Below are 72,089 nucleotides of genomic sequence, written 5' to 3'. Positions count from 1 at the left end.
CTTTTATGCCTCACCCCTATGCTAAATCCAGTCATCTCTTCACCTCACTATCTCATTCCTCGTTCATTCTCATATTCCTTGAGTGTATACTATCAAGGTCTTCACCCAGGAATCTGTGAGCTCCACTCCAAGGCCTGATGCTTAAACAACAGAGGGATTCTCCACAGTTTACACAGGCTCAGGCTCCCTTGTCGAAACTATCTTCCTTCAGTTCCTTTCCTCCTTCTGTCCTTCACCTGTCCCCTAATTCATTTATCCTTCTTTTTGGATAATGAAGTTTTCCCAGAGTTCAAAGTTAGCACTACTTCAATTTTTAAGATTTATTTTTAAATACACATATATGGGGGGGGGGTATATATGCACATGAGTACAGGTGCTTGTGGAGGCCAGAAGAGGACGTTGGATCCCCTGAAGCTGAAGTTAGAACTGGTTGCAAGACACCTAACATGGGTGCTGGGAACCAAACTTGGGTCCCCTGGAAGAGAAATTTAAGGTCTTAACCACTGAGCATTTCTCTAGCCCCTTAGTATTCATTTGGCATCACTGTTGTTCTTCAGTTCATTTTTTTAACATCATAGTAAAATCAGACTGGAAGTGGGAATGGTGGGTCATGCTGGGGACACAGATACAGTTAAAGAAGCCTTTTCCAAATCTTTTTAGGTACCTGCTTCCCCTCAAGAGACAGCCCATTCAGCCCCAAGCCATAAGCCCTGGGTGTCATTCAGGAGACTGGTAAAGGCTGAAGAGTATTTGGACACACACCCAGCAGGAATGTAAATAAGTAAGAGCCACAGACCAAGTCAGCCTGCAAGGGATTTCAGGAGCTGCATCAAAGGAAGCCACTGTGTGACTTTTCCTGAGGAGCCTGCCTGTATTTATCCCAGAGAGAGCACCAATGACAGACCAAAGCATATTCCACCCAAGTACATGGTGAACCAGTAAGTTTATTGGGTTGTTAACAGAAGCATGGGTGAGGGATCACTTAACAGAGAGTGGGAGGCCCCAAAATAGATACACTATCAAAAAGTCCCACCCAGGACAGATAACAACTTCACTGTAGATGCATACAGTCCCCACTCCCACCCTTTAGGTAACCTTTCACCCTTCATGTTCTCTAGAACCTCCCAAAACTCTATGCAGTTACTCCAGATATGTACTCACAGCTGAAATTTTGAAGCAAAGAACCTCAGATGAGAAAGAATATGTGATGTCTTCCCCAGTTGGTTATCCATTATCAAATGATCCATCAACTCTAAAAATATATACATACAAGTAACATACTGACTGATCAGGTTATATTTATATATTTAGTAATACATCTGTATATGTGCATATATGTGTATATATATGTTTAATTTGTGTATATAATATATTTAATTGTATACACACACACACACACACACACACACACACACACAGCAGGAATCTTAAAGAGTCTTAATAAAATCAAACCTGCGGCCAGTTATTGGGGTGAACGCTGGAAGGTCAAAGAAGCAGAACAAGCCACAGCTAACCTCACCTGGCCAACTTCTTAGCTGGTCTTGTTTCCTCAGACTGGAAGCTTTTGTGTCCTCATCCCAATGGCTCTCAGCTGAACTGTGCTGCTGGAAAGCCTGAAGCTTAACCAGCTAAAAGCTTCTAGTTTTTGGTCCTCACGCCTTATATACCTTTCTGCTTTCTACCATCACTCCTTGGGATTAAAGGCTTGCTTTCTGGGATTAAAGGCATGAGTCACCATGGTTGGCTATATCCTTGAACACATGGATTTCTACCTCTGGAATGCTACGATTAAAGGTGTGTGCTACCACTGCCTATCCTAAGTATCTAGTGACTTTTCTGTTCTCTGACCCCAGATAAGTTTATTAGGGTACACAATATTTTGGGGAACACAATACCAACATACACACACACACACACAGTTAAAGAGAAAAAGAGGCCATGAATTTGAAAGAGAGCCAGGGGCCTATATGAGAGGGTTTGGAGGTCAAAAAGGGAATGGGGAGTTGATGTAATTATATTATAATCTAAAAAATAATAATTTTTTTAAGAACTACTTGCACATAGGGCAGAATTACAGTGAGAGTGAGGCATAGGTTGGAGTGGCTAGGATTTCACACAAGATCAAACAAACACAGATTCCTGGAATCAGCCAGAAGGACAGGAGTGCACCAGAAGTCTGAGAGAAGGAGCAGGCTAGAGCTTTGGTTCAATAGCAGAACCTTACCATGCACATGCATTATCACCCACTGCCCAGGGAACCACTTCTGCCTTCCATGGGACCTTCCCCATTTTCCCAGTCCTCACACAACACATGTACACATACACTACCTTTAGCAGTTTCTGATTATAGACCACAAAAATTAAGAAAAATCTCATGATAAATAACTGAGTAGAGACTTGTCTAGAAGAATGACTGCTTTCATCCAGAATCAAATGTGTTTCATTTGTTTTATCTTTATTTGTGTTTCTTTATAAAGGCCTGTTGAGAGGTGAGGCAGAAGGAACCAAGAAAACTGAACCATGTGCAGAGCCTGGATAAAAAGGATCTCTTGTCTGTAACAGACAATGGAAATGGGCTGTGTGAAAGTTAACAGTTGAAGTTAAATCATTTGGAGTGCTGTGATGTTACCACAAAGAACTTGTTCTACCTCACCTCCATGTAGGTCATAGTTAGGAGCTTGAGAAAAAGGGCACTGAGTCTTGTAGCTAGGAGGATTTGAAACTGACAGGATAGCTGGAGAGAATAAGGGGCCAAAGATAATGGCAGATATGCAGAAAGAAAAAGTCACGGGGGGAGGCGGGAGAGAGTTATAAGAATAGAGGCTCCTAGGATAAACTGGGCTTGTTCCTGTGTGATTTTTTTCATGGACTGAAGGAAAATGGTAAAGAAGATAGAACAAAGAGACTCCTTACAAACATACAGTCACAGAAAGGTCCATTCAGCAGTCACATGCTTCCTGATAAAGAAATGCCAAAGGAAAGATTTCACCCTAGCCCACTCCACACACACAGGCCGGCTTACTTCTTTCTTCCTAGCAGTCTTTACAAACAAGGAGAATGGCATCCACCTTGGCCCCTTTCCTTCCCAATCTCTAAATCACTAGTAAAGCCACATTCCTATACAAACCCAGCTAGCCCCTCCCTAATCACCACCACAGAACAAGAAATGGGGAGAAGGAATGGAAGTTCACCCAGAAAGAACCAGATGTAACCAGGCCAGTGGGGGTTGTACCCACTGGAACATTTCAGAACACAAGGGGCTCCTGAGGTTCCTGGAATTTCAGCAGGCAACAGGAGCCCTGTGTCCTTTACACCCCACTGGGCAGCTCTCTTTCCCCAACCCTTACTTACACATGAACTAACAGGAACATAAAAATCCTATTTATCTACCTCATTCCCAGGAGGGAATTGGCAATTCTTGTATCTGGCTTGGCTCCCAGATGCCTCAGGGATTAAAGGATGGGTCAGGAGGACCAGAAACTGGCAAACTGGCAAGATTCATCAGAACCTTAGAACTATCTCGTTGTTAAAAGTAGATAGACCCAAGCATGTTCACACACACACACACACACACACACACACACACACACACACACACACACTCACACAGCTGCTTCTCTTGTCTAGAAATACATCTTAAAACTGCCTCCTACAAGGAAATCTCCATTTCATAATAGCTAACTCCACCTCACATCTGTGTTATTGTTCATTTATACAAGTTTCAAAATCAACTGTACTGAACTGATTTATCTTGGCTTTCTCTTTTCTCTTCTGCCCATGATTCACAGTAAATAATCTATAGTTTAAGGCCCTCATTTCTGACTTCTCTCCTTTTAAATTCTAAATAATACATTTCTCCTTCAAGAAGTTCCCTGAAATGCATTTGTCCTCAGTTTCCCAGAATCCATTATGCCTAGTTCTCCAGTCCCTCTAGTAAAAAGGAACATAGCTCAAAATAAACACAATAGTCCATGATGTATGGTATCAAAGTGTAAAAAGCAGGTTTGTCACACACAAATAAGGACTTCCTCACCCAAGTATCCATCGTCATGCTAGACACTCTTGAAAACAAAACATTTACCCAAAAAGAGCATCTACTGCTACAAAAATATCTATGGAAATTTCTCTTTGATAATGACTGTGACAACATTTTTAGCCTTGTAGGCCCAAAAGCCTAGAATTAGTGCAGTCAAGTCCTGTTTTTAGTTTGGATCTCTCACTCTATATTCCCCATAATTGGCTCTTTTACTGTTTTCAAATATCAACTCACAACATGCTATAATCCAGTATTGGAAGCCTGAGAAATCTATTATGAAGTTTTTGTAAAATGGTGATCAGGAAGCCTTGGCACGTGGAGCCAAGGTGCCCCAGTGGGTGAGGGAGACACATTATATGGCAGAGGGAAGTTACTCACACCATGCAGACACAGCATCCATGTGGTAAGTTTTATTGGGGAGAAGGGAGAAGGGAGGAGAGGGAAGAAGAAAAGAAAGAGAAACGGGAAGAAAGAAAGAAAGTGCACACTACCTCATAGCAAGAAAGAAAGGGAGGAAGAAAGAGAGAGAAGGGGAAGGAACTTTTTCTTCAAGGGAACTTTACATAAAATGACATGGTCAGTATGCTCAATGGGTCCCCAAGGGATGGGCCAGAATGCTAACAGAAGTGTTTTCTGACAGATGAGTATAAAATTCAGCATCTTTGCCTTCTAGTCACACATTACACATTAGACCAAGGTGATTAGTCAGCTGGCATTGGCTCAGAAAAACAGCCCACCACCCTACTCCCAACAGTACTTGGCAGACTAGTTAGGGCAAGTGATCTATATGAGATGGCACCTGTAACAACTGCCACTATCTATGTCTTGTATATGCAGGGCATGTCCCCCATCAAAGCAATCATGGGAGAGGAAGGAAAGGGATCTTAGTGTGAACTGTTACTTTCTAGGATTTTGTTGTTGTTGTTGTTGTTGTTGTTTAAGTTCTAGGTTCAGTGTTATCCCTCGATGAAGTAAGAGAAAAAGTAATTGAATAGAGGAAGTATGGGCTATTTCATTAAGGTTTATATTCTTCTTATTTTGAGATGGTTGAAAAATATAACTCTTTGTTTTGGAGTACCTTGGGAGACAATTCTCCATGGAGACCTATAGAAGATCATAGGTTCTCTCTGACTATCCTCATGTACTTTTCATAGTTCTTGCATCCTCATCAGAGACTATTCCATACAGTCTCCACTACCTCTACTGAGAATGTAAGATCCTAAGAGAGAGGAGAACTCAGACCAACCTAGGAGACTCTGCTTTTATGAGCTCAACTAGATGTTTCAATTTTACTGACTAGCATTCATGGTGCTGAAAAATATTGTGCATGCTACCAGAAACAAAAAAAGTAAGTACCAACATCACCCACTTACAAACCCTGTGACCTAAAACAGTGACCTTCCTATAAAATATATTGGTATAATAGTGACACAGATGTTATAGGAGTAACCACTTTTCTTAATTGGATTTAAAACTCACTCCCTGAGATGGAACCCATACCTGAAACTACTAAAGAGGCCAAGAACCTGAGACTAGCAAGGTCACGAGTCTTTGAAGAAACCTACTATCATTAATTAATCTGCTAAAGTGACATAGCAATAAAATGATTGCTAATGATACATCTATACCCATAGATCAGAGCAGTACTCAGTCCTCACCATAGAAGCTTTTTCTTACAGTAGATGGTAATAAAAGGGATTTACAACTGAACAATGTGCAGAGAGTGAGAGACTTTGGAACACTCAGTCCTAGATGGGATGTCTTTATCAAATCCCTCCCACAAGGCCCAGGAATCTACACTCCATGTTGAAATTTTGTCTAGTTTAAAATTGTGCAGGTCTTGTGCATGCTGTCATAATCTCTATGAATTCATAAGTGAACCAACCCTGTTGAACCTGGAAGATACTGTTTCTTTGGAGTCACTCACCACCCCTGGCTCTTACAATTTTTCTGTGTATATTGTATATTGATATAAATTTAAGATTATTTTTGTTACAACATATTATGTGTATGTTTCTATCCTTGTTTAAGGTATTATGTTTTGCAGCTCATTTAAAAATATAATATATAACTTAAAAATATAAGTTAATAGTCATCTATAATAGTCAAACTTATGTTAGTTGGGTTTTATAGATATACAGAGGTATATTTCAGATGGGTAGGTAATCTTCAAACACTTCAAAGACCTACAGAATATGGCATTTAAAATGTTTTAAGAACTTAGACTTTTCTGGACAATGAGATATGTCTGCCCCTGGCAACACCAATTACTTCAAAGAGACTGATGAGCATTGAAGAAACTCATTACGGAGTTTGCTTTCAATATGGCAAAGGCTAGCCATTTGGGCAAGAAACTGCTGTTGCCTGGACTGCTTGTTATGTTATATAAACTGGACATGTAGGATCTATAGGAAAATGACCACTGAATTTTGCAAAAATAAGGCGGATGGTCCTTCAGATTCCTGCTTCACAGAAGAAACTGCCAGACATTCTGCAGGACACAGAGGAAAGTGACTGATGAACTTTGTCAAAATAGGCAGGACAGTTCTTCAAATTTCCTGCTTCACTGAAAAGTCTGCCAGATACTCTAGGCCTGTAGACTGAAGATGAATGCCTCAACATTATAAAAGAACTTTGGGTGACTGTCCAGGAAACCAGATGTTTCGTCATTTCTAGAGTTTTGGAAGTTGTTTACAATGCACTTCCTGTTTACTTGGATAATATTATATTCTTCTAGGGTCTTTGATGGAGTTAAAGACTAAATAATTATAATTATAGTTTTCCTTAGTTATGATAAAAGATCAATTAAATATGAAACTTTAGACTCACAAAGATAGGATAGAAGATAGAATATTTTAATTTTACCAAGTATAAATAGACTAGATATTGTAACTGTAATTCTTGCTTGATAACTGTTTTGTTATATGTAATTTTACTATGTTAAAATGAAAATCTTCCTTTTTGATTAGACAGAAAAGGGGAAGTGCTGGGGGATGGTCTTTCTGTATGCTATGAACATGTGTTGCTACTATTGGTTAATAAAGAAGCTGCTCTGACCTATGGCAAGACAGGTTATATGGGGGGGGGGGGGAATCCAAGCAAAGATACAAGAAGAAAGGCTGAGTCAGGAGAGATACTGTGAGTCCCCAGAGGAGCAAGATGTAATAGAACACAGGTAAAGCCACAAGACATGTGCCAATACATAGATTAATACAAATGGGTTAATTTAAGATATAAAAGCTAGCTAACAATAAGCCTGAGCCATAGACCAAATAGTTTATAATTAATATTAAGTCTCTTAATAATTATTTTATAAGCTACTACAGGGCCAGGCAGGACACAGAAAAGCTTCCAATTACATACCCTGTTCCCCTAGACCAAGTCCCTCGGTCTCATCCCTGGCACTGCAACTAATCAACGGCTGCAGCCTCCCTCCCCCGCTACCCCCACATCTCCTGTGTCTCCCTTCTTCCACTTGTCCCTGTATCCCAGCCTCCAACACCAGCAGGCAATACACAGGTATACCATACCAGCTGAACAAGCCAATAAAACAGGCAGCACACAGCCATCACACTCTCTGAAAATTCATAGAGGAAACAGAAACCAAGGAACAAAACACCTGTCTAACAAAGACAAACCCAGAAATCAGCACCTAGATCTATAATCACCCCCAAGCCCAGATTCCAGGTGCTAGCATAAGAACACAATAACAGCCAGGACAGTATGTCTCCACTGGAGCCCAGCTATCCTACCACAGCAGGCTCTGAATATTCTAACGTAACTGAGCAACAAGAAAAAGACCTTAAAAGTTGATAGAAGTTCTTAAAGAAAAAAATAAATAAATCCCTTAAAGAAATAAAAAAACACAAACAAACAATTGGAAGAAATGAATAAATCCCTTATACAATTCCAGGAAAACACAAACAAATAGTTGAAGGAAATGAATAAAACTGTTCAAGACCTGAGAATTGAAATAGAAGCAATAAAGAAAACATAGACTAAGCTGGGCGGTGGTGGCGCACGCCTTTAATCCCAGCACTTGGGAGACAGAGGCAGGCGGATCTCTGTGAGTTCGAGGCCAGCCTGGGCTACCAAGTGAGTTCCAGGAAAGGTGCAAAGCTACATAGAGAAACCCTGTCTCGAAAAACCAAAAAAAAAAAAAAAAAAGAAAAGAAAAGAAAAGAAAACATAGACTGAAGGGATTCTGGAAATGTAGGACTGTGAACAGGAATGACAGAGGCAACCTTCAACAAAATACAATAGTTGGAAGAAAGAATCTCAGGCATTGAAGATACTACAGAAGTAATGGATACATCACTCAAAGAAAATGTTAAGTCTAAAAAACTCTTGACACAAAACATCCAGGAAATCTGGGACACTATGAAAAGACCAAACCTAAGAATAATAGCAATAAAGGAAGGAGAAAAATCCCAACTCAAAGGCCCAGAAAATACTTCCAACAAAATCATAGAAAAAAATTCCTATCCTAAAGAAGAAAATGCCTATAAAGGTACAAGAAGCATGAAGGACAAAAAAGTAGATTGGATCAGAAAAGAAAGTCCCCTTTCCACATAATAGTCAAAACACTAGCTATACAGAACAAAGAAAGAATATTAAAAGCTGCAAGGGGAAAAAAAGCAAGTGACATATAAAGGCAGACCTATTAGAATTACACCTGACTTCTCACTGAAGACTCTAAAAGCCAGAAGAGCCTGAACAAATATTCTGCAGATTCATTCCCTTCAGCTTTTGAAACTGTAGTCTGCCCCTTACCTGAAGGGACAATGGCTCTCTTTCCTACGTGTAGTCATATATTTATTCTCTCAACTTAGGAAAGCTTTACATGAATTCACAACATTGTTTACAAAGTTAGAAGCTTGATTGTCTTAAAAATACATAAAAAATAAGCTGTTTTTCTAGACTAAAAATGAATTTTATAACCAGGTATGTAGTTTTTCTCTGCTGTTGGATACTCATCCACATGCCAGTGGAGGAACATGAGGCTGGAAAGGAAAAATGGACATGACAGGAAGGGATGAAGGGCAGGCAGGATCACCAGTGCCATATATCTTATATGGAGCAACTGTCATGTTCTCTTGAAGAGAAAAAGAAAAAGAAGTCATAAGACACTGATTGACCAATAGTGCAGATCTTCACAATGGAAAGCCTTAGTCCTGAGAGACAGAGGGGCAAGGAGATGCATGGGTAAAATATGGAATGTGAAAACCTAGTATACATTCATTTTTTGTTTATTTTCTGGAATTAATCTTTGATTACTTTCTCAGAGATAGTTAACTGAGATTAGCAATGTACTTGCAAATAAAGTGTAGAACAGAAAAAGAATACCATATGGAATTAAAAAACTCAAGCACAGCTTAAATTCAAGCTATGATGGTCAGTAAATACATGGATGTCCCAAGAGTGGATGGAAAGACAAGAAAGGTCAGAATTCTAATAATCCATAAGCCAAACCCGATCTTTATATGCAATATTCAAAAATTAGGCTCAGGCAAAAATCTTTACTCATTTGCAAGGGCAACACAAGGAGTGCCAAGAATTTCATGACTGAAGTTGAAGAGCAGGGAGAATATACCATGAAGCTCCAGTGTCACCACAAAGCAAGGCATTTTTTCATATACCATACACAGAGTGACCAATCAAAAGTTCCCAGGTCAGGTCTCGCCAAGAGAGTATCTTTAAAGTTTAGACGTAAAGCAAAAAGGAGGATCAACACACAGCCAGAACACATTTGGAAATGTCATGGCCAAGTCCTTATGAAATGTTCAATTCCAGTGGCACAGTTTGCAAGGCCTGCATTTTTCACAATAAATGTTTTCCCAGCAATAACTTGTTTCCATGCTTCATTTCCCTTGTGTGATAGAGAGCTTCCATACATAAAAGTACTGAAAACTGACAAATGTCTGGGACCAGTCTTTCTGACATCTGCAGTTATCTTTCCAAATGCATCCAAGGTTAGATACTTGCAGCCTAGTCAGCTTCCGTCTCCTCTAAGGAGAGATCAGAGGACAGAAGACAGAACCAAGAACCAGCCAGCCAGTCCATATGTATATGCTTAAAACCATGGCCTCTCTAACTGAGTGTGACCTGAGAGCCACCGGCTTTAGACACAGAGTCTAAGACTTATCCAATGTGACCACATAGATTTTATATATTTTGTTTTGGTCTGTTCTGGTTTTGTTTTGTGTTTTGTTTTGTTTTGCTTTGCTATTTTGTTTTGTTTTGTTTTGTTTTGTTTTGTTTTGTTTTGTTTTGTTTTGTTTTGTTTTGTTTTGTTTTGTTTTGTTTTGTTTTGTTTTGACTGGTTCTCACTGTAGTAGTCCTGGCTGGCCCAGAATTTACTATGACAGAGTAGGGTAGCCAGGATTCAAAGGACTAGAACCATTACACGCTACCTCTTCCTCTGGATTTTACAATCTTTTGACCCCATCTTGTGCTATGCTCTCTCACCCTTTAAAAGATGAAGATTGTAGTGTTCTTTTCCTACTGAGAGCATGGCAGTGGGGTAATTTTCCACAGCAGTGAATGCTGACTCCTAGAATAACACAAAGGATGCTCAGGAGCACATGATTCCAATAACCAAGCAAGAAGCACCACCAATGTTCAAAGGTGCTGTAACAGTCTAGTTAACCTACACCATGAATATCCTCTTTGTTTAGTACAAATTATTTATAATGTTAGCACAGCACATATCAATGAGAGCACAGGAAGAAACTCTCCATGATATATTATAGCCAGGAGGTCAAATATACAATGTATAATCCTAAAAGCAACACAAGAAAAGCATCAATTCACATATGAAGGCAGAAAAATCAGAATTACCTCAGACTATTCATGAGCAAAAATAAAAGCCTGAAGAGCAGAGAGAGAAATGTTTCATTCTCTGAAGGCAACAAACTGTGAGCCCAAAATGTTATACCTTGTTACTTAGTTAGGGTTTCTATTGCTGTGAAAAGACACCATTAAGGCAATTCTTTTCTTTTTAATTAAGAGATTTTTCTATTCATTTTACATACCAACAACAGATTCTCCTGTCTTCACTCCTCCAACCTCCAACCCCACCCCCATTCTCACCTCCTCCAAGGCAAGATCTCCTATGGGGAGTCAGCAGAGCCTGGTACATTCAGTTGAGGCAGGTCCAAGCCCTCCTCCCTGCACCAAGGCTGCACAAAGTGTCTTACCACAGGCACTAGGCTCCAAAAAGCCGGCTCATGCAGTAGGAACAGGTTCCGATCCCACTGCCTGGGGACCACCTATATACAGTTCAAGCTAAACAACTGTCTCACTTATCCAGAGGGTCTAGTCCAGTACCATGGGGGCTCCTCAGCTATTGGCCCATAGTTCATGCATTTCCACTAGTTTGCCTAGTTGTCTCTGTACTTTTTCTAGTCATGGTCTTGATATCCCTTGCTCATAGAATCCCTCCTCTCTCTCATTGATTGGACTCCTGGAGCTCCACCTGGGACCCAGCCATGGATCTCTGCATCTGCTTCCATCAGTCACTGGATGAGGGTTCTATGATGACAGGGTATTCAGCCATCTGATCACCAGAGTAGGCCAGCTCAGGCACCCTCTCTACATTTGCCAGTAGTCTATGGTGTAGTCATCCTTGTGGATTCCTGGGAACCTCCCTAGCACTCTGCTTCTCCCTATTCCCATGGTGTCTTCATTTATCATGTTATCTTTTTCCTTGCTCTCCCACTCTGTTCCCATTCCAGCTTGAACTTCCTGCTCCCCTAAGCTCTCATCCCCCGTCCCTTGCCCTCCATTACCCTCCTCAACCCGCAGTTTGCTCGTGGAGATCTCATCCATTTATCCATCACTGGGCAATACATGCATTCTTCCTAGGGTCCTCCCTTACTAGCAAGCCTCCCTGAAGCTGTGGGTTGCAGTCTGGTTATCCTTTGCTTTATATCTAGTATCTACTTGTGAGTGAGTACATACCATGTTTGTCCTTCTGACTCTGGGTTACCACACTCAGGATGATATTTTCTAGCTCCATCCATTTGCCTACAAACCTCATGATGTCATTGTTTTTCTCTGCTGAGTAGTATTCCATTGTGTATATGTATCACATTTTCTTTATCCATTCTTCAGTTGAGGGGCATCTAGGTTGTTTCCAGGTTCTGGCTATTACAAATAATGCTGCTATGAACATAGTTGAGCATGTGTCCTTGTGGTATGATTAAACATTCCTTGGGTATATACCCAAGAGTGGTATAGCTGGGTCTTGAGGAAGATTGATTCCCAATTTTCTGAGAAACTGTCATACTGATTTCCAAAGTGGCTGTACAAGTTTACATTCCCACCAACAGTGTAGGAGTGTTCCCCTTGCTCCACATCCTCTCCAACATAAGCTGTCTTCAGTGTTTTTGATCTTAGCCATTCTGACAGGTGTAAGATGGTATCTCAGAGTCCTTTTGATTTGCATTTCCCTGATGACTAAGTATGTTGAGCAATTCCTTAAATGTCTTTCAGTCATTTGAGATTCTTCTGTTGAGAATTCTCTGTTTAGCTCTCTATAACCCATTTTTTTATTTGGACTGTTAGGTATTTTGATGTCTAGTTTCTTGAGTTCTTTATATATTCTGGAGATCAGCCCTCTGTCAGATGTGGGGTTGGTGAAGATCTTTTCCCATTCTGTAGGCCGTTGTTTTATCTTATTGACCATGTCCTTTGCCCTACAAAAGCTTCTCAGTTTCAAAAGGTCCCATTTATTAATTGTTGCTCTCAGTGTCTGTGCTACTGGTGTTATATTTAGGAAGTGATCTCTGGTGCCAATGCATCCAAGACTACTTCCTACTTTCTCTTCTAACAGGTTTAGAGTAACTGAATTTATGTTGAGGTCTTTGATCCACTTGGACTTAAGTTTTGTGCATGGTGACAGATGTGGATCTATTTGCAATCTTATACATGTTGACATCTAGTTATGCCAGCACCATTTGTTGAAGATGGTTTTTTTTTTTTTTTCATCGAACAGTTTTGGCTTCTTTGTCAAAAATTAGGTGTTCATACATGTGTGGATTAATGTCAGGGTCTTCAATTCAATTCCATTGGTCCACATGTTGGTTTTTATGCCAGTACCAAACTATTTTTATTACTGTAGCTCTATAGTAGAGCTTGAAGTCAGGGATCGTGATGCCTCCAGGGGTTGCTTTATTGGACAAGATTCTTTTAGCTATCCTGGGCTTTTTGTTTTTCCATATGAAGTTCAGGATTGTTCTTTCCAGGTCTGTGAAGAATTGTGTTGGGATTTTGATAGGAATTGCATTGAATCTGTAGATTACTTTTGGTAAGATAGCCATTTTTACTATGTTAATCCTACCTATCCATGAGCATGGGAGATCTTTCCATTTTCTGATATCTTCTTCAATTTCTTTCTTCAGAAACTTAAAGTTCTTGTCATACAGGTCTTTCACTTGCTTAGTTAGAGTTACCCTAAGGTATTTTATATTATTTGTGTCTATTGTAAAGGGAGATGTTTCTCTGATTTCTTTCTCAGCCCTTTTATTATTTGTTTGTATATAGGAGGGCTACTGATTTTTTTTTTTAGTTAATCTTGTATCCTGCCACATTACTGAAGGTGATAATCAGCTGTAGGAGTTCCCTGGTAGTCACTTACGTACACTATCATATCATCTGCAAATAGTGAAAGTTTGATTTCTTCCTTTCCAATTTCTATCCCTTTGGTCTCCTTTTGTTGTCTTATTGCTCTAGCTAGAACTTCAAGTACTATATTAAATAAATATGGAGAGAGTAGACAGCCTTGTCTTGTTCCTGATTTTAGTGGAATCACTCTGAGTTTCTCTCTGTTTAATTTGATGTTGGCTGTCAGCTTGCTGTAAATTGCCTTTATTATGTTTAGGTATGTTCCTTGTATCCTAATCTCTCTAGGACCTTTATCATGAAGGGGTGTTGGATTTTGTCAAAGGCTTTTTCAGCATCTCATGAGATGATCATGTGGTTTTTTTTTTCTTTCAGTTTGCTTATATGGTGTATTACATTGACAGATTTTCGTATGTGGAACCATCCTTGCATCCCTGGGATGAAGCCTACTTGATCATGGTGGGTATTTTTTTGATGTGTTCTTGGATTCAGTTTGCCAATATTTTATTGAGTATTTTTGCATCAATGTTCATGAGGGAGATTGGTCTATAATTTTTTTCTTTGTTGTATCTTTGTGTGGTTTGAGTGTAAAGGTAAATGTAGCCTCATAAAAAGAGTTTGGTAATGTTCCTTCTGTTTCTATTGTGTGGAACAATTTGAAGAGTATTGGAGCTTTTCTTTGAAATTCTGGTAGAATTCTGCACTGAAACCATCTGGTCCTGGACTTTTCTTGGTTGGGAGACTTTTAATGACTGTTTCTATTTCCTTAAGGGTTATTGGACTATTTAAATAGTTTATCTGGTCTTGATTTAACTTTGGTATGTGGTACCTATCCAGAAAATTGTTCATTTCATTTAAATTTTCCAATTTTGTGGAGTACAAGTTTTTGAAGTATGACCTGAAGATTCTCTGGATTTCCTTGTTGTCTGTTGTTATGTCTCCCTTTTCATTTCTGATTTCGTTGATTTGGATGCCTTCTCTCTGCTTTTTGGTTAATTTGAATAAGGGTTTGTCTATCTTGTTAATTTTTTTAAAGAACCAACTCTTTGTTTTATTGATTCTTTGTATTGTTCTCTTTGTTTCTATTTCATTGATTTCAGTCCTCAATTTGATTATTTCCTGGCATCGATTCCTCCTGGGTGAGTTTGCTTTTTTTTGTTCTAGAGCTTTTAGGTCACTAGTGCTGTTAAGTCACTAGTGTGAGATTTCTCCAACTTCTTTAAGTGAGTATTTAGTGCTATGAATTTTCCTCTTAGTACTGCTTTCATAGTGTCCCATAAGTTTGGGTATGTTGTACTTTCATTTTCATTGAATTCTAGGAAGGCTTTAATTTCTTTATTTCTTTCTTGACCCACTGGTGATTCATTTGGGCATTGTTCAGTGTCTATGAGATTGTAGGCTTTCTGTAAATTTTGTTGTTGTTGAAATCTAACTTTAAGCCATGGTGGTCCAATAAAATACATGGTGTCTCTTCACAGCAATAAAATCCTAAGACAGTTTCTTTATCAGTGATAGTAGGATATGGAACTCCCCCACTATCACTATGTTGTGGTAAATCTGTGGTTTTAGATCTACTAGTATTTCTTTTATGAAATTGGGTGCTCCAGTGTTTGGTTCATGTATGTTTAGGATTGTAATGTCCCCTTAGTGTGCTTTTTCCTTAATTAGTATGAACTGTCCTTCTTCATCTCTTTTGACTAGTTTAAGTCTATTTTGTCAGGTGTTAGAATCAATATACATGGTTTTTTCCCCCTAGTTCCATTCATTTGAATGCCTTTTTCATCCTTTTATGTTTAAGTGGTGTCTTTTGTAGCTAGAGTTTTCCTGCCTTGCCCACAGTCAAGACAAATCTTTGTCACCCGCCAGTCCCACAGCTGCTCAGACCCAACCAAGTAAACACAGAGACTTATATTGCATACACACTGTATGGCCGTGGCAGGCTTCTTGCTAACTCTTCTTATAGCTTAAATTAATCCATTTCCATAAATCTATACCTTGCCACGTGGCTGGTGGCTTACCGGCGTCTTCACATGCTGCTGGTCATGGCAGCAACTTGCAGTGTCTCTCTGCCTCAGCCTTCCGCTTCCCAGAATTCTCCTCTCTCCTTGTCCCACCTACTTCCTGCCTGGCCACTGGCCAATCAGTGTTTTATTTATTGACCAATCAGAACAATTTGACAAACAGACCATCCCACAGCAGTCTTTCATTGATGGTGAGGTATGTTTCCTGAAGGGAGAAAAAGATGGATCATGTTTTTTGGTCCAATCTGTTAGTCCATGTCTTTTTATTGTGGAATTGAGACCATTAAAATTCAAGACCTATTATTAAAAGCTGTGTATTAATTACTTCCTGTCATCATGCTGATTGAATGTGTGGTATTTTCTCAGATCTCTTTTAATTTCTTGTCCTAGCATTGTTCACTTGTTCCCTGTGACCTCTTGGGTGTTTTAACCTTCTCTTCAGATTGAGGTTTGCCTTCTAGTATCCTTTGCAGAGCTGACTTGGTGGCCAGGAATTTTATTAATCTGTATTTTCATGGAAAGGTTTTATTTCTTCTTGAATTGTAATATACAGTTTTCCTGGGTGTAATAGTTCTATCTTCAGTGATTTTCAATAGCTTTTATTAAATTTGTTCTTTGATAATTTTATGCATGTATATTGCATTATTTCAACTTCCTCTTCTTCAATGTTCCCTAAAGTATAAACAGAGTGGTAAGAACATCTTATTTAGGGGTGAGCATGCAGGCTATCTCCTTTCTAACTTTATTTTAATCTGTATTTTTAATTGACTTGGGTAGTAGTAGGTTTCCATATGGCTTTTTCATGCACCCTTCATTTTGGTTCACCTGCCCTTTCTCTCTTCTATGCCCTAATATTATCCTTGTTAAACCCTTTCCACTTCCAGTGTTCTTCTTCTCTACTTCCATATTTCCCCATTCCACTACCCCTCATTCCTAAAGGCATCATCCTGTCTCTGTCAATAGCCTATTACTAGTTTCCTGCTTCTATAGTAACTCTAAATAGAGTACACAGAATTAGATATTTAAAGCTAGGAAATATACATAAGGGACAAAATGCTACATTTGTCTTTATGTTCCTTAGTTACCTCAGTATAATTTTTCTGGCTCCATCCATTTACCTAAAAATTTTAGAATTTAAATTTTTTACAGCTAAATAAAATACTGCTGTGCATATGTATTATGTTTTTATTGTCAATAAAAAATCTGGGTTGATTGCATTGCCTAACTATTGTGAATACAGCATTAATAAGCATGATTGTTGCTAGCATCTCTGTCATTGGATACATAGTCCTTTAGGTTTGTGTCCAAGAATGGACTACCTGGGTCATATGGTAGATTTCTACCTTTTTGAGGAATCTCCATGATGACTGCCATGGTGACTGGTTGTATGAGTTTGCACTCCCACCAACAGTGGTAAGTATTCCATTACCCACATCTTCCCCAATATTTGCTGCCTTTGTTTTGTTACTTATAGGATTCTTAATGGGGTGAGTTAGAATCTCAGAGTAGTTTTAAATTGTGTTTGGTCTGATGGCTAATGATTTTAAACAATTTTTAAATGTTTACTAGTCATATGCATTTCTTTATTTGAGAATTCTCTGTTCAAGGGTATACCCTATTCTTGATTGGATTGACCTCTGGATGTTTTGTCTTTTGAGTTCTTTATGCATTCTAGTTATTAATCCACTCTCTGATGCATAGTTAACAAAGGACTTCCCCTATTCTGTAGCCTGCCCCTTCATTTGGTTGATGTTTTTTCTTTACTATGTAGAAGTATTTTAGTTTCTTGAGGTTGTTACATAGCCTATATCTTTTAGTATGGTCCTCACTTTATTTTTAGCAGTTTCAGAGAATCAAGTTTATTTTGAAGTCTTGAATCTTATGGTAGTTGATCTTTGTGTAAGGGTAACAGATATGGATATATTTCCATTCTTCCCTAAGTTTTCCCAAGATGATTTGTTGAAAAATCTGTCTTTTCTACAGTGTGTATTTTTAGAGTCTTTGTAAGTTTCCAGATGGCTGCAATTGCATGGATGTAAATCTGGACCACCTCTTTTATTCTATTGATCAATATGTCTATTTTACTGTCAGAACTTTTCTGGCTTTATTACTCTAGCTCTGTAGTATAGCTTGAGTGTGGTATTGCCTGCTGCACTATCATATTTGCTTGGGACAGCAATGGCTATCTGGGATTTTTCCTTCTTCCCATGTGGATTTAAAAAGATTGCTTTTTCTATTTATGTAAAGAATGGAATGGAGATTTCAATTGAGATTGTGTTGAATATCTAAATTTGTTTTGGTAAGAGTCATTTTCATAATATTAAGTCTAACAATCCATGAAAATGGGAGGACTTTTCATATTCTGTATTCCTCAATTTCTTTTCTCAGAAGTTTAAAGTTTTCATTGCAGAAGGTTTTCACATCCTTAGTCAGGTTTACACTCGGTTAAGATTTATTTTGTTTTACAATGACATCTTTCCAACACTTATAATGACTTTCTTAAACTATTTTATTTTTATACTTAACTATTCTATTGATTTCTCTGACTACCACTCTTTTGTCCATATCATATTCTCTTTCTTTAAAGAGGTGTTGTTTCTAGGGTGATTTTAATAAGCAGGGTGTGGTAAAGATGTGTTTTTATACCTCTTTATTCTAATATCCTATATCTCAGGCTCATATTCTAGCTCAAATTTGCATGCTTTGACCCATGGCCCCTAATTTCAAGGAAGAAAGTCAGACTTTTTTTTTTTTTTTTTTTTTTTTTTTTGTAGCAGCTGCACCCAGTCTGTATCAAGCCAGATAGCCACCGGAAATGGCAAGGTGAGGAGAAGGGTGGAGACGACTCACAGGCAGAAGTGAGCTGAGACGCAGATAGCAGATAGTTAGGTTCAGAGGGAAGAAGTCAGATGTTTAGGATTCTAACCCCGAAACGTCTTCGGGGGTCTGATGAATCCATACAGGTCATAGTAGGGCATCCCCTAACCAGGACCTGTTTTTTTGAAATGGGTTAACTGAAGTTCTTGTACTTGGCCAAGATTTTTGTAAATTACCAAGAACTTAAAAGTCAACCCAGAAAGAGGAAAGAGAGAGAAAGAGACACTTTTTTAGGAGAGCTGGGAGTTGCCATTAGTTTTTAAACCGGCTCTGGCTGTGAGGCTTGCGTTATTATTAAAATGAAGGTCTCTGTAATGAGCTCCTAGTTGGCTGCTGGAGTGAGAAGTTTAGGGCTCAAGTTAGCCTTTAGATTCCAATAGTTTTAGCAAAAAAAAAAAGACTGTAGCAGGCCACTGCTGTTACGATGGAGAACTTAGTGAACTTCATTAGCTCTAGTTTATGCTCTCAGGAGGTCTGGTAGTGTAAGAATATTGTGTTACCTGCTTGTAAGACCCTGAATGAAGTAACAGCAGGTTTCTCCCTAAAAGGGAGGGGTTAGAATCTCTGCCGCTTATCATAATCTGATGGTAAATCAATTTTTTATAAGGTTGGTGGCTTTTAGGGGTCTCCTAAATCTTTCCTTATGTTTTTTAGGGGCTTTATGGAATTAAGATAGTTTGTTGCTTCCTTATCTAAGCCTGTAAACAGACTAGAGCTGACTGAAATGCCTTTCATCTTAAGCCTGTGTCCTGTAATTTCTATCAAAAACTGATTCTCTTTTGACTCGTTCTGACTCATGGTGCAAGAAGGATTCTTAATAGGGAAGGGAGATATTCAACTACTCACCACAAAGAGGACTGGGGTTCCTCCCGGTCTGCAGCACCTTTGGTGAGGTCCCTTGGTAGCTGGCACTTCAGGGGTCACCTTTACGACTCCCAGAGAGACTGTCTCGTCTCTTGGACAGCCTCCGCCAAGCACACCACTGCTTTTTGAGTGTTCTTGGTAGATAACTCTTCCTGAGACTGGGTACCCAAGGGCACCAGGTCTTGTATAATATTAGAGGGACCAGCCTTAATATTATACATCCCAGGGGCTCAGGAGAGAGAACTACTAATGGCGAGGACTATTTTCAGGAAATAGAATCTCAGCACACCGAGTTCTATAGTCCACTTGCGTTAATTCCTCTGGCATAACATCCTTTATACACAGCTTCAGTTCTGTTCTCATGTCTAGATCCTTTTATTGCCTAATTTCTCTGTATTTATCTACTGTTCCCCTCTAGGTTCTATCTTAATTCCTTCATCTAGTTCTGTCCCTTCTAGGTTCTCATCCATCTAGTTCTTTCCCCTATCAGCTCCTCTCCTGTCTCCTTCTTGCTCATCTGGTTCTTCCTCATCTTGTTCTTCCCCATCTGGCTCTTCCTCATCTTCCATCTCATTCCTCTAGTCCTCTCTTTTAGCCCTTCAATCTAGTTCTTCCCCATCTCAGTTTGTTCCTCTCAAATTCTTACTGTGATACCTCAGTAAACCCCCCCCCCACTCTATCCCCTACAGACAAAGAGAAGCTTAAACCAGGATTCCTAAGTATAGATAAGAACTTAGACCCCTTTTCCCCAGGTGGCTGTATCTGCTACAGGGACTTTGGAAAACACAGTCAGGATATTCGACCAAAAGACTAAAAAGGGAGGTGGGTTAAAATAAATTATATGCTCTGTGCCTTTAAGAACTAGCCTCACAAAGAAAGGGGAGCACTCCTTCCAACCTCCCTGCTGTGAGTAAGAGATTTGGAAGAGCCTCCCTGGAGGCTTGTAAACTTAGAAAACACCTTACTTTTACATACTGTACCTAAAGTCTCCAGTGGCAGCTTTGGGGATGTGATCTAGGCACAACAAGACCCTCACTCTATTGTCTCAAAAAGGGGGGCTTAGACAAAGATATCTCAAAATAGATAGACCCAGGCCAGTTTCAAGTCCCCAGAAATGATGGCGCCAGCCCCAGGAATAAAAGAACAGAGTCAGGATGTCTGATGGTAACCAATTAACCACGAGATGCCCCTCTCCGGAGATAAGCTAGAATAAGATAAAGTCCAGGCCTGGGAAAAACTGGACCAATCAAGGATGGACCCATACTAACCTCCTCCCCCCTAAGAAATTTTATGGGTTTTGCCTATAAAAACTAACTTCCCAAGAAAGAGTTACTCTTCCCTGCCTCACTTGAGATGGCTTGAGATGAGTTCCCTGTCATAACATGACTGAAATGTGATTTTGATTGTATGTTAATAAATAAAGTTGCCCGGGGGTCAGAGCTATTAGAGCCATAGACAGAGTGTGGCATGGTGGCACACACCTTTAATCCCATAGATCTCTGTGTGTTCAGGGATACAGCCAGCATTGGAGACATATGCCTTTAAGACCTAGGGGGCTGTACATTCAGACAGTGATGAGGCAGTCACGTGTTTGGGTTTACAACCAATGAGAAGGCAGAACAAAAGACTATGAAATGACTTACACACAGCAAATAGCTCTCTTTTGGGAAGCTAGGAGTTCGCAGGAGGAAGGGTAAGATTTTAGCTCTGAGCTCTGACCTCTCGGGTTTCTCTTTTACATTGGTTCTGTGTTTCTTATTTAATAAGATGGTTGGTTATATCTACATCTGGCACCCAACGTGACAAGAATCCATTAAAAACCACTTGGCTTGGCGGCAGGTCTGCTTTCCCGCAAGGGCGGCAGGCCGGGCAGTCGGCTTCCTAGCCCAGGCCTAGGTCTGCTTGGCCTCAGGCCTACTGTGAGCTGCCTGCTTAAAGCCTGCTTGCTTAAAGCCGGTGCTACAAACAACTCAGGCCTGCCCTGCCAAACAGGGCCCCTGCCTGTAAAGCCAATGCACATGCACGTAGTCGAAGCTTAAGGAAGCCAGAGCCAAGCCGTGACTCGGCTCAAGAGGGAACACATGGCTGGATTTAAGCTTTAGCCAGCTACGCTTTCTTGCATGCTTTCTCTCCCTCTCTCTCTCTCTCTCTCTCTCTCTCTCTCTCTCTCTCTCTCTCTGGATTTATACCTAGGACACTAGGTGGCTGTTTTGAAATTTCCTCAGATTTCTACTGTTCTATGCAGATTTGGTAAGTCATAACATATCAGATATTTTAAAGGAAACTATTTAAAAGAGAAAATTTTTCCACATTTAAAAAAAATGGGTTTTATGTGTACATTGGAAGAAAATTGGGTTTTGTTCGAAATTTTAGGCAGTCTGACAATGGAACAACTATATGAGAAGATTAGTATTGTTGGAATTATGCAGTTTATCACTATGCTTATCCTCATTTTAATATTTAAAAAGATAGTCAATTTAAGTGCCAGGATAACAGCTTTAGAAAAACTTGTTAAACCTGTAAAAATTCAGACAGAAGAAATTAACAGTGAAGTTGTTTCAAGTTTGGATCATAAGGTTACAGAAAGAAAGCCTGTTTTCACACAATCACCCTTAATTTATCCTGTAACTGTACAGCAGATGCCTGATCAAATGACTACACAAAATATTTGGGCTCCAGTTGAAATGTTGGATTTAAAAAGATTTAAGGAGGCAATAGTATCTTATGGCATGCATTCCCCATATGTAAAGCAAATGTTAAACTCTTGGTCAACGTATAATAGGATTGTACCACAGGACTGGTGGGACCTTGCACAAGCTGTTCTGGAACCCAGCCAGAGACTTTAATTTCTAATATGGTTCAAGGATGAGGCTAAAAACATAGAAAAACAATGGAGAGATAAAGGAATACAAGTTTGCCAGGATCAGCTTATTGGAGAAGGCCAATATGCTTCAGTACAAAAAAAATGTTTATATGATGTTCAAACCCTAATTCCATGTCAAACAGCAGCGTTGAATGCATGGGACAGAGTAGAGGAACCAGGGGAAAAAACTGAGTCATTTACAAAGGTTATACAAGGCCCAAAAGAATCTTTCACAGATTTTTTACAAAGGCTGGCTTCAGCAGTAAAGAGAATGGCCCCAGATTTAGAAGCTAGTAAGATAATAATTGAATCTTTGGCCTTTGAGAATGTGAATGGAGCATGCAAAAGAATAATCAGGCTGTTAAAGGCAAGGTCTGCACCTTTGGAAGATTGGATTAGAGACACGGTTAATGTTGAGGCTCATGAGCATGATGATATGTGGGTAGGAGAAGCAATTTCAAAAGGTTTGAGGGATGTTAGATGTTGGATGTGGAAAGCAAGGACATTTGAAAAGGGACTGTAAACAGGTCATTCCTAGAAGCAATGTTTCTTCAAGGAACAATGGCAGCAGAATGCCCCTTCCTTCTGGAGTATGCAGAAGGTGTGGTAAGGGAAAACACTGGACCAACGAATGTAGAACAACAAGAGACAGGCAAGGTAATCCTTTGCCTCAGTCTTCGAGAAACTCCCAGAGGGGGCTCATGCAGGTCCCCATAGCAAATCCAGTTCAAACCTTTCCTACAGTCATAGAGGAAATCCCTGCTCAGAGCAATTAAATAACCAAATACCTATTGGAATAAATCATGCTGGTCAGGATGATGAAACAGAGAGAATAGAAAATTCAGGAAAAACATAAAGAAAATTTTTTGGCAAACTTCTATTAATGAACAAAGACCAAAATTAACAATAAAAATAAATGGTGTTTTGTTGTCTGGTCTGGTAGACATAGGTGCGGACGTTACCATAATTGCACCAGAATTTTGGAATACAACTTGGCCTCTTCAGGAGGTGAATGTTCAACTGTTAGGAATTGGGACATTATCTTGAGTGAAACAGAGTGCAAGATGGCTCGAATGTATAGGTCTAGAAGGACAGAAAGGAAAATTAAAACCATATGTGGCTAACATAGCAATGAACCTGTGGGGTCAAGACTTGTTGCAACAAGGGAATACTCAGATTAACATCCCTCCAATCTCAGAAACAAATCATAAACTAGCACATTTTTCTGAGAGAAATATTAGAAGGAATTATTCTGAGGGGTCACAGGCCATCCATATTATACAAGAACAGGGCACAACAACTGATATTCTCCCAAAGACACCAACATCTCTTCCTTTAAAATGGTTAACAGACAAGCCTGATTGGGTCCGGCAATGGCCTTTAACAACAGAGAAACTCCAGGCTTTAGGAGAGCTGGTAGAAGAACAGTTAAATGCTCAGCATATTGAAGAATCAACTTGCCCTTGGAATTCTCCTGTATTTGTTATTAAAAAGAAATCTGGCAAATGGAGAATGGTAACAGACCTTAGAGCAATTAACAAAGTAATTCAGCCAATGGGCTCTCTACAATCTGGAATTCCTTTGCCTACTCTGGTACCAAAAGGATGGCCTCTCATAGTTATTGATTTAAAAGACTGTTTCTTTTCAATACCCTTACAAGAAAAAGACAAAGATTTGCTTTCACAGTGCCTACTTATAATAATTCTCAACCGGTTAAAAGATTTCAATGGAGGGTCCTCCCACAGAGAATGTTGAATAGGCCAACTCTGTGCCAATATTTTGTACAAAAAACATTGGAAGTGATACGTAAAAAATTTCCTAAATCTATAATTTATCATTATATGGATGATATTTTACTAGCTGACTCAAATGCAGATACTTTAGAAAGAATGTTTGAAGAAGTAAAGAAACTTTTGCCTTGCTGGGGATTACAAATTGCTCCTGAAAAGATACAAAGAGGAGATTCTATTAATTATTTAGGATATAAAATAGAGCTACAAAAAATTAGATCCCAAAAGGTGCAAATTAGGAGAGATAGACTACAGACTCTTAATGACTTTCAAACATTATTTGGAGATATTTCTCATCTACAAACTATTGTTGGAGTAAAAAATGATGAACTGACTAATTTTTTCAAAACCTTAGAAGGTGACAAGGACTTAAATAGTCCAAGAGAATTATCACCTGAAGCTGAGAAAGAATTGGCCTTGGTAGAAAAGAAAGTACATGAAGGGCACATGGATCATATTGATCCAAAGCTGGATTGCATTTTGGTTATTTCACCTTCTAGGCATTCTCATACTGGAATATTAATGCAGAGGGAAGATATTATATTGGAATAGATATTTTTACCAAATAAACCAAATAAAAAATTAAAAACTTATGTGGAAAAAAATCTCTGACTTGATTTGGAAAGGAAAATTGAGACTTCGTCAATTAGCAGGAATAGACCCAGCAGAAATTGTCATACCTTTAGCTAAGGAGGACAGTGAAGAATTGTGGACAGAAAGTAAACCTTGGCAAAGGGCTTGCAGTAATTTTTTGGGAGAAATTAACAGAAAATATCCCAAAAGCGATAGAATTGATCTTATAAAAAGAGCTGATTGGATCTTGCCTTGAATTGTATGGGGAAAAAAACCCATATCTGGAGTTCGTACATTTTAAACAGATGCCAACAAAGAAGGAAAGACAGGTTACAAATCAGAAAATTTAAGTAAAGTGGTTCAAAGTCCGTATAATTCAGTTCAAAAATCAGAATTGTATGCTATTCTGTTGGTATTAATGGATTTTTCAGAACCCTCAACATAGTAACTGACTCTCAGTATGCTGAAAGAGTACTATTACATATTGAGACTGCAGAATTTATCCCTGATGCTTCAGAATTAACTTCATTATTTATTCAATTACAAGATACAATCAAGAAAAGGAATCATCCTTTATATATAACTCACATTCGATCCCATACTGGTCTGCCAGGCCCTCTAGTACAAGGCAATGATGAGATTGATAAATTATTGATAGGAAATGTGCTAGAGGCCTCAGAATTTCATAAAAAAACATCACGTCAATAGTAAAGGTTTAAAAAAGGATTTTTCCATAACCTGGCAACAAGCCAAAGAAATAGTAAAGAAATGTCCTACTTGTTCCTTCTACAATCAAATGCCATTACCAGCAGGATGTAACACAAAGGGTACTCAGAGGAATGAAATCTGGCAGATGGACGTGTTTTACTTTGCAGAATTTGGAAAATTGAAATATGTACACCACACCATCGATACTTATTCGGGATTCCAATGGGCAACTGCTTTGAGTTCTGAAAAAGCAGATTCTGTAATGACTCATTTGCTAGAAGTTATGGCCATCATGAGTATACCTACACAAATCAAAACTGACAATGCTCCATCATATGTCTCTGTTAAAATGAAACAGTTTTTTGCTTATTATAACATAAAGCATATTACATGTATACCACATAATCCTACAGGTCAAGCAGTTATAGAAAGATCAAACAGAACTCTAAAGGATATGCTAAATAAACAGAAAGGGGTAACAAAAACCCCCAGAAATAGACTGCATAATGCTCTATTAACTTTGAATTTTCTCAATGCCAATGAGAAAGGAACAACAGCTGCAGAGAGACACTGGATAATAGAAAAAAACTACAGAATTAAATCAGCCTATATACTTTAAGGATGTGCTGACCTCAGAATGGAAACCAGGGTATGTATTACAAGGTTATGCTTTTGTTTCTACAGGAGAAGATAAGCTGTGGGTACCATCAAAATTGATAAAGGTTCGATTTGAACAAGAGAAATCTCTTATTTAGAGGAGGTGATAGTTCATCAATCAGCATGAGCATCCAATTTAAACTAACTTGTATCGCCGGGCGGTGGTGGCGCATGCCTTTAATCCCAGCACTCGGGAGGCAGAGGCAGGCGGATCTCTGTGAGTTCGAGGCCAGCCTGGTCTCCAAAGCGAGTTCCAGGAAAGGCGCAAAGCTACACAGAGAAACCCTGTCTCGAAAAACCAAAAAAAAAAAAAAAAAAAAAAAAAAAAAAAAAAAAAAAAAAAAAAAAAAAAAACTAACTTGTATCAGTAACACAGGCCTTTTCATTTAATCAGATAATAACTTGCCAAAAAGGAACATCCCCAAAATTAGTCTTGGGGAAAGGATTTTGTTTTGGTCTTTTAGGAGAATGAAGGTTGAGGAATCTGAAGAACACTGGACAAATGAGACAACTGAAGAAAAGGGACAAATCATCTATCCCAGGAAACTGAGTGAAACGGTGTATGGGTATATATTATCTAAAAAATTTTATGTCTTCATAAATGTTTGTTTCTGCTTTTCTCTAAAGATTTAACACTATTGGTCTTCTAATAGTCCCAGTTCAATTAAAATTTAAAGCTGACTTTGGAGTTGGAGAATGGCTCTTTCCTTCTTTAAACTCAAGCATGTTGTTAAAAGGAAAATGCAAACTCCCTGTATCATGCCAGAATAAAAGAGCCATCTTCTGCTATGGGACAGGACAAAAGCCAAATTAATTAAGGGACTATTCTATTACTAATCTCAACTCTTTGATTCTATTCTGATTCTTTAAACTTTTCTTAAAGTATGAATTTTATATCAAAATTTACAAGATTAACATATGTAGATATATAGATATATATACATTTTAAACTTTGTTAAGATATGAATGGTCATATAGAGTACTAACTAATTCTGGGGGAAAAAAGGCTTCAATTAGCTGCATATATATGTCTTTGTGTTCGAGTCTCTTATCAGTTTTCTGCAGGAAATCACAGCCAGGCCTAACATCAACTGAAGTCTCCAGAAAGAAGATGGGGCCCCACAACAACAATTCCACGTGGACAATAATAATATCACTAAGCTGACAAACATCATCTACAGATCAACTTTGAACTACAAGGTGCTCAGAGCAATTTTGAGATGACTAGCTGAGTTGATCCAGTCTCAAAAACTACTTGAATAAGGACTTGAGATAAACCCTGAACTTTGGCATTATACACAGACTGGATAATGAAGGATATAGTTACCTTTCCTAGAATTTGACAATTAACCTAAAATTTTTCTTTCAGGATAAAGAAAACTTCACCCATACCCAGCAGGAAGCAATTTTAAGAATATGACGCCCACATTCCCAAAGAGGTGGTGTGGGGCGGGTGGTTTTTTTGGTCTTTTTAATGGGTTTTGGGTCTGGGATAATTTTCATTGTTTAGGGGGGTTGGTTACAAGTTGTTGTCAAGGGTTAGGAAAAAGGCTAAGCAAAGGAGATTAGATTTAAGGTTCTTGTTTAAAAAAAAAAGAAAGAAAGAAAGAAAGAAAGAAAGAAAGAAAGAAAGAAAGAAAGAAAGAAAGAGAAGAGAAGAGAAGAAAAAGACAATTACTAGTTTTAAATACTTTACATTGGATTGGATTGTTTTATATTATATACAAATTTGAAACCGATATTGTTGGAAAATGCTATATGTATATTTCTAATTGTATTCATACCATTCATTTAACAATGTAATGCAATTTTCTGATCCTTGAATGTTATTATTACCAACTATTAGGATATAAAGAAATGAAAGTTAGTAGTTAGACATTACAATAAAACTTGTAGTCATATTTGATATGTTTTATAAATTGAGCAGAGATGTTTTAGACAGGTCATCTTCAAACCCTTCAGAGATCTACAGAATATGGCATTTAAAATGTTTTAATAACTTAGAAAATTTTTCTTTTTTGAGACATGTCGGCTCCTGGCAGTACCAATCTACTTCAGAGAAAATATGGGCATTGAAGAAACTGCATATGGAGTCAACTTTCATTGTGGCAACAGTTAGCCACTGGACAACAAAGTATCCTCGAATCAACAGGACAAAATGGACAGACAGAACATGAAACAAAGGACTATGATTCTTGCCAAAACAAGTGTGGTTATGGCTTTATCAAAAGGCATCTTCTGAGGCCAGGACAATATGGCCCCATCCCTGAAGTGGCCTTTGCAATCCGGAAAAGGTACAGTGCCCTTTTCTTCGAAGGCAGCTTAACAGGCAGAGGGCCGATGGCTTCTATTGTGCAATGGAACAGCAGCTGAAAGCTCACGCCTCTCAATAGTAGACTGGCATTTAATAGAGGGATGTGGAGAAGAAGGGGATGCTGAGATGAAGTCATATATACACAGCCAAGAAGAATGAATAGCTGAATTCAAAAACCGTCAACAATTTCCAGAATTTAAAATCCTGAATCATGACATGACACTAGTGGAATTCAGGTGTTTCTGGTACATGGACTGCTCTCACCCAATGTGAGGTTGAACTGTTGACCTTGTGTACATCCTACTTCACAAATGAGTCTGTCAGATATGCTAAGCCTATAGGCTGAAGATGATGCCCCAACACTGTGGAGAAACCTCAGGTGACTGTCCAGGCAGCTGGCTGTTTCTGTCAACTCACAATTTTTTTGGAAGTTGCTTGCATGCACTTCCTGTTTTTATTTTTGTTAGCTAATATTATTTCCTTCTTGGGTCTCTGAGGGAATTGAAGATTAGTTAGTTATAGTTGAAGATTAGTTAGTTATAGTTGAAGATTAATTAGGATAGAAAGTGAGTTAGATACATTTTGGATTTACCAAAATAGGATAGATAATGGAATTATTGTCTCTGATTTGTCAAATACAAATGGACTAGACATTGTTTAGGTATTTATTATTTGTATATATTGTATATAGTTATTGTACTTTTGTATATAGTTTTTCTTATGTTAGTTATAACCTTTAGCTTTTTTTCTTTTTATTAAAATAGAAAAGGGGAAATGTGGTGGTATTCTAATTGTACTGAAATGTGATTTTGATTGTATGTTAATAAATAAAGTTGCCGGGGGGGGGCGGTGTCAGAGCTATTAGAGCCATAGACAGAGCGTGGCAGTGGTGGCGCACACCTTTAATCCCATAGATCTCTGTGTGTTCAGGGATACAGCCAGCATTGGAGACATATGCCTTTAAGACCTAGAAGGCTGTACATACAGACAGTGACGAGGCAGTCATGTGTTTGGGTTTGCAACCAATGAGAAGGCAGAACAAAAGACTATGAAATGACTTACACACAGGAAATAGCTCTCTTTTGGGAAGCTAGGAGCTCGCAGGAGGAAGGGTAAGATTTTAGCTCTGAGCTCTGACCTCTCAGGTTTCTCTTTTACATTGGTTCTGTGTTTCTTATTTAATAAGATGGTTGGTTACATCAACAGATAAACCTTGCTTTTGCATTCTGGTATGCTCGTCCTTGGTGGTCTCTCTGGGGGTTACAATCTGGGCACACTTACCCATCTAGTTCTTCCATTCCCTTTTCTCTTCTCTCTCGTGTGCCCTGGAAGTCCTGGTATATAAAAGGGAGGGTCCAAGGTAAATTGTGTAAAGCTATTACTTAACGTCCACCTCTCCTAGGCGGCGTCTCCTTGTGGAATTTATCGTAAGTCAGGAGACTTGCATGTGGGCTGTTATCATTGTTAGTCCACCTGGGACTAACAATGGGCACCCACCTGGGTGGTGTTTCCTGTAGTCCTTGAAAGTGGCCAAGGGAGATAATCTGATTCCAGAGAAAGCCTTTCCTGAGGCTGTTCTCCAAATACCTGGAATGTGTATGTCCAGAGAGTGATCAGTCTACACTCTTAGTCCTTCTTAGGGGAAAGTCAATTGGAAAAACTATGAAGGCACACATGATTTTCATAACAGAATACAGCTGATATATAACAAGCCAAGTAACACCAAAAACTCCTTGGGATTTGGCTTCCTCTGGAGGAATTCCCTGATTCCTCCAGGTAGTGACTTTGCCATAACCAGCTGAGTTCTTATGATATATTCCTGCGGCCCGCAGCAATGCTAACCTAATTTGCCTTCTTTGTGAGAGATTTTTATCTAGAGTTTAACAATATTCTCCTTGAAATTCAGAATTCCTTCCAGATAAGCTTAGGTGTGGGTCTTCTTTTGGAATCATTACCTAGCTCTCACTGGGCATTTTAGACCCCACATGTGTATATACATTGCCATTGAGGAAACTTCTGCTAACATTACTTCTTCTCCCCCTCTGTTTTCTTCAATCCTATAATTCTTAGACAAGCATTTTCTTGCTAGATCAAGGCTCCAAATCTTAGCTTTAGTCCCATAATGTCTACTCACTTTTATCTTTAAAAAAAATTTAAGCCGGGCGGTGGTGGCGCACGCCTTTAATCCCAGCACTCGGGAGGCAGAGCCAGGTGGATCTCTGTGAGTTCGAGGCCAGCCTGGACTACCAAGTGAGTCCCAGGAAAGGCACAAAGCTACACAGAGAAACCCTGTCTCGAAAAAAAAATAAATAAATAAAAAAAACTTTGAAATAAGCAACTCATTCTTTAACCATATATTTTCAGTTAATCAGCCCTTCTAGCAGAATCTCTCTTTATGATCATACTTTAAGATAATTAAATCTTCCACTTTGCCTATGTCCATACGTGCACTAAGCATCCAGAGTCTTTACTCAAGCCTATTGTGGTAGTTTGAATGTAATTGGTTCCCATAAACTCATAGGGAAGGGTACTATTAAGAGGTGTAGCTTTGTTGAAATATGTGTGGCCTTGTAGGAGGAAGTGTGTTACTGTAGGGGCAGGCTTTGAGATCTCCTATGCTCAAGCTATATCTAGTTCAGTTCATTTTCTGTTGTCTGTGGATCAAGACATGTTTCAGCTCATTCTCCAGAATCATGTCTGCATGCATGCCACCATGTCCTGCCAAAATGAAAATGGACTAAACCTCTGAAACTGTAAATTACACCAATTAAATGTTTTCCTATATAAGAGTTGCCATGGTGTAATATGAATTTCTAAACGGCCTTATTAATAAAAAAAAATTTTTTTAAACCTCAGTGCCAGCTATTAGGGTAAATTCTGAAAGATCAAAGAGACAGAACAAGACACAGCTAACCTCACCTCACCAAGTAACTTCTCAGCCAATTCTGTTTCCTCAAACTGGAAGCCTCTGAGTCCTCATCCAAATGGATCTCAGCTGAACTGCTGCTAAAAGCCTAAAAGCTTAAAAGCCTCTAGTTCCTGGTCCTCAGGCCTTATATACCTTTCTGCTTCCTCACATCACTTCCTGGGATTAAAGGCATGTGTCTTTCCCAAGCAAGACATGAGATTTCAAGTGTTGGGATTAAAGGTGTGTGTCACCATGCCTGGCTATTTCCAATGTGGCCTTGAACTCACAGAGATCCGGATGGATCTCTGCCTCCAGAATGCTAGGATTAAAGGCATGTGCTACCACTGCCTAACCTCTGTGTTTAATATAGTGGCTGCTCTGTTCTCTGACCCTCAGATAAGTTTATTGGGGTCCACAATATATCGATCACACCATGGTCATGGTGTCTCTTCTTAGCAATAGAAACCCTAACTAAGACAGAAGTTGGTATCAGGGCCTGGGATATTGTCTGTGATAGTCCGACCATGCTTTTGTTTGAAGGAATGTGGATCTTGGAACTGTGGATTAGAAAAGCAGTTAACTGCTTTAAGTGCTACTTAATGGGCCATATTTGTAAAGCATGGAAGACAGGGGTGCTTAGTGTGATTTGATGAACTGTGGGTACCTAGCTCCAGAGGTTTCAGAGGAGAAGAATATTAATATGTGACCTAAAGATTGTTCTTATTATATTTTGGTAAAGAATGTGTCTACTTTTGCCCTTGTTCAGAGAGTCAGACTGAGGCTAAAGTGAAGAGATTTGGATTAATTCCCTTTGCAGAGGAAATCTTAAAATAGCCTAGTATAGACTCTGTCATGTGGTTACTAGTGTTCATGCTTACAAAGATTTATAATGAAAAGGAGCAAGCTGAACAAGGAAAAATAAAAAATGTACAATTAGAGTAGAAAAAGAGCACCAAGAAGTGGAATGGAACTAAATTCTGTATTCAAGGAGACAAACAGATTAAGAAATGGAATAAAGGGAGTGGTGACCTCAGGGTAAGATCCCATCCAGATAAGTTTCCAATTTGTGAAAGGGAATTAAAGAAAAGGTTAGAGCTGGGAGTGGTGGTGCATGTCTTTAATCCCAGCATTTGGAAGGCAGAGGCTGGTGGATCTCTAAGTTTGAAACCAGCCTGGTCTACAGAGAAAGTTTTAAAACAGCCAAGATTAGGAAGTGAAGGAAACCACTGAAAAGAGAAAGCTTGTGCAAGGCCAGCCTGGTTTACAGATCCAGTTTCAGGACAACCATGCTTATGCAGTGAAGGAAAATATCAAAAACAGAAAGCTGGTGAAGATGCAATTGAACAAGAGAAGGCCATGTTCCAGCCTTGGCCACATGATTCTGACTTTAGAGTCAAGGACAGAAGAAAGGGATTATGGAATATTTCTCCACAACTAAGAAAGCTGCTGGTGCCAGGCATGTGACCTGGTGCCATGGTGCCAGGCTAGTGCTAGGGGTATCTCTGAATGGAGGCCTAGAGAGACCATTGTGTGAAGCTGGGAAAGAAGAGCCTGGATTGCCTTGGAGACCCCAAGATGTTAGAGATGCCAGAGTTGTGGAATATCTGCTGAGGAAAGCTGCTAACAGGGAGTGGAAACAGCCCAAGAGAAAGAAGTATATTGAAGTCAACAAAGCTGAAAGGAGTTGGAGATCTGAACAGTGTTTGACATCAGACACGGAGGTGCAAAGTTTGGGAGTTGCCCAGCTGGTATTCAGTCTTGCTTTAGTCCAATATTTCCTCACTGCGCTCCCTTCCCTACATTTTTGGAACAGTGATGTATATCCTGTGCTATTATATGTTGGAAGTACCTGATCTGTTTTTGGATTTTTATTTTGTAGGGGATTATAGTTAAGAGTTGCATGAATCTCAGAAGAGACTTTGAACTTTGGACTTTAGAACATTGTTGAGCCTATTATAGACTATGGGGACTTTTGAAGTTGGACTGAATGCATTTTGCATTATGATATGGTTACAAGCATATGGGAGCCATAGAGTGGAATGTGGTAGTGTAGCAGGAATCTTAAAAGTTCTTATTAATAAAATCAAACCCGAGGCCAGTTATTGGGGTCCATGCTGGTAGATCAGAGAGACAGAACAAGCCACAGCTATCTCACCTTGCCAATTCCTCAGCTGGTTCTGTTTCCTCAGACTGGAAGCTTCTGTGTCCTCATCCCAATGGCTCTCAGCTGAACTGCTGCTAGAAGCCTGAATGCTTAACCAGCCAAATGCTTAACCAGCCAAATGCTGCTAGTTTCTGGTCCTCACGCCTTATATATCTTTCTGCTTTCTACCACCACTCTCTGGGATTAAAGGCTGGCTTTCTGGGATTAAAGGCGTGTGTCACCATGCTTGGCTTTTTCCAATGTGGCCTTGAAGTCACAGAGATCCAGAGGGATTTCTATCTCTGGAATGCTAGGATTAAAGGTGTGTGCTATCACTGCCTAACTAGTGGCTTTTCTGTTCTCTGACCCCAGATAAGTTTATTAAGGTACACAATATTTTGGGGAACACAATATCACCACATGGTAGTTTGAATGTAATTGGCCCACATAAACTCATAGGGAGTGGCACTATTAGAAGGTGTGGCCTTGTTGAAATAGGTGCAATCTTGTTGGAGGAAGTGTATCACTGGGGGCTTTAAAGTTTTCTATGTTCAAGCTATGCCTAGTTGAGTTCATTTCCTGTTGCCTGTGGATCAAGATGTAGGACTTGCAGCTACTTTTCCAGCACCATGTCTGCCCACATGCCACCATGTCCCACCATGATGATAATGAACTAAACCTCTGAACTGTAAGCTACCACAATTAACTGTTGGGAGTTTTTTGTAAGAGTTGCCATGGTCATGGTGTCTCTTCACAGCAATAGAAATCCTAACTAAGACACCTATGAAACAGACATGGGCAGAGTAATGTGCAGAAGATGAGCCTGGGATTGCTCCTTCTGGCAGTTATCCTAGCCACACAGATTTATTCCAAATAACCATGTTTTGCCACCTTCAAAGGACTCTTTTCAGGATACCTCTGCTGAACATAATCAACTAATGCTACCACCATGGCAGCGGCAAATCCCTACAGTCAATAGCCTGATTCATTTTGGTCTCACTTTGTCTTCTATATGTCTACTATTAGAGACTGAAGAAAGGAAACATCTCTACTTCCACATCTTCTAGATACACCCCAAATGGCAACTACAAGTCTACTGTTGCCAGGAAGAAGCAAGTTCACATCAAATCTGCTATTACTACACCTTGTTGTATTTAAACAGAAAACACTGAGAATTTCAAATTTGATTGGTTTGAAGGACATGTGAAGGGTTTGAAAGATGATTATTGCAATATTAAATCTGCCTGAGTTTTATGTTCCAGATGAAGAGGAATAACACCTGAAATTTACATGATTTCTGTAAACATGCCTGAAGAAATGTGGACAGTTAAGACTCTATCTTGAAATCAGGCATAGGCTTTCTCTAGAGTTAAGGATGGGATGTGGAATGGAGATACAGTTTTCACTTGGTTCATTCAACCTGTAAAGCTATAAGACAGGCAATGTTAAAAAATTCTCCCATGATTCTATTCATGTATACATTGGAAGGAATTAACTGGTGTTACTACAAATGTTCAGTGTATTGTTTAACCATTACAAACATGGTGTGATAACCTCTAAAGTTTCACACTGTTAAAATTAAGCGATCTCTGTTCCCTTTGGAATTGAACATTCTTACTTCACTCCCTTTGAGACTTTATTTTGACATCATACTTGACATTTATATAGTAATTGACATGCACCAGGAAATGATGAATTGGAAACCAATCATCCATTATCCAATTTCCAGCCATCATGAATAAGTCTTACTTCACAAACCAGTTTGAGAGAGTAGAATTACATTGACCTCAGCTTATTTCAAAATGCTTCTTCTTATGTGTGTGCATATATATATGGAGTATTTTCATACTTTAAAATGTTCTTCAATGAAAGTAAAAATACGAATCTTGACATTCAAAAGGCAAATAAGCAAATGAGCCAACTGTCAATCAAGCATGTGGGACTTGAAAATGAGAAGCTACTTCACATGAAATTCAGAAAGTCTTTTCTACTCTTTCAGTACATGTTTTTACATGAATGGCAGCACAGTGGATCATAATAGCCATATTGGAACAATATGAATTATCAGTGCTTATTTTTAGATAATTTGATATTGGTCTGTAGCCTGAAAATTGGCTTGATTCCAGTAATTCTTTTTCTAACTTTCTTGATATACAGAAATCTTTTAAAACATAGACACTGGTTGAAAAAAATCTTTTCTTGGCATGTCCACACACAACAGATGCATATGTGTTATGGTATGTAACATATCCACAATAGAATTGATAAGCGAAGTCATTTTCTCCATCTTTAGAAACCTACACAGGAATACTTAGATCCCACAGATATGAAGCTACTGTGGTGTGTGAGAGGCAATACTCCCTTGCATTGTACCTGTACTTGATTGGATGTTTGTGTACTTATGCTTTGATTCATACTAACTTCTCATGTTATGGAAATTATTAGTGTTGAACACAAACTACAAATAAAAGAAATACATGGCTGAGTAAGTAAAAAGAAATAATTAAATCTTTTGTATTTAGTGATTGGCTCTTCTTTTTAGAAATCTGTCAAGCAATAGGATTTAGCCTCCAATAAGTAATTTCTAAGTCATAACAACTTTGTATAAAATGAATGTTTTCATTGTGAATGAGTTGCCCTATTTATTCTTCTTGGTTCTTTTTTCCCTCAAATATCTGTTAGCATATTTCTAAATAAGGTACCTTAGGGCGCTTTTTTCTTAGTTCTTTCCAATACCACAGATATAGCCAGCATAGGCTTCTACAACTTTCTGTGATTCTATTCCATGATACACTCTTTCTCTTTGCCAGAAGACCTAATTCCTAATGGAGAGAAAAATGTAAGCATGATGAGAGAATGGCTTTACATTAGGTTGTGTGGATTTGTTGAAATAGAGCTGATAGGCAAGCTTGTGTCCCTTTACATTCTTTTTTTCTGTTGTGACCACCTGTGGGAGCCCAAAATCCCCCACAGATCCATTTCCTCTCCCTTTTGTGTGTTCGCGCCAAAGCAAACTCTTTTCATGGGAACAGAGACTACCAGTTCTAGAGTTGGCCATTTACTTATTTGCCTTTATGATTATCCACTTGGTCAGTGTCCCTTAGGTTTATTGAATCCTGGCTCAGCCCTCTCCAGAGTTTCTTAGGTAAAAGCAAGTCTCATTTCTACATAGCTTCCTCCTGCTTTTATTTCTACTTCAGTTGCCCTACCACCTTATTCCAAACACATTTTTCCTTTAGTTTCTTAGCTGAAAAGTATTAAAGTGAAGCCTGGTGTTGCTCACTTGTATTCCCAGCACTTAGGGGATAGAGATAGGAAGATCTTGGGGTAAGCCTGAGATGTACAGTGAGAGCCTGCCAGAAAGAAAGAAGCAAAAAAAGACAGGTGAGGAGGAAGGAAAGGTGAATGAATAGATTATGTACAGTGAGTGTCTTTCCTTGATCTTGGAAAGGAAACAGTGAACTTCTCTAGTTTGAAAGCAACTGAAGCAATACAATGACCAAATATCACACATGACCCTAGGTTCAGTCTTGAAAAGACAGCCAGACAATCACAGAACCTGCATAAGTCTGCACTAGGTCCTCTGCATGTATGTTATGGTTGTTAGTTTGGTGTTTTTGTGGGACTCTTAACAGGGGGAGTGGAGGTGTCTCTGGCTCTTTTGCCTGCTCTTGCGACCCTCTCCCTCCTACTGGGTTGCCTTGCACAACCTTGATATGAGCAATGTTGGGTTGATACCCTTGTGAGGCCTGCTCTTTTCTGAAGGGAAACAGAGGAGTGGATCTGAGAGAGAGGGGAAGTGTGGGGGATAGCACAGCTTGGAGGAGTAGAAGGAGGGGTATCTGTGGTAGGGGTATTGTATGGGAGAAGAATAAATTAAAAATTTAAAAGACAAGAAAAGGCAGCCAGAATGTCTTCAGACAATAAATACAGACCATAGCTCAGAAGAAAGGGAAGGTTTGCTACACATTAGTAGAAAGCATGCTTGCAGGTAACAGTGGAAAATAGCCAAAAGGACCATTGTGCCAATCTACATTTTGGGGTGTGGGTGGGTTTTATATGATTTCTTAACATCTTAGAACAGATGGCTTTCCTAAAACAGATTTTTCTCACCTGGTGAGTAATAAGGCCATAGGGTTAACATGGGGAAGCCTCTTTCCCAAGAAGACTTTAAATAGATAATAATCTTATGATTCTTTGGGCGAAAATACAAATAATTTTCCCAATTAGTAAATCAGTAATTGGAACTATAGTTATATAGACCCCTGATTATAAGAAAGATGTCTATCCCCAATGACTTTCAAGCCTGCCAATGTTTGACAAGCTATTTAACCAAAGGAGATAAGAGCACTCTTTAGTGGCCCTGTCAATCATCTAATGTATTTGAAATCATATTGTGATAGTTAGCTTTAGTCGTCAAGTTTACAAAGCCTAGAAGCACCTAGAAAAACAGTCTAAATAAGGGTCTACCTTGAGTTGGACTGTGGGCATGTCTGTGCAATACTGTCTTAATTAAGCTAATTTGATGGTAAAGAAGGCCCAACCCATTGTGGGTGGCCTCATTGCCTAGGCAGGGGGCCTGCATCTATTTAAGAGTGGAAAAACCCAGTTAGCACAAGCTAGCAGGTAAGAAAACTTCTACACCTTCTTTTCTGTCTGCTCTTGACTGTGAATGTGATGTGACCAGCTCTTTTAAGTTCCTGCCTTGATTTCCCCAGGATGATAGAATATAACCTGGAATCATAAACTAAAATAAAACCCTTTCTCTATAAGTTGCATTTTATTAGGCTATTATACTACAAAAGAATAAAAGCTGGCCCTGTGCCCAGGTTGGCTGATTCCTTTACAGCATACTCTTCATTTTTATAATTCTAATTCATTCACATATCCATCCTCATGACTCTGTTGCCATTTCTTGGTTTATTTAGATTTTTCTGTTAGATTTTCTCCATGAATTCCCTGTAACACACATAAATATTCATGATAGAATAGTAGTTCTGACAATGATGACAATGACTGCTACTACCATTACCACTACACACACACACACACACACACACACACACACACACACACACACACTGATCTGTTTAATCAAGAAATCCTCCAATATGGGACAAGGACAGCATACTAATCAAAACATTCATCCTTTGAGTCTAGAGAATAATCTGATATGAGGCCCAAAGCAGAGGTTTTTTTTCTAGGTCTATGTTATAAAAACATCCCTGTGCCGGGCGGTGGTGACACACGCCTTTAATCCCAGCATTCGGGAGGCAGAGCCAGGAGGATCTCTGTGAGTTCGAGGCCAGCCTGGGCTACCAAGTGAGTTCCAGGAAAGGTGCAAAGCTATACAGAGAAACCCTGTCTCGAAAAAAACCAAAAAAAAAAAAAAAAAAAAAAAAAAAAAAAAAAAATCCCTGTATGGACTAACCATATCCTCTAGGGTCCATGAGGGTAGTAATAATGTAAGTGATCTAATTACTTACCACCTTTGCACTTTTGAGCAGTTCTAATGGTAATTATACATGTAATTCATGCAGATAATTAAGAAACAAAATATAGAGTGCCACCAGGAGTGTCTCCAAGGGAAGCTCGCGAGGCCGCTTCCGCGCTACTCGGGCTGTGACCACTGCGAGCTAAAGCCAAGTACACGGACCGGCCATCATGTTACATTACAGGCGGTATGGAGGAGAAACCAAGGTATATGTTGGTAACCTGGGAACTGGTGCTAGCAAAGGAGCATTAGAAAGGGCATTCGGTTACTATGGGCCCTTAAGAACTGTATGGATAGCCAGAAATCCTCCAGGATTTGCCTTTGTGGAATTTGAAGATCCTAGAGATGCAGAAGAGGCAGTTTGAGGCTTGAATGGGAAGGTGATTTGTGGTTCTCAAGTGAGGGTTGAATTATCGACAGGCATGCCTCGGAGATCTCGGTTTGATAGACCATCTGCCCGACGTCCCTTTGATCCTAATGATAGATGCTATGAGTGTGGTGAAAAGGGACATTATGCTTATGACTGTCATCACTATAGCCGTCGAAGAAGAAGCAGGTCAAGATCTAGATCACATTCCCGATCCTGGGAAAGGCGATACTCTCGCTCACACAGCAGGAGCCGGGGAAGGAGGTCAAGATCAGCATCTCCTAGAAGATCAAGGTCTATGTCTCTTTGTAGATCAAGATCAGCTTCACTCAGAAGATCTAGGTCTGGTTCCATAAAAGGATCAAGATCCCGTTCAAGATCCAGATCAAGATCCAGGTCTATTTCACAACCAAGAAGCAGCCGATCAAAATCCAGATCTCCATCCCCTGAGAGAAGTTGTTCCCCATCAGGAAGTCCACGAAGAAGTGCAAGTCCTGAAAGAATGGACTGAAGTTCTCAAGTTCACCCTTTAGGGGAAAGTTATTTTGTTTACATTATTATAAGGGATTTATTATGTCTGTAAAATGTAACCTGGGAAGGATCATCAACCATCTAATCCAAATGGATTTGGGTTATTGCTCTGTATAATTCACAGCAGTTAAATATTGTTTTTTTTAATGTATTAACATCTTATGTTCTGAAAATGTGGGTTTTTATTTGGTACATTTAAATAAAATGTTTCTAACTAGGAAAAAAGAAACAAAATATAAAATATCTCTCCTTTTATTGTAAAATAAAATAAATAATGTACATAAAATCCATATACCAACTGTAATAAGCTAATGCCAAATAGGTTATAGGTGTCTTAGCAGATAGGAGTCTAAAAATTGACTATTATAGATGTAATAGGATGTTTAGCATATAGAAATAAAGGTTTCATCAGCCTGGGCAGTGGACATTAACTCTCTTAAGGGTGTGCTGTCCTCGAACTTTTGATACAGTCTGAGAAAAGCTACTAATTTATGATCCTAACTAGCCATAACAGAGTTCTAATGTGAAATTGAAAAATTCCAACAAGGCTTCTAGGAGAAATGGCCTGAGACATTGATGGAAATAAATTGCCAATAGAACACCTCTTATTGACTGGGGTTATACCAATGAAAAAGGACACCATTTCCACTAAAAAGGAATTCAGAACACAAGGCCCAGTATGTGTAAGTAATCAAAGAACCCTGACCAGGTGTTAGGTTTAGGGTACAACATGGACACGAGATCTTTGAAAATAGCAAAGCCCCTATCTTTGAAATCCTAAGGAAGTGGATATAAAGTGATCTCACTACAAATGTCTGAGGGGATGGATGCTTGTTAAATAGAGTTAGTCATCCCTCAGTGTCTAAATACTTCAAGACAAAATGTTGTTCACAATACATATATGCAATATTATCTATCAGTTTTAGGATAGGAAAAATAAAAGAGCCATGAACTTACTGCTGTGGAGCTGGTGCTTAGTCCCTCCCTGCCTTTCTAATGCAAGCAGTTGGAGCTTGGCACCCACCTTCTCTTGGATTCACACCTGTTCTAACTGCTTCATGGCTAAAAGACTGAGAGAAGGCCAGAATACAGATGATGTGTATCACCTGAGGTAAGTCTAAGAAGATTAAAACTCTGACTGCCAAGAGGACGAGCAATGCCAAAGAACAGAGTCTAAAGTGCCAAAGCCAGAAGCCCTGAAAGAAGATGGAGTCTCTATAAAATAAAGCGAGAAAGACTCTTCAGTTTTGATCAGCAGGAAGCAACTCAAAATACATCAACCATGAAATGGCAACAGAGTCAGGAGAATGGATATCTGAATGAATTAGAATTATAAAAATGAATGCTGTAAGGGAATCAGCTAACCTGAGCACAGGGACAGCTTTGTATCTAGAAGAATTATTTGTGGCAAAAGCAGCAACCACACAAAATCATGGTGTGAGGAAAGGGCACTGGGCTGTCTGGGGTCCATTAGTGCTTAGAAAGGAGTGCACAAGAATGCACCTGGGCCAACATCTGGACAGCATAGCTTTCTAGGAAAGGGCTAGCCTTGTTTTAATATTTTATTGTAAAACAATAGAGACCAAAAGTCAAAAAGAATAAATGGATACCTTAAATAGTTATTTTAAGGCAAATATACATATGTAGACCTGAAGAATTGGCTGAGCAGTTAAGAGCACTTGACACTCTTCCAAAGGATCTAAAATTGTTTCTCAGCTCCCACCTGAAAGGCTCACAACCTCCTCTAAGTCTAGCTCCAAGGGATTTGTCTCCTTCTTCTGGCCTCCTTGGACAGAGGTAGTGTTCACACAAGACAAATTTGCCCCATGACACATCATAACCTGTAATGGTCACTTTTGAAGCCCACCAAGGACTTTGTATCTATCATAACTCCTTTCCTCCCAATACAAGTGATCACTACCCTTTACCTAATCTGTTCTTTGTTTGTTTATGGTGTTGCCACCCAAGTGTGACTCCCTGGACACCACAGTTTGGAATTATTTTTCATCTAAAGATTCCCTTCTGTTCATTTTTCTTCCTGTCAGTGCATTGTTTTGTTTTGTTTTGTTTTTTTCAGTGGTTTTTTTTTTTTTTGGTTTTTTTTTTGTTTTTGTTTTTGTTTTTGTTTTTGTTTTTGTTTTTGTTTTTCGAGACAGGGTTTCTCTGTGGAGCTTTGCGCTTTTCCTGGATCTCTCTCTGTAGCCCAGGCTGGCCTCGAACTCACAAAGATCCACCTGCCTCTGCCTCCCAAGGGCTAGGATTAAAGGCGTGCGCCACCACCGCCCGGCTGGTTTTTGTTTTTATCTTATTCAATTCATTAGTCTCCAAGAAATGTTTATTATGGGTCTTCAATGTAGATTGTGAATAAATTACATAGCAAAAGAATAGGTTCTGCCAACCAATTGTTTCCTTTCCAAAATACAGAATTGTTGCTTAGAAAAAAGTACCTAATAGGAAAAAAGTATCCTGAATCTAGAGAAACCAACCTTGAGGATGATGAGAACAAGAATCCGAGTACTCTCCAGGCCTTTACTCACCCCAGGGTGGAAACATAAACACATTGGAGACTCCACACTGAGGATGATGGGGCTGCAAGATTAAAAGAGACTTTATTCCTGGCTGACAACTCAGTTCTGTTTTTCTTAGTTGTAAGCCATCAATAGCAATAAGTAATTCCTAGCAGGACACACTATATGTATGAATTAACATATCACAAATATACATAGTAATTATGTGCTAGTTTTTTAATGGTAATTTTATGGGCACTTTAAGTTTAAAACCAAAGCTACCATAAAAGTTTATTACTTCTATAACCATTAGTTGCTGAGACCCAAGTACATGGTAAACCAAAAATATCCAAGGATTGTAAAGCTTGGATCTAGTAGCAAGTCTTCCTGAAGGACTAAGAAGGTACCCACAGTCCCTCCATTGTACCTGGAAATATCACATTGAAAATACTGGACCAAAGAACAGGATTTAAGCCCCAAAGATGACATTTGTCAAGGTTTTCTTGAATATAGTTGTCAATAAGAGTAAGCTTCTTTTTCTCCAATATCATTTCCAATCACTCTCACTCAAAATTAACCAGTATGGGAACTTCATGAGTTCCACTTCTAATGTTCAATGGAAATCTGTCTAACAGTGGAAGCATTAACATCAGAGGCAACCTAATGATAAATGTCAGAAACTGTAGTACATCAGATTTGTTCATGGAGATTTCTAGGGTATTCAGGACTCAGTTTTAAGCAAAAATAATCAATCAGTTTTATCTCATTATATTTTATTTCACTATGTTTTATTGTTATCTTTTAAAAGCCTGTGCTTTTCTAATGACAGAAAAGGAGTAAATCTGGAAGGGAGAGGAGGGGGGACTGGGAGGAGTTAGAGGGGTAATTGTAATCAGGATATGTTATATGAGAAAATAATCTCTTTTTCAATAAATGGGAAAAAGGCTCATCTTTTTTTTTTCATTTATTGTACATACTGATCACAGTTTCCCCTCCCTCCTCTCCTCCCATCCCCTCCGCCTACCTCTCTTCTACCCTCCTCCCCTATCCACCCCTCCTCTGGCTCCATTCAGAAAGGGGCAGGCCTCCCATGGGAGTCAACAAAGCATGGCAAATCAAGTTGAGGCAGGGCCAGTCTCCTCCCCCTGCATCTAGGTTGGGTGAAACAACCCAGCATGGGAATGGGTTCCCAAAAGCCAGCTCAAGTGCCAGGGACAGGTCCTGATCCCACTGATAGGGGCCCCACAAACAGACCAAGCTACACAACTATCACACATATGCAGAGGGTCTAGACTGGTTCCATGCAGACTCCCTAGCTGTGGGCCCAGGGTCCATGAGCTCCTACAAGCTCAGGTCAGCTGTCTCTGTGGGTTTCCCCATCTTGATCTCAACCTCCTCCCCTTGCTCATACAATCCCTCCTCCCTCTCTTCAACTGGATTCCCAGAGCTTGGCCCAGTGCTTGGCTGTAGATCTCTATATCTGCTTCCATCAGTTACTGGATGAATGTTCTCTGATGACAATTAAGATAGTAACCAATCTGATTACAGGAGAAGGCCATCCTCTCCACTATTGCTAGAAGTATTAGCTGGGGTCATCCTTGTGTTTCATCCTGGGATTTTCCCTGCCACCAGGTTTCTCCCTACCCCCAAAATTGCTCCCCTATCAAGATAACTACTTCATTATTCTCCCCATCCATCCCACCTCCAACCTGCCCAACTTGATCTCCCATGTTCCCATACTTCCATCCCTCTCCCCTCTACCCCCAATTTACTTAGGTAATCTCTTCTATTTCCTCTTCCCAGAGAATCCCGTGTCTCTCTTTGGGCCCTCCTTGTTACTTAGCTTCTCTGAGGCTGTGGATTGTAGCCTGGTTATACTTTACATTACAGCTAATATTCACTTATGAGTGAGTACATACCATGTTTGTTTTTCTGGATCTGGGTTACCTCACTGGGGATGATTTTTTTCTAGATCCATACATTTGCCTACAAATTTCATGATGTTATTTTTTTAACTGCTAGTAATATACTCCATTGTGTAGATACACCACATTTCCCTTATCCATTCTTCAGTTAAGGGGCATTTAGTTTGTTTCCAGGTTCTGGCTATTATGAATAATGCTGCTATGAACATAGTTGAGTAAGTGTCCTTGTGGTATGATTGAGCATCCTTTGGGCATATGCCCAAGTTTGGTATAGTTGGGTTGAGGTAAACCGATTTCCAATTTTCTGAGAAACAGAGAAAGCTCATCTAATCAATATTGTTATTTATAAATGATTTACAATATTATTATAATTCTACTGGAAGTCTTAGCCTCATCTTTCCACCAGGTCCTCCACTGTAACTGAGGACCAGGATCCAAGACTGCTATAACCAAGTCTCTCTAGTCTTGAAGGATAATTCTATTACAAGTTGACCGTGAGTTTAATATCTGCTTCACAAACGGTGAAAGCGTATGAGACTACCACTTCCTTGAATCTCCTCAAATCTAACATTTGCACAGGAGTCCATTCAGCTCTTACACAGCCTTGGGGATATCTATCATTTGGCAGTTCCTGTAAGGTTACTGGATAAATTAAGATTGGCTATTTGAAAAACTTAGGCTGTTGCTCTCTAACCTTATAATGCAATGCTGAGATTGATTCTCCTTTAAATTCCTCTGGCTGGGTATGAATATTTCTATGATCTGTTTTAATAAATTTTTCTAAAGCTTTTATCTTGGCACTCATATTAACCAACTTTTTTTACTGATAAAGCAAAAATGATCAAACATAATATTTATAATTTACATTATGTAAATCCCATCTAAATTAATTATCCTCTCATTTAATTGCTCCATTTTCAAACTTTCCAGCATATTATCATATAGAGAAATAACTCCCTCCATTATAATAGTGTTTCTCATTTTTTAATGTGAGAAAAAAACTCTCTCTTTTAACTAATTCCTCCCTTTAAGAATTCCCAATTGTTAATCAATCTTCTTCAAGACCCAGCTATATCACTCTTGGGCATATACCCAAGGAATGCTCAATCATATCACAGGGACACATGCTCAATTATGTTCATAGCAGCATTATTCATAATGCTCAGAACCTAGAAACAACCTAGATGCCTCTCAACTGAAGAATGGATTAAGAAAATGTGGTACATATACACATTGGAGTACTACTTAGCAGAGAAAACAATGACATCATGAAATTTGCAGGCAAATGGATGGAACTAGAAAATATCATCCTGAGTGAGGTAACCCAGACTCAGAAGGACAACATGGTATGTACTCACTTATAAGTGGATACTAGATGTAAAGCAAAGGATAACCAGACAACAACCCACAACTCCAGAGAAGCTAGCTAACAAGGAAGACCCAAAGAGGGACTCATGGATTGCCCTGGGAAGGGAAAACAGATGAGATCCCCATGAGTAAACTAGGGATGAGGGGTGAGCAATGGAGGTTAGGGGATAAGGGATTAGAGCATAAGGGAACGGGATGGTCAAGCTAGAACAGGGAAGGAGTGGGAAAGCAATGAAAGAGATACCATGACAGAGGGAGATATCATGGGGATAGAGAGAAACCCGGTGCTAGGGAAGTTGCCAGGAATCTCCAAGGATGATCCCAGCTTGAACTACTAGAAATAGTGGAGAGGGTTGTAGTGGGTAGCCGTTCCAGCTTTGACCTGGAAATACCACCCCCTTTGAGGCTTCAGTAACTGTCACACCTACAAGGCAGAGCTGAGAGAGGACCCCTGAAGATCCGAGACCCAGATGGGGGAGCTCTCTTGGTTCCTGGACCCTGGATGCTGGAGTTAGACCCAGCAGAGAACACTGTGGACTGTGCTACACCTTTCACAAACCCTGTAACCTATCCCTTCACTTGTAAGTTACCCCACAAAATAAACCTCCCTTTTAACTACGGGGAGTTGCCTTAATAATTTCACCAATAGAGGGTGCCTAAACTGAACTGGCTTACTCCAGTGATCAGACCAGTGAATGCCCTAACTGTCATCACAGAGCTTTTCTCCAATGACTGATGGAAGCAGATGCAGAGATCCACAGCCAAACACCAGGCAGAGCTCCAGGAGTCCAGTCAAAGAGAGAGAAGAGGGATTCTATGAGCAAGTGCATCAAGATCATGATGGGGAAACCTGCAGAGATGACCAAACCAAACTAGTGGGAACTCATGAAAGTTGGATCAATGGCTGTGGAGCCTGCATGGGACTGGACTAGGCCCACTGCATGATAAGACAGTTATGTAATTTGAGCTGCTTGGGGCCCCCTGGCAATAAGATCAGAATCCATCCCTGGTGCATGAGGGGGCTTTTTGGAGCCCACTACCTATGAAGGGACACCTTGTGCAGCCTTGAGGCAGAGGGAAGGGCTTGGACTTGCCTCTACTGAATATGCCTCCCCATGGGAGGCCTTGCCTTCTTGTGGGGGGAGAGTGAGAGGGGGTGGGTTTGGGAGGGGGAGCCTGGGGGTGGGAAGAGGTAAGAGGGGGATCTTTGATTGGTGTGTAAAATGAATGAAAATATTTTCTTAATAAAAAAAAAAGAAAAGAAAAGACAATTTCCAATTGTCTCACTCAATCTGCTGATGATGACAATAAAGATGTGAGGCTGACAGCTTGAGTGGGTTTTCAAGCAGCTACCTAGTGCAGCAGCAGCCTGAGAAGAGGGTCCCGGGAAAGCCCACAACCCACCAGGAGAGAAGAAGCCAAAGAGCCAGCGTCTGAATGGAGGAACATGTGAAAGCAGCTAACTCTTGTCTCCTGCAGTGTTTGGAGCCCAAACACCTATTTGGTACAAAGAGGCTGTAACAGAAAAATCCCAACTCGCCCAGAGGAAAAGAAAGGAAAACCTTAGCTGGTGGGGTAATGACTCCCACCATGTGCAGCTCTAGCCAGTGGCTGCAAAGCCACAAGCAAGAGGTTTTTTCACAAATTCATGCCCCAAAAGTTGGACATCAGATGTAGCCCGAATCCTGATTGGTCTTAATAAAAACCCGGAGGCAGATATTGGCATAAATGCTGAAGAATCAGAGAAGTAAAGGAGCAGCCACTAGAGAGACTTCTTACCTCTCCTGAGTCCTCATACTGAAAGGACTGAGCTCCTGTCTCTGCCCCACCTTGTCACTTCCTCTCTCTGCCCAGCTATATCACTTCCTGTTTCCTTCTTCCAAGTGCTGGGATTAAAGGTGTTTGCCACAATTGCCTGGCCTCCATGGTTAACTAGTGGCTGGCTCTGCCCTCTGACCTCCAGGCAAGCTTTATTTGTTAGAGCACAAGCAAAATATTTGTTATAGCACACTGATGCAATACATGGGTTCACATATGTACACACATACACACAAAACACAACAAATTTTAAAAGAAATGAAAAGAAAATAAAGTTACAAAATTTCAACATTTCTGTGAGCATGCTTTCTTGGTATGCCTTGTCTATAGAAATGTTTTTAATAATTTTATCTGTATGTCTGTGTATGTATGTGCAGATATATACTTGTTTCTGTAGAGACCAGAGGTTAAAGTCCAAAATCTTGATCTGTTGCTGGCTATCTTTTATTTTGTAACAGGATCTCTCACTACTTTGGACAGACTGGCTGGCTGAAAAGCTCCAGGGATCCTTCTTTCTTGGCCTCCCCATTACATGTTATAACTGAGCCATTTCCCAGCTCCTCAGGGAAGTTTCTGTAGCCACACAGAATTCTCTCTTTTGTTGTCTTCCTATAGTGTTAAAAGAAATACATGGGGATGGAGAAGATGGTTTCATTGCAGACCACCCAGGTTAGGTTCCCAGCACTCACATAGCAGCTCACAAGCACCTGGATCCAGGAGGTCCAACATCCTCTTCCAGCCTCCACAGGTACTACAAGCATGTGGTAACCATTTACATACATGCACATGTAGGCATGTGCATAAATAATGTTTTTTTCATTTTAAAAGAAATACTTGGCAGCTTGCTTTTTGGGATTTCCTGACTCTGCTCTTTCCCTACCTTTACACTTTCTTCTCTTATTACCTTCTCTCTTGTCCCTTCTCTGCTTAGTTCTCAGTCTATTCCCAAGGATTCTGCTCCTAAGTGAGTGCCATGGCAGTCTGGATCTACAGTTACTAGGCTTAACTGCACTTGCCTGTACCTTCTGACCTCACTACATGACCTGCACCCCAAACTAACTGAGAGAAACTCCTCTGGCTTCAAATGAGTTCTCATGCTCATCTGTAATGTTCTCTGGGCATGATCTGCTGAGTATCTCAGTGTTGTCTTCTCCTGAACTGCCAGATTTCTGATAGCCTGTCTTATGTCAGCTGGTGGTTTGTCTTCACATCTGGATATTTTGTTGTCTAGTTCTGTTGTAAACACTATCCACAATTTCGGGCCTTTGCTAACTAGTTCCTCTGTTTTTTTTAAATGTGAATTTAAAAAAAAAATGCCATAGTGCCTCATTTTCACATTATCTTCTAATCTCTAATCTCTCTTTATATGGCCTTCAGACACATTGAGGATTCACAGTTCATTATAAAAGTGAAGACTACCAGTAAGGCATGTATTCAGGACACTTCTTGGAAAGACAAGCTGTCAACCGTGGGAGAGCTTCAGCGCTTGAGTCTCAAACAGTCCTGACTCAACTGAGGGTACCAAGAGACCTAGGAAGGTCTCAGGAGCCTGAGAAGACTTTAGCAAAGCCCATTTGTTTTTCAGTGGAAGAGACAGAAGCCCAGGGAGGGTGGTGGCTTTCAAAGAAGATCAAAGCAAACAGCAGAGCCATGAGAACACAGGTCCTCTTAGCCACTTAGCAGAAATACTTCTTGAAAGTGTCATTCACAAACATAAACAGATGAGCCTGTCATGTGACAGGATGCTTGCCATGAATATGAATAACCAGTGATGGGAAATGCTTCTAAGTGTCCCCTACAGCAAAATTAGGAAACATTGTAGGATCAGTGGTACAGGGTAGCTCTACTCAGTAGACTGGGAAACTCAGGCTGGCTGCATCATCCCTACAGTAGGGTCCAGAATCATGCAAAGCTCTGGGAGACAGTATGTCTCACCCAGATGCTGTGCTCAGTCAAGGCTGTTTTTGTTGTCACACTCCTGACCCTTTTTGAAAGTTGGGAAATAAGTCTTAAATGTAGGAACTGTCTTCTCTTTTTAGCTCTAAACTTATAAATGGTAAGAATTTTGTGCCTGAAAAGAGGGGGGAGAGAGAGAGGTAGCCAGAGTTTGACCCTATAAGTACTTCTGGAGAATATCAATGCCATGGCACCTCATAATAGCCTGTGAAGTCCTCCCAGATACTGTAGAGAAAAGCAAGCTTTGTTTAATACAGTTAGCTCAGCAGAAGTATTCTGGATATATATATAATTTATGGAGAATAAACAGAATTTAAAAAAAAAAAAAAACAAGAATCAGGATTCACAGTCCAACAAACAGAATCCTGAGTGACCAAGGACAGCTTCCTGCCAGGACCCACAGGTTGCCCTGTGTCTCACTGGGACTTGTTTGGTCTCCTGACAGCCAGCAGAAAGCTGCAAGTCCCTTGCCTGGGCTCTGACTCCCTGATCCTAGTCTGTTTTCACAACAAGATCTGTCTCCCACCTCAAATCCCAGGAACATATCAATGGCACAGCCAAACACAAACTCATGAGTGCTCCTAGGGTCAGCTGCTCTGGTTTCTATGTGGCATCAGCCAGAAATCTGGGAACATGTACTAATTTGGGAGGTGATAGCTCAGGTCTGGGGACACACAGGAGAGGCATAGAGTTTACTGGAGGCTGAGACTCCATGTCTCAGGACTGTCAGGAACCTTCAGGAGGGGTCCTCCTTCTCCCTAGTCTCACCTTAGACACACCAACCAAATTCATCATTCCTATTAGACAATAATTTATAACCAAAATAAGAGCTGTAGACATCCTCTTTCTCAAGAAATAGCATAATTTTTCCAGATGCACATGGTTTGTACTTAAGGAAATATGCAGTGAGCTTTGAGTAATATGAAAAGGAGAGGTAAGATGAGGTTAAAAGAAATTTAAAAAAAAACTGAACATACCTAATAGAGTGTTATATTTGCAGGGTTTGTAGGGAATTCCTCTAGAAGAACTGGGAAAAGCTGTGTTTCTTCAGTGTGAGTCTACATCTGCTGTGAACATCCTGTCAACTGGAAGCATTAGCAGAGAAAAAAATCAAAATTCAGTGTTTTCTCTGAAGAAACGGCCACATACAGGACAAGTGCTGTCTATATGAAGCACTTGTATGTTGCTGAGAGCTGGTCTGTTGTTTTCCTTAATGCAAATGGTAGCTTATCCCCTTCTGTTTTCCCAGCTGAGAAAAGTCAAGTCCCCCTGGGTAGTAGGAGGAGGGAGAACTGAGCTGAAATAGTCTAACTGATGCTGACTATAACCAAGTCAGGCACCCATTAGGATGTAAATAGGCATGTACTGAGAGAGACCTTAGAATACACAGCTCTAAATGAAATGCCTCTGTAGCATGAATCTTCAAAGTTCTTATTAATAAAGTCAAACCTGAGGCGAGTTATTGGGGTCAATGCTGGTAGATCAGAGAGACAGAACAAGCCACAGCTATCTCACCTTGCCAATTCCTCAGCTGGTCCTATTTCCTCAGACTGGAAGCTTCTGTGTCCTCATCTCAATGGCTCTCAGCTGAACTGCTGCTTAAAAGCCTGAATGCTTAACCAGCCAAAATGCTTCTAGTTTCTGGTCCTCACGCCTTATATACCTTTCTGCTTTCTACCATAACTCCCTGGGATTAAAGGTTCGCTTTCTGGGATTAAAGGCGTGAGTCACCACGCCTGGCTGTTTCCAATGTGGCCTTGAACTCACAGAGATCCCAGATGGATTTCTGCCTCTGGAATGATAGGATTAAAGGCGTGTGCTATCACTGCCTAACTAGTGGCTTTTCTGTTCTCTGACCCCAGATAAGTTTATTAAGGTACACAATATTTTGGGGAACACAATACCACCACATGCCTCCATCAAAACCTTCCTCTCAGAGCTTAGGGGACCCTGCAGAAGAGGAGGCAGAAAGAATTTAAGAGCCAGAGGGCACAGAGGACACCAGGGGAACAAAGCCCTGTAAAACAACTGAGGAAAGCTCACAGGAACTCCCAGAGACTGAAGCAGCAATCACAGGGCCTGCATGATTCTGCACCAGGTCCTCTGCATATACACAATAGCTTTCAGTTTAGTACTTTTATGGGACTCCTGAATGTGTGAACAACTTGGTCTCTTGTGCCTTCTCTTGGAGCTGTTTTATTTTTCTGTTGGTTTGTCTTGTCCAACTTCGATGTGATGGTTTTTGTTTTATCTTAATGATGTTTCACTTTGTTATGTTTGGTTGTTATCTCTTGGAAGTGTGTTCTTTTCTAATGAGAGACAGAAAAGGATTGGATTCAGATGAGAAAAGAGATGAGAAGGAACTAGAAGGAGTAGAGGGAGAGGAAATGGTATTCAGATTATATTGTATGAGAAAAGACTGTGTTTAATAAGGGGAAAAATAAAGATAATTTAAAAATCAGAAGGGAAAATAGACAACAAAGTTAAACAGGGCAGTGGAATGTGACAGAGGGGATTGCCAGAGAAGACTGAAGATCTAAGGAAAGAGTAAAGGACTCTGCTCACCATCTTCCCAAGGGACTCATTAATAGACACTGATGAAGTGGGGTTTGTACTGGAATTTAGTTCAACTTTTATCAAAGACAAAACTGTTGCCTTGTGCTCAGAGAAACTCAGAGAAAGGGGCTGTTTCATGTTGCAGAGGGCCCTGAGCACAGGAAACACTAAAAACAATCCAACAGATCAAACAGCATTCATCAGCAGGAAGAAACCTCAGTGATTAGTGCTCACAAGAGCAGAAGCTTCTGGGACCTGACAGATGTTGATATGGAAGCTGGATTTCTCCAGTGGGGAGGGGAACAAGTTTATTTATTGTGTATTAAAAGTAAGTACAGCAAAAATAGAGCAGTGACTCAGCATTTAAGAGTGCTGACTACTCTTTCAGAGGAGCCAAATCCAGTTCATATGGTGGCTCATGACCACCTGTATGTAACTCCAGTTCCAGGAGATCTGACACCTTCTTCTCTTCTAGACTCTGCAGGCTCCTGCACACACTGTGTGCACATACATACATACATACATACATACATACATACATATATACATACATACATAAATGAATGAATAAATAATAAATTTTAAAACATTTTTTAAAACATTTATAAAGTACAACCAGCTCTCTATATCTGCAGGTTTAGCATCTGAGAATTCAGCTAACTAATGGGATCAAAAAGTGTCTTCAAAATTGTGCTTATACCAAATATACACAGTCTTTTTTATCTATTGCTAAATGTTACATAACTACTACATAATATACCATTCACATTGCATTAGGAGTTATAGGTAATCTATGGGTGATATAAAGTATGTGGAGGATATTTTAAGTTCTATGCAGATACTATACCATTTTTTTAAAGGTCATGAGCATTTGTAGATGTTGGCACCCCCTGGTGATCATTAGCTGATTCCCCTAAAGATACTTAGGGGTGACTATACTTGGATAAAGCTAGAAGAACTAAAGATTTCCTCCACTGTCCCTACACTGAGAATGCAAGGCTACAAATGTATAACACAAAGTAAACAAGACCTAGCAAGAATTTTATGCTTCTAGACAATGATAGAACTTAAGGAAAGACATTACTTCTCACTCTCTCCTTTATACCATTACCTGCCCATTCAAGTTCTTCTTTCTCCTAGTCTGATGGCTATGGATAAAATGACCTCTCTACAACCTTTTCCACTAAGTGTATTTAAATCTCAGACGATGTTGGAATTCCACATAGGAGTGTCAGAGCACCAGAAGAAGCCGGTGCTTGCAGCCAATTGGGAGCATTTCAGGTCTCTGAGTTCCTAGAATCTCAACAGTAAACAGGTCCAGTTGCTTCCAACTCTCTGGCAATTCCTCTTTGCCTCCAACCCCACAAAGCCTCAGGATCACACATGAGTTACCCAAATTATCCTGAAGAAACTGGTTCTCTGTGCATCTTATCCTTACCATCTGGAGTCTTGAGGAGTTCTATGGATGCATCACAAGGGCTGAAGATTAGGGAAGAACCTGAGCTTGGTCTGGCCCTTTAGAACTATATCCAGATATTCAGAAACAGGGAAAGGCACACACCTGAGATCACATTGTCTACAACTCTATTGTAGCATTTCCTTAATTATGTATGTGTATATGAGTATGTGGCGGGGGGGGGGGGGGGGGGGGGTTGCCTTATGCATGTGTTTGTCTGTGAGTGGGTTTGCCCATGAATGAATGTGGAGGCTAGAGATCCACATAGGATATCTTCTATTTTTCTTCACTTGTGAAAGCCATCTGTTGAAGAGCACAAACATTCTCTCCTACACTACATGCTCCCTATATCCTCATGTGTCCTCTGGGATTAGTCTTGGGACCCTGACCTGAGCTACACAGATGAGTCAAAGTCTACTCTCAGAGACCTCTTCGCCAGGAAACTGGAGACTAAACATTTATAAAAATGTATGTGGAGGAACCAACAAGATAGTTCTATAGGTAAAGTGACTTGCCACCCACAGTACAAGCCTGGAGACCTCAGTTTGGTCCCTGGGATCCATGTAAAGGTGGAAAGAGAGAACTAACTTTACAAAATTGTCCCCTAATCTTGACACACATGCACACAGAGAGAAAGAGAAAAAAATGAGAGGGTTAGTAATGACAATAAATACTTGTTTAATATGTGCTTCCTGTTCTGACTCAATGAAGCTTCTGTGGCCTGCATCTTTAGGTTTCTCCAGCCAAGCCCACTAGTAGAGAAGAAGGTTATCCAACTATATTCACAGGACAAACCCCACAGATACGTCAGCAAAGAGTGCATTGGAAAAGCAGCTGTGGAGGCTAGGGAAGTATCTCGGTGATTAAGAGTACTTCCTATTCTTGCAAAGGATCTGAGCTCTGAGCTCAGTTATAAACATCCATGTCAGATAATTCACAATTCCCTATAATTCTGTTCTGGCCACTATGGCACCCACACACATGTGGTATACACACACACACACACACACACACACACACACACACACACACGAAAAATAAATATTTTTTAAGCAGCTCTGTTTGCCTCTAGGAGCTAGGGCAAGGGTTGCTTGGGAAGGGGCACTGGGGAATTTCCTAGATTACTGGCAACATAAATATTAATTGGAATCAGTAGACAGATTTGCTAAAATGACAAGATAAAACATACCTTGCATTGTATGTAAGTTTTACCTCATAAAAAGCAAACAAATATTGAATCTGGATGGTTACTTGCTGCTTATTGTTTCTTTTCTCTTTAAGATTTATTTTTATTTTTATTTGTGTGTTTCTTTATCTGTGTGTGTATGCCATATGTGTTCAGGTACCTGCAGTAGACAGAAGAAGGTCTTGGATCCCCAGAGGCTGGAGTTCTGAGTCACCTGATATAGATCCTCAGAACCAAATTCAAGTCCTCTAGAAAAGCTGCTCAACCATCTCTCCAGACCCTTGTTAAGTGGTGGTGGTGGTGGTGGTGGTGGTGGTGGTGGTGGTGGTGGTATGTTGTTGTGTTTTGTTTTAATGAGTATAAAGGTGGAACTTCTGGTTTCCAACGGATTAATGTAATTCATTTCCTTCTTCTGCCACTGCAGACACTGCACACACACAGCACACATAAATGAAGAAAGAAATTAAAAAAGAAAGGACAGATAGGATCCAACTCACAAAAGGCAATGCATACTCTGCCTAGGGGTTTGCATACTAGAAATCACTTACACTGAAGGTAGATAGAAATAGAAACTATCATCTGTGGGGCTATTGTAGTAAAGAATAGAAATGGCAAGATGCAAAGACAGAGGCTGCAAAAACAGAGGCCCTGGGAATGATCAAGAGGGACCAATCTCTACATCCATGTAACAGAGAAGCTGGCAGGAAGGAATATTGGAAAATTATTGTCCAGTCTCTGTCTATATTACAGAGTGAATGTTAGTACTATTAATTAAAACAAAAACAAATAAAATAGTAAAGGGGAAGAGGTTGTGATGGGTAAAGATGTTGGGCAAGGCAAGTGAGACCCATTTTCAACCTGTAGGATATGTTGCCCATCAGCTATTGGTTATTAATGCTCAGGAGAGGTCTGAGTTGATGAACAGGCAGGAATTATAAATTTGACTCACACAGGAGCATGTGTAAGGGGAAGACGAAAAGGGCTCCAAATAAAACAATAGAAAATACCGAGGTGGCAGGGAAGAATGCAGTGGGAAAGGGGAGGGGAGGAGGACAGAAGAAAAGACTAGCATTTCATAGGATGAAAGCTAGTTAACAGTGTCATGAACCCTCAAAGGTCAAGAAAGAGAGGTGAACAGCAGCAACTGTGTTTTCTACCTTGGCAAGCACTCCTCCAGGATACAAGTGGGAATGTAAAGTAAAACAATGATGAATCAAAGTATGCACGCTTTTCTAACAGCTTTTGCATAAATGAAAGCTAGGAAAGGGTGGGGATAATGGCATTGATATGATAGAAGATGGGGAACCAAGACAGGTTCCTATTAACTACAGGAGAGAAAAGGAGGCTGGATAGAACAAATTCCTGTGGCGATGTGGGGTAACTATCAGGGTCACCCCAAGAGGGCCCTCCAAGAGTCTCCATTGAGTTTCCTATTTAAACTTCACTTGTATCCTGGATTCTTCTGAATACTTCCAACATGGAGAGCTGGGATTATGTGGCATGCCCCAAATCACTCTAGTATCAAATAGTGAAGCAGATACACAACCTCTTGGACCAGGAAGGGCTTGCATTTCTTTCCTGCCTCCATCACTGCCTCTCCATTGTTTCTTTCTGTGGCCTGACCCACTGTGTACCAAGCAAAACCATAACCTACTCATGTCTGAGACAGCACAGGAAAAGCACCACAGAAAGACATTCACAGACTGCTTTCCCCAAAGCCCTGGGGAAATGCCTGTTCCCTAGAGAGTCCTAAACAGTAACTGGTTTTCTTATGGTCAGTAAACAAAGCTCCATGTTGTCATCAGCTCCTGAAATAGGTAGAAGAAGGGGATGGACAACCACAGCATACATATCCCTCATATTAACCTTGGAGAGAATAATGATTATTTCTCACTGTCAAATAAAAACAATTGAAGTAGGGCAGGTGAATCACCACGCCCAAAGCCACAGAGCTAGTAAACACAAAATCAAGTCATAAACTTGTCTCCAGCACTATTCCTGCTACCCAAAGCAAACATGATTCCAAGCAGTTACAAGCACCTTTGCCTTTCTCACTAATGTGACCTCTGCACACCTTGGCCATGCTCTCCCTTCTGAAAAGCAAGCTGAGAGCTGACTCCCTGCTCTCACCAGAAGGGTTTTCTGGGGTTGAGAATCATTAGCTGGGACTGATGATGCCTTAGTCAGGGCCTACAGAGGCTGGTTCTTTTCTAAAGAAAGAACCTCTCTGGACCTAGGTCTAATGTGTTCTCAGGGCTCTGAGGGCTGCCTCTTAGAACTGGCTTGGCCTACTCTGGAGGAGCTCCAGCCCGCCACTTGCTGTGACGAAACTGAATCTGAGGGGCCCTCCAGCTCCTACACTCAGGGAGAAATGACTCATCAAAGTACTCCTGCCACAGCCTTCCCCAAAAACCCCTCATAGTCTCACCTGGACCCCAGATGTCATCAGACATGGAAGCCTGGGTGATAAGCACAATGGCAAAGGGAAGGGCGAGCAAAAGATGCCAATCGGGATGGTTCCAGAACACCTATCGGGGACCTACATAGAGGGAAGACAAGCGCCAGCCAGGCCCAGCTGGCTCCTGGAGACTTAGCAGATGGCTCTGAGGTGGGAGAGGTGGAAGAGCAGGAGCAAACACACCACCGGGAGGCTGGTTCCCACTAGTCTCTGTCATGACTAAAAGAGGTCCAGACAAGCAGTAGAGACACCTAGACCAGAGGATCTCTGAGGCCTCTGCAGCACGCCCTGAGTGGACACACCTGAGTTCACAGAAGCATGAGACTGGCTGCTCTCTTCTTCCTGTCAACTCTAGCTGGGCCACTGGCCTGGGCCCGAGAGTATGACCCTTACCCAGCACTCAGCCTTATTAACCCTTGTCCTGCACTCAGCATTATAGACCCTGGGAAATTTGATTCCCCTTGTCCCTTCCTCAGCAGAGGCAGTGCTCCTAAATGTGCTTCTGCCACCCCTCATTCTTCAAAAGACTCCCCATGCTCAGTCCTGATCCTGTTGCTACAGTCCCAGCCCCTCAATGAGTCTGCCCACTCTGCTTCTGTCACTCTGACATCGTCTTCTCCTCAATAAGCTGAGCCATTTCCACCCCTAAGACTTTCATGCATCCTTCTCCCTGTTCCTCACCCTGTCCTTTTACCCAGGCAGTGCCAACCACCCTCCCACCCAATTTTCAAACATGTGTCCTTTGCCTCTCTATGTGAATGCATCTCCTCAGAGTAGCCTTACTGAAGCCACAGAACAGTCGTGGTTCTTGTTTTGTTGTATTGTATTATGTTTTGTTGTGTTGTGTTGTGTAGCCTCCTGAATTTTTCCTTACTAGAACTATCACTAACATCATCATATTTATTCCTCCAACTGTCCCATGGACTGTCAGCTTTCCTCACAGCTCACAGCTTTGTTCCCAGCTTCTAAAATGCTGACAGATGCATTCTATGTGCTGTATTCACTAGATAAACAAAGATATGAGGGGCTGGAGTCCTTATATCCATTGAGAAGAGACAGTCTTGCTCCATCACTACAACAGACCAAGTCTCTTCCCTTTTCATTATGAGACTTGCATGCCCAGTAACCTATCAAAGAGAATGATTCCATTTTCATGTAGACATGAGTAACTGAGGCCACAGAGGAAACAATAGAAAGAGGGATTCAGATTAAACATCTAAAAGCATTTCTAGTAGAACCAGAGCAAAGCAGAGATTGCATTCCCATCTCTCCAGGGCTAGTCCTGAGCTCAGAGAACTCTGGGCAGTTAATGGGATAGGGCTTAACCATTGTTCTCTATTTGACATGGTCCTTCTTCCCTCCTTTGTAGATGGTCCAGAGATTGCCTCTTCTCCAGGAGCAGGGAAAGGTGAGTCTTTTCCCCTCCCTACACTAGCTCCCAGGGCTGAGGGTAAATGAATCATGTGAAAGAAGAAATGGAAATAGATGAAAGATTGCAGAGTAAGATCCTAGGGACTAGGGAAGCCAGCATAAGAGATGTGATCTTTCCTGCCAACATGAAAGATCTCCCTGAATTCTAATCACTCTAAAGGGCCCTAAAGAAATGGGGGCAGTCCACAGGGAAGCAGAAGACCAGAACCATCTCACAGAGAGTAAGTTCCAAAGCCAGAGCTTGAAGAGATAAGCCAGTCACGTCTTCTGGGGTCAGGTTGAGCAGCTATTTCTTCTTTCACCCTGTTACCCTCTTGCAGCATCCCATGAGACATCTGCCAAAACAGGAAATGCAGCAGCCCCTGGGCCTGCCAATGAGGAAAAAAAATCCATGGAAGAAGCAAAATTGCAGCCCTCTGGGTAGGTCTCTATCAGTGCCAGGATTTTGACTTCTGGGGCAGCCTCATTCTTAGGCACAATCCCAGGGGCACAAGCATGGCCTCCAGAGGAGACAGAGGCAGTGTACACAACAACCTCCCCAGAGATTTTGTGTGTGTACAACAGGTTTTTCTGTGTGTCCTCCTGTCAGCCTTTCCCTGGGAGAGGGAAATATTGACTTTCAGCAAAGTGCTGCCCATGATGCCCTGGACTCGGGTAGGAGGTAAGAATCATGAGTACAAATGAAGTTACTTTTACAGTGTGAACTCTTCTGCCTTAAATTTAAATCCAAAGCAGAAAAGGCTCAGATGGGAGAAGAAGCTATGAAGGGAATGGAAAAGCCATTATCCTCCAATACTGAAGAGTTAAAAGGCATGAGTAAAGGTGAGTGTGTCCCAAGATCAGCTATATGGGGCCCAGTATGAGCATTCCTACTCCTCCCTCAGATCCAGCCTCCATCACCACCCCTACCATGAGGCCTGCAAAGGGCACAGCTCCACCACTGACAGTGTCCTCACTTTGGTTTCAAATGTCTCTAATTTCCCATTAACATTCAAATGTCTATCACTGCCTGATACTGGTTCTCCCTGGCTCAATCCAGGCCTTTCCACCGGGCAACCTGCCTGTACCCATCCCTGCCCCCTGGGAAGAAGTTGGATCTTTCAGGCTCGACTGAATCTAACACCATACCTTAGTTTCTGGGTATCCCTGCAGGACGTCAGTTTGTTTGGAAGGCAGAAGATGGAGCTAGGAGAGGAAGGCGAAGGGTGGAGAAGGGGTGAAGCTGGTGGCTGGGGTCTTTGAAGCTCCTTCGTGTCACCTCCCTCCTTTTCTTCCCCATCTTCCTGCCTCTAATCCTTCATTATCTCCTTTTTCCTCTATATCTCCCCCCCCCACACACACACACCATTTTATAGATGTTCTGGATGGTATTCATGACACTAACAATAAAACTAAGAAGATGCTAAAGATAGGAGGAACAAATGACTAATGATGTCCAAGAGAACCAGACTTTATGATTACAGCATAAAACATTAAAATTAAAACGTAAACTTCAAACTAAAATTTGAAAGAAAAATGAAATTTTAGCTGTTAAACAGAAAGCATCAAATTTGAAGACTACGTGTATGTTCCTTGAGGAGGGTAGGGTAGGCAGCCTGACCAGGAGTCCAAGGGGAGGGAGAGAGAAACTCCCTGCAAGACTTAGGTAGGCACCTAATGCTTCTCAATGAATCTCAGAGTCAGACAGGGCCTTCCCAAACAGCAGAGACCAGAACAAGTTTGATCATTTATACTACCTTTTGCCATGTCTTCAGTGACTAGACCTCAATTCCTGAACTTGTTTCCCATATTACCTACTCTTCCTGTGTAATGCCATGTTGTAGACATCAAATTTGAAGCCTGTCTGTGAATTCCTTAAGGAGGGAGGATAGGAAGCATCAGAGTATTGAATAGGGCTTTCCCCACCACCCTGGAATTAGCTCTAAGGCCTTCAGCTGGAAATCATAGGCCTCAGATCCCCCTTAGTCCATGAAGAACCACTTACCTCTGGAGCCCTACAACACTGTGCCCTCAACTCTGGGGCCTATTTAGCAATTGGGAGATAAGCTTAGCTCAGTCAACCCTATGATCATCTATAATCCCTTGCCTTGTGGAGGACAATAATGAAATCCTCACTGTCACAAGTTCTAGGGAAAATGCATTGCTCAAACAAGTTACTTGGGGGCCAGGCAAGGTGGGACATACAAACCTTTATTCAAAGCACTCTGGAGGTTAACACAAGAGGATCAGGAGTTCAGGGCCCTGCTTGGACTGGAATGTAGAGAGATTCTCTATCAAAACACCACAAAAGGTATAAGCTATTTTCCAGGACATAGGAGAAGGATAAGATATGTTTCTTCTATCCCCTCCAAGTCTAAATCAAATGAAGAACCATGGGACTCTCAGGTAGAAGGTTCAAGTCCAAGAAAAGAGTGGCTTCTCTCTCTCCACCAGGGTACTTACTCGAGACTGATGTTCAGGCAATTTCCAGACTGGATCACAGAGAACACCTCTTAGGAGAGCCTGTGTCCCAGGCATCAGGGATATGTTAGGTAAAGAAAGCTAAAGTCCTACAGAACAGATTGGCTAAAGTACCACCTCACTTGCCAGTCAGGAGATGTTCTTCTCCAGAGAGTCATTCAGGGATTTAATATAGTAATGACTTAGTCATCTTCAATGTCTGTTTTCAAGATCATTCTGTCATCTTCATCACCTTTCTAAACACAGAAAGAAAGTGTCACTTTAACAAAATGTCTGGATACCTAAAACAAAGACAAAGGGTCACTTTGTCTTACAGTTGCACACTGAGTGAACCTATTACTTTGGGTGTCTGATAGAAGTGCCAGATGGCATTGATGAAGAAACAATAGAGAGGAAACTGCTTACTGCATGAACAAGGAGGTAGGAGTAAGGGGTCTGTATTCCACGATCCCCTCTGAAGACACACTATCGATGACCCTAAGAACATCCAACTCAGCCCTAATTTCTAAAGGTCCATGATGTTCTCTCATAGAATGACTCTTGGTCTGAGCCTTTAACATGTGGACCTTTAAGGTACATTCAAATCCAAACAGGAATGAGATTAAGCCAGACATGGTGGCATAAGCCTATAACCCTATGTGATAGAGAGACTAATACAGGAGGATCACAAGTTCAAAGCCTAGTCACATACAGACTAAATTCAAAACCAGAAACTTAGTCTCAAAATAAAAAGTAAAAACAGGGCTGGGGTGTAGTTTAATGGGTAACAAATTTGTAAATGCTTAGCATGTGTAAAGTACTATGTGAAATCTCCAAAATCCAAAATAAAGAGGGAAGAGGAAGAAGAGCTGTTGCTGCAGGAAAACCTTTGTTCCTAGAGACATAAGAACTTAGGCTTATCATCATGAAGACCACAAAGTGTCATTTCTGAAGAAGCTTTCTGCCATATCTATTAACAACACAACTCTAATTCCTAAAGGGTTCTGGAAAAGACAAAGGCAGAGAATGACAAAGCAAATATGACTCAACATCAGCATTTGGGAACTCTAGTCCTTTGTAGACCTAGAAGAGAATTTGGAAATTCTTTGTACTCTCTTCAACAATTCCTTATAAGTCTGAAGTTGTTCTAAAATGTAAAGTAGGTAAAGCATCTTGTAATTAGCTGCATTTAGCAATTCCATAGTTTATACACATTTCAAAACCTCATGTGCATGATAAATATGATTATCAGATTCAAAATTAATATTTTAATATTAAACAATAAAATATTACATACAATGTACAAAAAAGAAAAAGGTGAGAAGACTTCACATAAAAACTCAGATTCTGACCTCTTTTGGAGAATGAGAGCATCTGGCAACCACAAGCAGAGGGAGATGCAGCTGAGTACTTTTCTGCCCATGCTCCAGCTCTTCCACTTCTTCCTGATTTCTGGAAAATGAGAGACTTTTCCACCCACCCTTGTGCCTGTGCTGTTGCCTGACCTATACCTGTGCTGCAGGGCTAATTTATGTTCCCTGATTGACTCCTGTAGGTGTTGAGATTTGCAGTCCCCTAACCCTGGTTGTTGATTCCAACTCTCTATCTGAATCACATAGGAGTCATGAAGATGCTTTCTGTTTAGCCCACAGGAAGGAGGAGAAAAAGCCCATTGGTCCCTTTGGACTCTGTGGATATCATCACTACTTTTCCTTGGGAAATCAATAATGTCAAGAGAATCCTTCTTATGGGCTATGAAACACTTCCTGGTGCTGCATATCACATATCTTTTGATATATGGGACCCGTTGGTGTTCAATACATTTCCCACAATCAAAGTCTTAAAGGGTGCTCTCTTTAGGTGCCAATACATCTGGGCCACAAAGCTCAGATATATAGTTAAACATTATATAAGATGTTTCTAAGAGGCTGTTTTGATGAGATTAACTTTGAGTAGATCAGATTGTCCTTCATATCATGGACAGGTCTCACTCAATCAACTAAACGCCTGTTCGGAATAAGACTGACCTCTCTCAAGCAATAGTTAAGATGAGAGCTATGCAATGTTGAAGAGGACTGTCTGTTTACTCTAAAATCAAATTTGTCATTCTAGCAGGAAGTGATGTTGTAACACTCTGAAGCCAGAAAGCTGGTGTTTGAAACCCAGCATTGCCACTCATGAGCATGTGTCATCACATGCCGGCCCTTTAACCTATCTTTACTTTAATTGCCTCATCTACACAGTGAGGGCCTTAATATTTCATATCTTTTGGGGTCACTAAGGATATTCAGTGGAATTAACATTTACAGAGACCTAAGAGCATTAATTAGCACATAAAGATGTTGTATGGAATTATCCTTTTGAAGTAATTCCACTCCACTGCTACATCTGCACACCTGCCCCACTGGCCAAGTTACAAGATTAGGGCATCAGGGGAGTACAGCAGAACCTGGGCAATCCTGAAAAAATGAGGAAAATATATCTTTCCATGTTAGCCACAGTGGTAACATGTATCTTAGGTCTGTGTTTTGAATGTATGAAGGATCTGACCTTCAGAGACTTTGACAAATTGAAATATATTACTATGAAAATATATAGTATAGAAATATATAGTAGAACAATCAGTTGAAGTTCTAAACAGAGAGCAGCATTCTTGGAAGGGAATTTTAAAGAGTTATCAATTTTTTTAATTTTTTTTTTGCAAAGATAAAAGGACTAGCAACAGAAGAAAGCCACTACCATCCCTAATACTGAAAAGCAATGAGAGGAAACGGCGTTCCCTGAGACTGATTGAGAGCTTAGGCTCTGGGTCTAAAGTCACCAGACACAAGCCATATTCATCAAGCGTACAGACATTAACATGTAAATGTAATCTATTTACAAAACAGATATTCCAAAATTCAGCACCTTAAAACACTATTTCTTATGGTGGTGTCACTGGAGGTTAGGAGCCCAGGTGCAGCTTAGCTGTCCTCTGACTCACAGTCTCTGACAAGGCTACAATCACAGGAGAACTAGAGTGGAGAACATTCCATGCCCAAGTTTAATCATGTGATTGTTGGCAGATTTAGTCCCTCAAGTATTTCCCTCAGGCTGAAATACTCCTGGCCTTCCTGGCACAGTCTGAGGCTGTCCTCTGTTCTTTGCCAAGGGATGTGCTTATGCCATGGCAGCTTGCCTTAATCAAGCAAGCAAAATAACACAACCAATGTGCTGTTTAGACAACACAAATCTGCAGCATTTTGTAAACTAAACCTTTTTGTTATCTTCTGTTTGTCAGAAGAGAATCAGTAGGTCCAACTCATGCTCAGAGACCAGAGGACATGAAAAGCAGGAAGACATTATTGAAAGCCATATGAGAGGCACACAGCAGGGGGTGAGAAGGAGGAACAAATGCCTGGACTTCCCTCTCAATCCATCCTCTTATCTCAACCAATGTCTCCCATTGCCCAAACTGATATAGAAGCCAGAGAGTAAAGCAGGCCAGAGGATGCAACCAAAGGGGAATGTTCAGACAGCCATATGTCTCTGTTGTTAGATAATATTGCATCCTTCTGGGTCTTTGATGGAGTTGAAGACTAAATAGCTATACTTGCACTTTTCCTTAGTTATGACAGAAAGTAAGTTCTGTAAAACTTTGGATTCACTAAGATAGGATAGATAATACATTATTTTCTTTGAATATGCTAACTACAAATGGACAAAATATTGTAAATATAATTCCTACTTGATAATTGTTTTTGTTGTATATAGTTATACTATGTTAAAGTTAAAACCTTTATTTTTATTTAGACAAAAAGAGGGAAAATGTAGTAGAATATTTTAAGGTGTGTTACTTTTGTTCATTTGCATTTGTTTAACTCTGTGAAGCTCTGTTAGTGTGCCTGTGTAAAACACCTGATGCTCTAATAAAGAACTGGCCGATAGCAAGGCAGGAGAAAGGATAGGTGGGGCTGGCAGGCAGAGCGTATATATAGAAGGAGAAAACTGGGAGGAGGGACCAAACATCTAGGAACCAGAGGAGGAGGAAGACTTCAGGGGCCAGCCACCCAGCTACACAGCAAGCCACGGAGTAAGATTTACAGAAGTTAGAAAACAGGAAAAGCCCAGAGGCAAAGGGTATATGGAATAATTTAAGATAAGAAAAGCTGGCTAGAAACTAAGCCAAGCTAAGGTCGCGCATTCATAAGTATAACAAGCTTCCATGTGTGACTTATTTGGGAGCTGGGTGGTGGGCCCTACAAAAAAGCAAAAACCTCCAACAAGAGGGGACATCAATGCAGAGGTAAGCAGATGGTGGCAAGGGGATGGATCATGGACCAAGAACAAGCATCATGTGTTTTGGATGACACTATTCCTGAGAAGACATGAATATAATAAGTCTACTCACTCAGAGAACCCACAAAAAAACTGCCACTCAGCAAACTAATATGTTTACTGGAGTTACCTACTGTGTGGGAGCCCACAAAGATTTTTCTAGTGAAATCTGAGCTTGCTTTACACAACAGGGCTGCATTAGTGGATGGCTGGACCACATACATGGTCACCGTGTGTTTGGGATAGTCTACACTTGGCTGTGCTGTGAGGAGGTCTTTTGCCTCACCCCTTGGCATTCCTTTAAAAAGCCTTTTATTAGAGACAGAAGGGGCTGGTGGGTTTGGACCCAGGCCCTCCGGAGGCTATCCTGTGTTTTCTATCTGTTTCTCTATATATATATCCTTCTATCTACGAATTTCTCATTTCTCCCTGCTCTAGTACCCTGGGGGAATAAGAAGGAGCTGGTATCCCTCACTAACGGAGTATGGACGAGGAGTTACTGTAGCAGGCTTTCTTTTAGGCCACCAACCAACTCCTAAATCGTGGCACGGAGACTTCTTATTAGTTATGAATGCTCAGCCTTATCTTAGCCCTTATTTTAATCTGTTTCTCTTTATGTTTTGCCTTGGGGCTTTTTACCTTTCTCTTCTTCTGTATATCTTATTTTCATTGCTTCTCATGTCTGGCTGGCTGGCAGCCTGGCTTCTAGCCCCAGGCATGTCCCTCTCTTTCTCCTTTGTTCTCTTCTCTCAGTCTTCTCTCTCTTCTCTCAAGCCTAGATCCCTCCTCCTATTTATTCTCCTCTGCCCACCAGTCCTGCCTATCCTTTCACAGCTATTGGCCATTCAGCTATTAATTAGACCAATCAGGTGCCTTAGTCAGGCAAGGTGAAACAAATGCAGTACATCTTCACATAATTAAACAAATGCAGCATAAATAAAGGCAACACACCTTTACATCGTTAACAAAGGCAGCATAAACAAATGTAATAATACATCTTTGCCTAGTTAAAATAATATTCCACAATAGGTTACTTATAGGAACATGTAAGACAAAAAGGCAGCTGCATCCCTGGCAGCCCACCCCAGCATAGATGATAACTCATGAAAGCTAGAGCCCTAGACCCCTGGGCATGACTTGCAGGATGCTCAACAGATTAGAGAGTCTTGTTTTTTGAATATTCCTTGACGTCTGTGTATAACCTTGGGAAGGGAAGGACATTATGAATCTGGTTAGTTTCAGGGATTTCCTGAGACATTTTATTTCCTGAATCTTAAGAAGCCTCCTTTTAGAATTTCAAGAGTCTTAATGGCATCCCTCTAGGATATGTTTCAACTTAGAGTAAGTTTCCACACAGCAATGCCAGAAAACAAGCATCAGCAAATACTCATGCTGAAAGTCAGAAGCTCTAGACTGCAAAACATCACACAGGCCAGCTCCTCACCAGATACTTATTATAAGACAAATCTTAAATGGTCTTATTAATTAAAAAAAAAAAAACAGAGCCAGATATTGGGGTAAAAACTGAGAGATCAGAGAACCAGAAAGAAGCCAGCCACATTCTTACTGCTAGGAAATCCTCAGCCAAGATAGAGCTACTTCCTATATACTCACACCTATATACCTTCTGTGCCCTGCCATCTTACTTCCTTTCTTCATCCAGCTACATCACTTCCTATCTCTGCCCAGCTCTATCACTTCCTGTCTGTCTATACAGACCTCCAGAACTCTATGGTTAGTGCTGGGGTTAAAGATGTGTTCCACCATGCCTGTCTCTGTTCCTAGTGTGTGGCCTTGAACTCATAGATCCAATGGATCTCTGCCTCCTGAATGCTAGGATTAAAGGTGTGTGCTACCACTACCTGACCTCTATGTTTAATATAGTGGCTCGCTTTGCCCTCTGATCTCCAAGCAAGCTTTATTGGGGTGCACAAATAAAATATCACCACAAGATACACACCCTGTGTCTCTTTTGTTTAATATACATAGCCAATTCTACTCTGTATCGGTTACTTTTCCCTAACTGTGATAGAATACATTGGGAGGGAAAGGCAGTTAGGGGAGGAAGAGTTTATTTGGGCTTCAGTCCATCCTGGTGGAGAAGTACGGCCATGGGAGCAAAGGAGCTGAAGGCCAGCCTGGTATTTAGGAGGCACAGAGAATACAGAAAGTGTGTCCAGGCTATAAAACCTCAAAGCCTTCCCAGAGCAAAACACTTTCTCTGAATAGGTTCCCATAGGTTCCACTACCTCCCAAACAGCACCACCAGCTGGAGACCAGGTGTTTAAACATATCAGCCTATGGGAGACACTTCATGTTCAAACCACAACATACCCCAAATCCTATAATTTTTGGATTGTGGTGATTTGGAAGAAAATGACCCCCCATATGTCCAGAGAGTGGCACTCTTAGGAGGTATAGTGTTGTTGAGGTAGGTGTGGTTTTGTTGGCAGTGTGTCACCAGGCTTTGAGGTCTCAGATGTTCAAGCCAGGCCTAGTGTGGCTCACTTGCCTTCCTGCTGCCTGCCAATCTGGGTGTAGAACTCTCAGCTCCTTCTCCAGCACCATGCCTGCACACCACCATGCTTCCCACCATGAAACCTCTGGAACTATATAAGTCAGTCTCAATTAAATGTTTTCCTTTAAAAGAGTTGCCATGGTCACAATGTCTCTTCACAGCAATAGAAACTCTAATTAAGACAGGGATAACATTTTTCCTGAATTTTGATATAAAGTAATGAAAATGTTATGTAAAATAAGTGTTCTGAATTCCAAATTCATCCTCAATTATGTGAATATATCTCATTTATTCCTGGGGCCAGGAGGATTAGAGAAGAGAAGGACCATTTGGTGACATCTAGAAAGAATCTGCTGTGTGACCATTCCAGAGGTAATGTCAGAGTTTAGTTCTCTCTTAGAAAAGCCTTGTATAGATATCAACTTTGCTTCTGTTGACAAAAATAAGGGAGTTGCAGGGTTTAGTATGTAGCCCAGGCTGTCCTGGATCTCCCAATCCTCTTATCTCAGCCTCCCAAATATTATATTTAGATCCTGATTACTTGTTGAATATGCTGTGGAGACGGCTGGGGATCTGGAGGCAGGGTTTTTCCCTCTTCAGTATACAATACACACACACACACAGTACATACATACACTCAGGGCATTGATGCAGTCACAATTCTCTGTCCCTTTGCCTTCCCAACTGTGGGTAAAGCTACCCACAGTTTTAACTCCCAGGCCCAAGCTCTCAGGTAGTAAGTAACTGCCAAGTCCTGTCTATGCATTTATTAAGTGAAGTGAACCCTCTTCATTATTGAAACCTAAGAAATTAGTCCTAAAAAAATCTCAACTCTCAAGTCTCATAACACAACTTTAATCTCATAATAACCTTTAGTTTCCTTAATGATAAGGACCTGTCACATGCACTCTCTGTCCCCAGTGTTGGCCAAAAAGTAAGTGCCAAACAAATGAGAGCCTTCTTCCTTTGAAGGGAAGAATCTCAATCAGCTTTACAGCACTTAGGAGGCATGTTTGTGTGTTTGCTCCTTCAATGTCATAATAGTTCTGCATTATCACTCACATGTGTTAGAGCCAGGAACTGAGATAGATGAGCAGTTGCTCCAAAAGTCACTCAATTTATTACAAATAGTAACACAGAAGTTCATCCACAGGTCTTTGGACTTGAGTGCATGTTCCCTCCATTCTTCCAAAACTACCTAACTCTATAGGTCCAAAACCCAACACATACTTCTAAAACCCAGAAAATGCTAAAAAATAAAAGCCCTTTCACAAATCATTTGGTAGAACAACTTGACTATTACTTAGCTCACTTGTTATAATTTTTTTCAATTTTTTTACAGTTTGCTGTAAGGTGACATATTTATAACCCTTCTTTAGCTCGTTTTATATGAATAGTCAGTTCTGCAGTTAAAATGTGGTTGGCAATGAGGTAGTCTGCTAATAAACAACACAGTCTCCATAATACTTTCTACAATTAGAAAAAAAATGTATCCTTCCAAAACAAATCTGATCAAAAGTTCCAAACAAGTCATTAAATAGTTTTTTCTTTGATGGTCCCAGATCTTGTCATGCTGGAATCTCCTTAAGTACTAGGAAAACATTTTGTGCATCTTTTGGTTTGCCAAGCCAAGTCCAGTGGGCAACAAAATAATCATTCAAGTGGTGTCAATGCTGCGTGTGTCCTTGTTTCACAACTGCTTTGGAAGATGTTTGAGGAGATGTCCTATACTCCAGAGAGAGAGAGAATTTAAGAATAAAATTAAATAAGCAACTTCTTAGGAGTCAGAAAGCAAGTATAAATTAATGGCAAGACTACAGCCCTAATTACAGGACCTCTCTAGGCTCACACACCTGTTTAAGAATGCCTTGCAGCAATTACCTCCTGATGAAACCATCCATTATAGAGGGAAGTTCACTATTAAGACACATAATATTCTAAAGAGAGGTTAAAAAAATAATCCATCCTGCAGGAAAGCTCCATAAGTTCAGGAAGAAAATAACTCAAAAAAACTTCAGGAACCCCCTGAAACTGACCAGCTACTCTAGGCCCCTTCTTCCCCAAGCATATAAAAGCAGTAATAACTGCTGAAATACATTCTCAGACCATCTGAGCTGCATAAAAGAGGCTCAGACCAACAGAACTGGCTGGAAAGGGCACTTTCCAAACTGTTGAGCTGGCTGCAGGCTGTGCAACAAGCTCCAGGATTTCCTAGGACAGGTTCCAGTAACTCTTGGAAACTTCTCCCAAAGCTCTAATTGATCCACCTGACATAGGACCTGCTCTGGGGCAAGAGGATAGACAAGTTAACCTCAAGAAACAGAGACCCATCCACATCAACAAAGACTACAGTCCTCTCACCTCACCCTATATCAGAACCACCTTGATAAGGTTGGTCCTGGGACCAGGGAAGGAGTAGAAATACATAGTTGCCAATGCCAATCAGAGAACACCCTCACCTGCAACTGTTTGGCACTTGGCTGAAGTGTTGGTTTGGAGCATCTTCTGGGATGGTACCATTCTACTTTATGATGTAGGATGTTTCCTCCTTTGTAGAAGACAATTTCCATGACCCCAAAGGGGCTACTTCTGCCCAGGAGGCTGTGGCCTGTTCATCCCTCACTCCTGTCTGAACACAGAAGGAAAGAGTTTTAGCTGCAGGTTGAGCACAAAGATCAGAATAGAGAAAGAAAGTAAAAAGAAGGCAAATATAGAAGGAAAAGCTTTGAGGCTTTCCAAGATGAAATACGGCACGGAGGGGGCCTAAAACCAGAGAATAAAGAACATTTCCAAGAGTAAATGCCTAGACTATGAGAGCGAGCTTATAGAACTGGTAGTAAGAAGACTTACAGTGAATAAAATGAGTAAAGAAGGCAAGTTAGAAGTTTTTCTCCAGCTCCCTGCACATTAAAACCTTATAGGCTTAAGGCAGGAAGATATATAGTGGCACTACCATTCAAGGTGAACCATGGCCTAGCTGCCTTTTCCTTCCTGAATGTATTTGTCATGGTCCCTTCCACATACCCTCTTCATAAGTCACAGTACAATGCCTACAATTTCACAAACATTTCTACTGGCCATTGTTCATCCCTGGCCTGACCCAGAATAACCCTCCTCACTTTCTTCCTCTCTGAACCCCTACCCTTCCTGCTCCTTCTCTGCTACCAACCCACCAAAGCCACCACCACCTTTCACCTGGATTTCTACAATTTCCTCTTAACTGGTCTCTGGTTTTCCATCCTTGCCTCTGCTCAGGACTACTAAACACAGCAGCCATTCTAAAATTACCACACATGTTGTCATCTCTGCCCTGAGAACCCTCCACATGGCATCATCCCACATAACCCAGGAAAAAAGCAGTCTTTCCAGTAGCCTACGAAGTACTCCAGGGCCAAGATGCCATTCCTGCCTTGCTCATGTCCAGTGGTGATCTCTGTAATTCTGTTCCATCTGCACTGTCTTCTTGGCTGTTCCTCAGGCATATCAGCCGTGTTCCTGCCCCAGGACTTGTTTTTCCTTCTTCCTAGAACACTTATCCCAGGTAGCTTACTGGCTCACTCCTGCACGTCCCACAGATCCTGACTCACATGTCACCTTTTAGTCAGAGTTTTCTTGGCCAGTCTTTCTAACATGTCAACTTTCCCCGACATTTTCCTGCTGTATTTTTGTCCTTCACATTTCTCCCTGGCTATGCACAACTTACTCATTTTCTTTCTTTACTATGAAGCAAACAAATGGAGATAAAAGTATCAGTCGGTTCTTTTACATTGAGCCTACAGTGTTTAGAACAGCCCTGAACCATTACAGACTCTCAAGAAACACAGGTGAGCACTGAATGATTCAGCCCATTCCACCCACCTCCGATCCCTTCCATGATAGGCATCTCTTTGGAAGCAGGTCTGTGTGGAATTCAGTCAGTGTGCCTAATGCCTGACAGTTAACAGATGGTGAGCAAGTTGTCTGCACTGAAAGAGACTCTACAATACCCTACACACTCCACAGCCATTCCCTGCAAAAGAGAAAACTTCTAGGTAGGCATCCACAAGTGTCTTCTCTCTCTCTCTCTCTCTCTCTCTCTCTCTCTCTCTCTCTCTCTCTCTCTCTCTCTCTTCCCCTAGACTCAATCCCTCAGTCTCACCACTTGCACTGCAACAAAGCACCAACTGCAATCTCCTTTCCCCACTGCCCACATCTCCTGTGGACCCCACAGACCATCACCTCCTAACCTCTCTCTCCCTACTCATTGACATATCCCAGTCCCCAGATCTAGCAGGCACCCGCTGCTCAACTACAGGACACACCTGCCAGAAAACCAGGTAGGCTGCCCTCAGACCTTCTCCTCTCTCTATTCCCCCAGATCCCTCAGTCTCACCCCTTGCACTGC

General features: G+C 40.6%; 1 long non-coding RNA gene and 1 pseudogene across 1 annotated transcript; one reads left to right on the top strand and one right to left on the bottom strand.

Annotated features, from left to right (window-relative positions):
• The first annotated feature begins 39,018 nt into the window (after nucleotides 1-39,018).
• LOC102923711 (serine/arginine-rich splicing factor 7 pseudogene) lies at nucleotides 39,019-39,992 on the top strand (annotated as a pseudogene).
• A 2,106-nt stretch (nucleotides 39,993-42,098) lies between these two features.
• LOC107401796 (uncharacterized) lies at nucleotides 42,099-70,335 on the bottom strand. The gene is made up of 3 exons (XR_013046277.1): nucleotides 70,165-70,335; nucleotides 50,322-50,429; nucleotides 42,099-42,359 (listed from the first exon to the last, which is right to left on the bottom strand). It is a non-coding gene; the product is annotated as an uncharacterized LOC107401796 (long non-coding RNA).
• Between the last annotated feature and the right edge of the window lie 1,754 nt (nucleotides 70,336-72,089).

The sequence above is a fragment of the Peromyscus maniculatus genome, chromosome 20, assembly GCF_049852395.1.
Source record: "Peromyscus maniculatus bairdii isolate BWxNUB_F1_BW_parent chromosome 20, HU_Pman_BW_mat_3.1, whole genome shotgun sequence".
Lineage (NCBI taxonomy): Eukaryota > Metazoa > Chordata > Mammalia > Rodentia > Cricetidae > Peromyscus > Peromyscus maniculatus.
Note: the sequence above shows the minus strand (reverse complement) of the source record. Positions and strands in the feature narration are given on the sequence as shown.